This window comes from Arachis hypogaea, chromosome 4 (assembly GCF_003086295.3).
Source record: "Arachis hypogaea cultivar Tifrunner chromosome 4, arahy.Tifrunner.gnm2.J5K5, whole genome shotgun sequence".
NCBI lineage: Eukaryota > Viridiplantae > Streptophyta > Magnoliopsida > Fabales > Fabaceae > Arachis > Arachis hypogaea.
In genome coordinates this window covers 59,882,147-59,954,235 of record NC_092039.1, presented here as the reverse complement: position 1 = coordinate 59,954,235, position 72,089 = coordinate 59,882,147, and the positions used below count along the sequence as shown (strand labels likewise).

At 38.1% G+C, this 72,089-nt stretch overlaps 1 protein-coding gene and 2 long non-coding RNA genes across 3 annotated transcripts; all 3 read right to left on the bottom strand.

Annotated features, from left to right (window-relative positions):
• Window positions 1-50,040: 50,040 nt before the first annotated feature.
• On the bottom strand, window positions 50,041-50,478 carry LOC112794294 (uncharacterized). Its single transcript, XR_003198794.3, has 3 exons — window positions 50,349-50,478; window positions 50,187-50,258; window positions 50,041-50,105 (listed from the first exon to the last, which is right to left on the bottom strand). It is a non-coding gene; the product is annotated as an uncharacterized lncRNA (long non-coding RNA).
• Window positions 50,479-54,378: 3,900 nt separating this feature from the next.
• LOC112794292 (uncharacterized) lies at window positions 54,379-55,620 on the bottom strand. The gene is made up of 3 exons (XR_011880748.1): window positions 55,554-55,620; window positions 55,049-55,168; window positions 54,379-54,438 (listed from the first exon to the last, which is right to left on the bottom strand). It is a non-coding gene; the product is annotated as an uncharacterized lncRNA (long non-coding RNA).
• Window positions 55,621-56,605: 985 nt separating this feature from the next.
• LOC112794881 (uncharacterized) lies at window positions 56,606-56,950 on the bottom strand. Its single transcript, XM_025836854.1, has one exon. The coding sequence runs from the start codon at window positions 56,948-56,950 to the stop codon at window positions 56,606-56,608; it is 345 nt and encodes a 114-aa protein (XP_025692639.1).
• Window positions 56,951-72,089: the final 15,139 nt, after the last annotated feature.

Genomic DNA, 72,089 nt, shown 5'->3' with positions numbered 1-72,089 from the left:
GAAGCTTCTTGAATGATATTATAAGGTTACCTGGTCTATTTTAGTTAAAAACAGAAAATCGGTTTAACCGGGTTCACAGTTTACTGGTACAGCTTAGCACCAGCACTCTCTTATGACTTTAGCAATGCTAAGTTCTCATTATACATGTTTTATTCTCACAATAAATATGTTACTAGTGTCATTTATGCTAGTAGCTCAGAAAATAAATTTTAGAGATGTTTTTACAAGTGTTCCGATACATATAGTTTTAGTAGTTATACACCTGAGATATTTTAATATTATTTTAATCCACCTCCAAGCCAACCAATCACAAATCACCTTACACCTCTGAGACATCCAAGGCTGTCTCATTTCATCATTTTGGCCGAAAATAACAAGAGAGAAAAGAGAGAAACTTTCATGAACACTTAATCTTCAAAGCTTGATTTCTTCTGAACTAAAACTCAAATCAAAATTTTGATTTCACCAAAATGATCGTCTCTTCTTCCTCTACATAACCATGTAACTTATCAAGGCTTGAAATAAGGTGAGATGGCTGTTCATTTCCTCTTTCAATTCGGTTTTCAAGGAAACATGCTTAAACATGTGTTTTCTTGATGTTCTTCCTTAGGAATCATGCTTAACTTGACTTGAGGGCCAAGAAATGTTAATTTCCAGAAAGTCTAAGGTGAGATATCACTTTATAAGGTGCTGAGAGAAATTTGATCAGTTGAGGGTTTGTGGATTTAAAGTTGTTCTTGATGTGATTTAGGAGGAAAAAAGTGCTTTAAGAACACTTCAAAGAGTAACTGGATTCGGAGCAGCAAATCAAGGTAGGGTTTGACGAATTTAATCTTGATTGATTGTGTTTGAGTTGTTTAATTATGATATGGTTTGGCGGTGCTTGAAATTGATTGTTTATATGAGTGATTCTTGTTGAAAATTTGGTGAAATTTTGATGAAATTTGATGAAATTCAAGCTATGAACTTGTGTTCTTGTGGCTGCTGGAAAACGAAACCCTAACCCTTAAATTGGGGCTCAATTTGTGTTAAAATCGTGTAGAAAAATGGAGTTTTAGTGGCTGCTAATTTATTATGAATTATGGTAAAAATCGGTTGCTGAAAAGACTGAAAAATGGGTAAAAACAGAGAAAGAATATGAAGAATTTACAAAGAACATGAAAAACACTTTGAGCGTGGTGAAGAACAATGAAGAATATCTTTTAGATCTTAAAAAGGGCAAGGTTGTAATTATTTTGGTGTTTGATGGGTTATTTGGTAATTTATGAAAGTTAGGGTGGTTAAATTAGAAATATTAAAAGTTACGGGTGGTAAAAAATAAATTTTAAAGGTTAAAAGTAAAAGTAAGGTAATTTTCGAAAATAAATGATAAAATAATAAATAATAATTAAATATTAAATAATAATATTTAATTAAAAACAATATTTTAAGAAAAATAATAAAATAATGCGGAAAAGGCAGTTTTCTGTAAAAGCTTTAGAAAGACAACTTTAAGCGCAGAATCTCATAATTACCTTCATAAAATACTTAGGGAGTGGTAAAAACATATTAGTGAGGCAAGGATAAAGGAAAGATGAAAAGTTAAATAAAAGATGAAAACTAAAAAAAAGTCTGTAAAGTTTTAATGACAGAATACTTGGGGCAGAATAACAATTCATACCGAAATTTACATAAGCTTTAAATACATACGTTAAGCAGAGAAATTAGAGTAAAGTAAAGAGATAAAGAGAAAAAGAGTGATATGGATACAAAAGAAAGAGTAATCATAGAAAAGTAAAGATATAAAGAGAACAGAGTAACCAGAACAGAGTAAAGAGATACAAAGAGAAAAGAGTAATATGATAAAGAGAAATAGTTTGAGCCAAGATATTGTAAAAGTGAAAGATGTAAAATTTGTATAGTATGATTGAACAGAGAAAGAAAGAGACATTGCATAAGAATGTGAATGCGATGACGAATAATGAGAATGATAATGAATTATGGTAATGAGAATGATTATATGATGATCTGCTGCGTGAAGGCAGTCAGATAGATAGTGGTACGACCACATAATGTTTTCCAGTACTACATAGCTATTGAAAGCTATACCTGCAATGGATAACCTGGGATCACTTGCAGAGGATATTAATTTATACACGGCTAGAATGTCACACCTGTAAGGCAAGGATTGCTTACAGAGGATATAATTTCATACACGGCTGGAATGCCGTCACCTGTAAGGTAGAGTCTGCTTACAGAGGATATGACGCATACGTCAGTTAGTGAGAACTGTACCTATGCTGACTGGAAATCCATACCCATTTCAGCTGCTTCGGGTTACGTCGGGAGCGGATAGAAACCGACAAATGAGCGCATTACCTGCACTAGGGCTAGGCATGCATCATATTTGGTTGCGCATTTCCTCGTTATGATTGTTGTTTGAATATATACCTTCTTTGTTTTCATTCTATTCTCTGTGTCTCTGTTTTGTTTTCTTGTATTCTTTTGTTTGTGTTTTGCTTTTTGTTTTCTCTATTTTCTCTATTTATACTGTTTCTCGATATTCTGCTATTTATCTGCTAAACAACACGGAATTAATAAACGTAACTAATAACCCTGACCCTACTAAGAACTCCTCAGTTCTTACCCCTTCTCTCTCCCTTCCCCCTTCAGATGGAAGCATGAGTACCCTTTCGTAGTTCGCCGATGATCATTCCCAAAAAGGATTTTGCCCTAGGTAGTCTTCTGAGTCTATGGTGAATTTCATTTTCTATTTATATGTATATACTGTGAGACCAGCCAATGTCTGCACCCCGTTTGTACGTGAACTTTAACCTAAATCCTGTGTACGAGACTCTTGTTGTGTGGCTACTTGATGAGGTACCAGAGAGACGTCATATGGCAATGTCTAATTGTGCAGAGGAGTAACAAATGATGTTCTACCTTTTGATGATGTTCTACCTGACTTAAGTTTTGAAGACTTAGAACGCACTTTCCCTCGCTTTAGTAGTTTAGAGGGACTAGGTGTTTATAGAGTCTAGACAAGCCTGGGTGCCAGCTTAGAGACTTCTTGAACAGGTCAGGGCCTGAGATGTTGTATGTATATATATGTATATAGTTATTATCTAGCTATATCTAGGGGTGTTCTAACTAACAGTCTATACTCTAATAAAGGCTAAATCACCGAATGTTGTCTACTACTTGTTATGTATTTATGTGTGGTTGTGTATAACTATTTTATCTGTTATTATTTATGAATTGATTATAAATGATTCTGTTTATTAATTCAAACATATTCAAAAAAAAGTTCCTCGCAAAATAACTACGCTTTTAACAACGAATCAGGCTCTTATAATAAATAATAGATAATAATTAGGTAGACAAGTTGGTAGTGCTCAGTTTCTAGTATGATCATGATGTACCAGAAATTGGGTCGTTATAATTTGGTATCAGAGCAGTTCATTCCCAATAGAGCCTAGGAGTGGACTAATTATGCTTCATTGCATACTCTGTTGTGTGTCTCATGCGTATAGGATATCCCAGTGATATATGTTGCATGATTATTTCTGTGTTTTCAGTTTGGGAATGTTCACACTTGACTTGAAGTGTTAAGACTGATCACCTTAACAATGATTGTTTGGGGTGAGCAGGACCATAATGGGTTCACGAAGATGAGGCATACGGGAAGGAATTCCTAATGTTAACTACGAGGGGGAACATGAAACGTTTATGGCTACCATGAACAACGTGGCTGAAGCAATGCATGAAGCTGCGGTAGTAGCGGCTAGAGTTGTTGAACATCTTGGAGTGAGAAACGGGAATGAGAATGAATACAAAGAAGATAATGGGAATGATGAGAATAACTTAGGGCATCCTGAAAGACCTATGACCCTTGCGACCTTTCTGAAAGTTAACCAGCCTAAGTTCAAGGGTACACTCATTGCGACTGATGCTGATAACTGATTTTGAGGTATTGAACGATCACTAAGAGTGCAGCATGTTCCAGAAGGACAACACATGGAGTTTGCTACTTATATGCTCAAGGGAGAAGCTGAGTACTAGTGGCAAGGGATACAATGGCTGCTACAATGTAATGAAGGTGACATTCCTTGGGATATTTTTAAAGATGAATTATACAAGAAATATTTCCCAAGAGCAGAGCGTGATGCTAAAGAGATAGAGCTTATGCAGCTGAGGCAAGGGGATATGACTGTTGCTGAGTATGCTCGTAATTTTGATGTCATGTGTCATTTCTCTAAGATTTGTCAAGGGAATCCTGTTGACTTTGAAGAATGGAAGTGCTTGAAGTTTGAAGGAGGCCTTCGTGATGATCTGATGAGTTCAATAGTTCCACTAGAGATACGTAATTTTGCTAAATTAGTCAACAAGACAAAGTTAGTGGAGGAATGTATTAAGAAAGTGACTGTGGCCAAGGTGATTCGCCAAGGATTTCCACCAAGGCGTCTTAGCAATCGTCAGGCAGCTGGGAGAAGGGTGCATTTTAAAGCACGTGGCATATGACAACATAAGAACCTACAGGTTGGTAACATTACTGATTGCCATACGGGTAAGAATGGAGTTAAAGTAAGGCAAGGCAATGGTAAACGAGCCCATCAGGCTTACATAAACACTGCATGTAAGCAATGCAGAAAAGAGCATGATAACAGGTCTTGCCAGTTTGGATCACCTAACTGCTATGCTTGTGGAGAACTTGGACATATTGCCAAGGATTGTCAAAAGGGATTTACTCGAAATTCAGTCAGAACCCAGCAACAAGGACGAGTGTTTGCTATCACTATTGACGATGTTGTGCAATCAAACGCCCTCATTTAAGGTCAGTGTTATGTCAAGAATCGATTTCTAACTGTATTGTAGGATTTAGGTGCATCGCATTCTTTATTTCTCTAACTGTTGCTCATGAGTTAGGATTATATTTCTTTAAATTGAATTTTCACTTGATTGTTCATACACCTGCATTGCAAAATGCTTTGACCAGTTTAATGTACCTGCAAGTACCATATGCTATTAGGAATCGAACTTTTATACATGATCTAATCTATTTCCCTCAATGTGGTTTAGAAGTTATTTTAGGATTAGATTGGTTATCTAAGTATCATGTTTTCCTTTATTATTTTAAAAGAACTGCTGTTATTCCATCTGACAGTCTACATACAAAATCGTTTCTATTCCACACCTTATATCTGAATTCTGTAAGAGTTACCTTGAACGGAAGTGATTGTAAGGGGTACGTTCTGTTGGCGGCTAGCTCAAATGATAGTGAATTAAGCCTATAACGGATCCGAGTGGTGAAGGAATTTCCTGATGTTTTCCCAGATGACATACCTGAGTTTTCCCCTCAACGAGAGATATAGTTCAGCATTGATCTAGTACCTGGAACCAGACCAATATCTATAGCACCATATCGGATGTCACCACTAGAACTTGCAGAGTTGAAGAAGTAGTTGGATGACCTACTTGGAACGAAGTTTATTCGTCCCAGTGCGTCACCATGGGGAGCTCCGATATTATTAGTAAAAAAAAAGAAGATGGTGGAATGAGTCTCTGCGTGGATTATTGACGATTAAATAAAGTTACTATCAAGAACAAATATCAACTTCCATGGATTTATGATTTGATGGATCAGTTGAAAGGTGCAACTGTGTTCTCAAAGAGAGATTTGCGATCAGGTCATCACCAAATTCGAATAAGTGAGCTAGATATACCAATGACGATATTCAGGACTCAAAAATGATGATGATGCTGAGTCGTGTGGGAGTAGAGGAACCCAAAGTTGTGAGGCAGGATCATAGTAGCCTATGGAGATACAAGAACAGAATTTGTGTGCCTAACTCTGGAGAATTTAGACAATAGATTCTTACTGAAGCTCACCAAAGTAGAGTTTCTATGCATCCTAGAGTGACAAAGATGTATCAAGATTTGAAACGAATGTTCTGGTGGTTGGGCTTAAAGAAAGAGGTAGTTGGTTATGCCTCAAAATGTTTAACCTACCAAAAGATGAATGTGGAACATCAGAAGTTGTCAGAAACCATGCAACCCTTAGAAATACCACAATGGAAATGGGAGCAGATCACTATGGATTTTATCACGAGATTGCCAAGAACCTCAACAGAACGTGATGCCATTTGGGTGATCTTTGACAGGTTGACAAAATCGGCGTGTTTCTTTCCGATTCTAGTTGACTATACTTTAGAAAGGCTGGAATGAATATATATTCAAGAAATCGTACGACTGCACGGGATACCTTCGTAAATTGTCTCAGATCGAGTTTCAAGGTTTACTACTAGATTCTGGGGAGCTTTTCAGAAAGCGTTGGGAACATAATTGCACACATGTACAACGTACCATCCTCAAATAGACGAACAATCAGAGCAGACAATTTAGACGTTAGAAGACATGTTACGATCATGTATGATAGACAACCAAAGCAGCCGGGATAAGTATTTACTGTTGGTCGAATTCGTCTACAAGAACAGTTACCAATAAAGTATCGGGATGGCTCCATATGAAGCTCTCTACGGAAGAAGATGTCGGACACCATTGTGTTGAAATGACGATGGAGAAGCTAGTGTCTTAGGTCCAGACTTAGTGTAAGAAACTACTAAGAAGACAAAGGAGATTCGTCGGAAGATCCGGACAGCACAAAGCCGTCAAAAGAACTATGCCGATAATAGACGTAGACCCTTAAAGTTTAGTGAGGGAAACCATGTCTTTTTAAAAGTAACTTCGATTACTGGAATAGGTAGAGCCCTTAAGACTAAAAAGCTTAACCCACGATACATAGAACCTTTCCAAATATTTAAAAAGAGTCGATCTATTAGCTTATCAAATAGCCCATCCTCCTTATTTATCAAACCTTCATGATGTTTTTCATGTCTTGTAACTTAAGAAATATGTTCCCGATGAGAGTCACATTTTACAACCAGAAACAGTACAGTTACGAAATGATTTGACATATTAAGCATCACCAGTTCAGATCGTAGGAAGAAGTGATAAGAAGTTGAGAGGTAAGACTATTCGCTTGGTCAAAGTAGCTTGGGGACAAAGAGAAGAAGAAGAGGACACTTGGGAATTGGAAGATAAAATAAAAGCTGATTACCCGCATTTATTCCCAGGTAACTGAATTTTGAGGGCAAAATTTTCTTTTAAGAGGGTAGAATGTAACAACCCCGATTTTCGAGTACGTGAGATATTTTCTGAAAGTACGGATTCCTTCGGAAGATCAGTAAAGGGAACACCTCTGTTATATCATCAAGCATCTCAATCCTCATTATCATTATGTCATCCTTAAGCTATAACCTCTTTTGGGGAAAACTTGACAACACAATCACGAGGAACCTAGTTTTTGAACCGTATCGGTTAGGAGTTTTGATTCTGTTTTTCGTAAAAAGTCTCAGTTTGACGAACCAGACTCGATTCATGAGATAAGAGAGATAATAGGATAATATTATCATTACATTAGTATTAGAAGCTTCTTGAATGATATTATAAGGTTAGCTGGTCTGTTTTAGTTAAAAATAAAAAATCAGTTTAACCGAGTTCACAGTTTACTAGTGCAGCTTAGCACCAGCACTCTCTAATGACTTTAGCAATGCTAAGGTTTCATTATACATGTTTTATTCTCATAATAAATATGTTACTAGTGTCATTTATGCTAGTAGTGATGCACGGAAACTTGTCTCTCAACAAATTTCCCTTCGGCAAGTATACCGAATTGTTGTCAAGTAAAAAGTCACAATAGAGTGAGGTCGAATCCACAGGGATTAATGAATTAAGCAATCAATGGTTAATTGATTATTCTAGTTAGACAAATCATTAAGGTGTGAGGAGCAATAGGAAAAGTAAATAACACAAAAGTAAAGAAAAAGATAAAGTGCAGAAAAGTAAAATGGCAAGAAATGTAAATGTAAGAACTAAAAATAAAATGAACATTGGGATCAAGAGATATTGCAATCCTTCAGATCAAGTTCATCCTCATCTCTTCCTTAATCAATGCATTCATTGATCTCCTTGGCAATCTTAAGTGATTGGGTTCCAATTCCTTGGCAACCCATCTCTCTAAGCTTGAACAATTGCCCAATTCCTTGATTTAATTGCTCATGGGAAGAGATGAAGTGTGGTCACTGATTATACCACATGTATTTCCAAATCAAAGTGTTGGGAGGATTACATGTCACTATATCCGCCCAGACCCCAATTTGGTCCAACATGAGAAAGCATTTCTAGCAAGATCTCCTCATCCCTTTTCCAAGGCTCAGAGGAGATCCAATTATGGAGAGTTTCTTTTCCAAGACAACTAACCAATTGGATGAAGATCGAAAGCTTTCTAGTAAAATCAAGAAGAAAGAAAGAAGAAGAAGAATAAGAACTACAATTGATCCATTGATTCATAATAGAGCTCTCTAACCCAATGAAAAGAGTTAGTTGATCATTGCTCTACCAAAATAGAAAAGAAAGAAAGTGCAAAAAAGTAAAGATGAAGATTAAAACTGAAAATAAAACTTCAAAGTTCATAAATGAAAATTACAAATAAAATGAAACTACTCCTAAGGAAGAAAAGAAGAGAAAAGGAAGAAGAATGGCTGAGGGGAGAGGTCCGAAGACCCACTCTCCTTGGAGTGTGCCAATTCACAGAAGTTTGAATTGGTCTTCACTCTCTCCCCCTTCCTTCAATTCTCTATTCCAGAATAATCTTCTTTTGAATGAAAAGACTAAGGCCTTTATATAGGCTCTTCTAAATTACAAAATGAAATTAAAAGCAAATTACAATTAAATGAAAATTCCTATTGTAGATGCTTCTTGTGGCCTTGATTGGTTGACAATTGTGGGCTGGCTTGCTTGAGCTTTGAAGTGGACTTGAGAGAGAAGTGAATCAAGTTGAGGTCCAGGTGCTTAGCATTAGTGCTGCCGTTAGCCATACTAACGCTACAATTGTGGCGTTAGTGCAGAAGTTATTGTGGCTAACGTTACACTTGCTACCCAGTTGGTGTTTTTGGGGCTTAAAAGATGCCTCTTGTTTGTGCTCCAATTTCATGTCCACTATGGACAATTATATATCTTTGGAAAGCTTTGAATGTCAGATTTCCAATGCCACTAGAATCATCTCATTTGGAGCTTTGTGGCTCAAGTTATTCTTGTTTGAAGAAGGCATGGTCAGGCTGCCAGGTGAGAGTTTTGCCCACGTTAGTGTAACTAACGTGGCCATTAACGTGGGTCTTCCTTTGCTTCGCTAGTGTTAGTGGCATTCACCTTTTCCACTAACATTGGCATCTCCCTTTCCTTCCACGTTAGTTCCCACGTTAATGTAACTAATGTGGAAGCTAACGTGGGTCTTCTTGCCCTTCGCTAGCGTTATTGGCACTCACTTTTGCCAATAATGCTGCTCCTTCTTCAAAGTTGATACCATTAACGTTCCCACTAACGTTCCAACTTTCCTTCCTTCCACGTTAGTGCCCACATTAGTAGCACTAACGTAGCCACTAACGTGGCTCTTCTCTGCTTCTTTTGGCCTGAAATCAAGCAAACAAAGTGCATCAAGGTAACATACAAGATGATCTTTATATACTAAGTGTGCTAATAATACTCAAAATCAAAACTTCACTTTGTGTGATCTATTTTATCATATTTACCCTGTATATTAGCTAAAATTCACCTATGCTTGAGATTTTGTTTCATGCAGAGATTTTTCATGCTATTACTCATATATTGGCAAAATTTGTATGAAAACTAAACAAAAATCTACTGAAATGACTACTAAAGCAGGCAATGATGCACGCGCATCACAACACCAAACTTAAATCTTGCTTGTCCCCAAGCAAGGGAAGAATTATGCACAAAGGATTCTTTTTATTGGAGTATGCTGAAGAATTTCTTATGATGCCTTGGTGAGTGAAGTGATTAAGTGATAATGGGGGTCAACTCCAATTATATGCTTATGCAAGGGTTCCAGTGTTCATTAGTCCTTACATCTTGGAAGTCTTAGATCTTAGGAGTGTCATTCAGATGGCATTATGGAGTCTTCTTTATAGATTATCACCTTGAAGCAATATTTATTTGTCTTGGCCTCGACTCTAGCTGTCATGTCTCAAAGCGGCCCTTTAGGATAAGTTTTCAAACAATACTCCCAACCCAGTTGGGTTAAGGTGTTAGGAGATGAAGCACCCCTTAGGATTTACTTGCTCAAGCCTCTTTCTTTGACACAAATTCACCACAAGCATGTAACTAGGACAATAACTCTTTGAGTTTTTTGTATCTTTCTTTTTCGTCCTAGTAATTGATGCTCAGAGCCTTGGGCTTTTTCCTTGTTTTTCTTTTTCTTTTGTTTTCTTTTGTTTATTGCTTCTTGGTTCAATAGATTTTTGAGAATTTCCATAACACTTCTCCTAATTTCAATTCATGTCTATGAGCTCCCATGAAAGTTTTCACAAACATATAACCTCAATACACAATCATACAATCAATCCATTTCTCTTAATCTTTAGCTTGCCTCAATGTTGATAAAATTCCTCAACACTTTCCTTTCAAAAGAATGATTTCTTTGATGCATTTTAAGTATAATGGGTGCAAGCAGATTAAAGATGAAGGTGCAATGATAAGCAGTGAACCATGCTTATTACTAAAAGTAACATAACAGAACAGAGGTAGACCACAGAATTCAAAACAAGAGACATTCATGATTGCCATGAAGTCTATAGGGAGTAAATGAGAAGGAAAGGAACTTTACAACCTTTGTAGCTCATCTTCGCTCTTGTTGTCCCTTCCTGCAGACTTCCTCCCTCCAATCACCATCTTAGAATAAGTGCTTTGCTGGCAAGCAACAAGTAGGAGCAGTGGTGTTGAGATTGTGATTCAACCATGAATATCAAAAAAGAGAAACAAGATATAAGTAATGCATAAAATTAAGCAAGCTTGGTTAAAAATGACACTACAGGCCTAAGAAGCAAAGGCATTATAATTGTACAAACAAGTGGTGTTGCTGGTTACATTGCATAGAAAAATAAGTGGCACACCAAACTTAGTGTGACACTTTCTCTTGGAATTGATGCAAGTATCCAGAAAGATTGAAAACAAATTGTTGCAGGGAAACACCAAACTTAGAATGTGATCATATGCCAATTTTATTTGAAAAGAAGCTAAATAAAAGAAACTGTTATATTAATAACAAAATCACCAAGAGCCAGAGCTGTCACGAACAGGCGCTTCTTGGTGAGGCATTAACACAAACAGTTTCAGAGCATAGAAAATAAAGAACAAAAGCAATTACATGAACAAACCAAAACAAAGGAAAATGTATAATCTAGGTAATCAACCAACCGGTAGTTTGTTAATCACAATTAATCCCCGGCAACGGCGCCATAAACTTGATGCACGGAAAATTGTCTCTCAACAAATTTTCCTTCGGCAAGTATACCGAATTGTCGTCAAGTAAAAAATCACAATAGAGTGAGGTCGAATCCACAGGGATTAACGGATTAAGCAATCAATGGTTAATTGATTATTCTAGTTAGAAGAATCATTAAGGAGTGAGGAGCAACAAAAAAAGTAAATAGCACAAAAGTAAAGAAAGAGATAAAGTGCAGAAAAGTAAAATGACAAGAAAAGTAAATGTAAGAACTAAAAATAAAATGAACATTGGGATCAAGAGATATTGCAATCCTTTAGATCAAGTTCATTCTTAAGTGATTAGGTTCCAATTCCTTGGCAACCCAATCTCTCTAAGCTTAAACAATTGCCCAATTTCTTGATTTAATTGCTCATAGGAAGAGATGAAGTGTGGTCACTGATTATACCACATGTATTTCCAAATTAAAGTGTTGGGAGGATTACATGTCACTATATCTGCCCAGACCCCAATTTGGTCCAACATGAGAAAGCATTTCTAGCATGATATCCTCATCCCTTTTCCAAGGCTCAGAGGAGATCCAATTATGGAGAGTTTTTTTTCCAAGACAAATAACCAATTGGATGAAAATTGAAAGCTTTCTAGTAAAATCAAGAAGAAGAAAAGAAGAAGAAGAATAAGAACTACAATTGATCCCTTGATTCACAATAGAGCTCTCTAACCCAATGAAAAGAGTTAGTTGATCATTGCTCTACCAAAATAAAAAAGAAAGAAAGTGCAAAAAAATAAAGATGAAGATTAAAACTGAAAATAAAACTTCAAAGTTCATAAATGAAAATTACAACTAAAATGAAACTACTCCTAAGGAAGAAAAAAAGAGAAAAGGAAGAAGAGTGGTTGAGGGGAGGGGTCCGAAGATCCATTCCCCTTGGAGTGTGCCAATTCACAGAAGTTCGAATTGGTCTTCACTCTCTTTTGTTTCCTTCAATTCTCCATTCCAGAATAATCTTCTTTTGAATAAAAAGACTAAGGCCTTTATATAGGCTCTCTTAAATTACAAAATTAAATTAAAAGCAAATTACAATTAAATGAAAATTCCTATTCTAGATGCTTCTTGTGGCCTTGATTAGTTGACAATTGTGGGCTTGCTTGCTTGAGCTTTGAAGTGGACTTGAGAAAGAAGTGAATCAAGTTGAGGTCCAGGTGCTTAGCATTAATGCTGCCGTTAGCCACACTAACGCTACAAGTGTGGCGTTAGTGCTAAAGTTATTGTGGCTAACGTTACACTTGCTACCAAGTTTGTGTTTTTGGAGCTTAAAAGATGCCTCTTGTTTGTGCTCCAATTTCATGCCCACTATAAACTATTATATATCTTTGGAAATCTCAGAATGTTAGCTTTCCAATGCCACTAGAATCACCTCATTTGGAACTTTGTGGCTCAAGTTATTCTTGTTTGAAGAAGGCATGGTCAGGCTGCCAGTTGAGAGTTTTGCCACGTTAGTGTCCACGTTAGTGTAACTAACGTGGCCATTAACATGGGTCTTCCTTTGCTTCGCTAGCGTTAGTGACGTTCACCTTTTCCACTAACGTTGGCGTCTCCCTTTCTTTCCACGTTAGTTCCCACGTTAATGTAACTAACGTGGAAGCTAACGTGGGTCTTCTTGCCCTTCGCTAGCGTTATTGGCACTCACTTTTTCCAATAACGCTGCTCCTTCTTCAAAGTTGATGCCATTAACGTTCCCATTAATGTTCCAACTTTCCTTCCTTCCACGTTAGTAGCACTAACGTGGCTCTTCTCTGCTTCTTTTGGCCTGAAATCAAACAAACAAAGTGCATCAAGGTAACATACAAGATGATCTTTATATACTAAGTGTGCTAATAATACTCAAAATCAAAACTTCACTTAGTGTGATCTATTTTATCATATTTACCCTGTATATTAGCTAAAATTCACCTATGCTTGAGATTTTGTTTCATACAGAGATTTTTCATGCTATTACTCATATATTGGCAAAATTTGTATGAAAACTAAACAAAAATCTACTGAAATGACTACTAAAAGTAGGCAATGATGCACGCGCATCAAGTAGCTCAGAAAATAGTTTTTAGAGATGTTATTATTTTTAGAGATGTTTTTACACCTGAGATATTTTAATATTATTTTAATCCACCTCCAAGCCAACCAATCACAACTCACCTTACACCCCAAGACATCCAAGGCTATCTCATTTCATCATTTTGGCCAAAAATAACAAGAGAGAAAAGAGAGAAACTTTCATGAACACTTAATCTTCAAAGCTTGATTTCTTCTAAACTAAAACTCAAATCAAAATTCCGATTTCAACAAAATGATCCTCTCTTCTTCCTCTACATAACCATGTAACTTATCAAGGTTGAAAATAAGGTGAGATGGCTGTTCCTTTCCCCTTTCAATTTGGTTTTCAAGGAAACATGCTTAAACATGTGTTTTCTTGATATTCTTCCTTAGGAATCATGCTTAACTTGACTTGAGGGCCAAGAAACGTTAATTTCTAGAAAGTCTAAGGTGAGGTATCCCTTTCTAATGTGCTGAGAGAGATTTGGTCAGTTGAGGGTTTATGGATTTAAAGTTGTTCTTGATGTGATTTAGGAGGAAAAAGTGCTTTAAGAACACTTCAAAGAGTAACCGGATTTGGAGCAGCAAATCAAGGTAGGGTTTGACGAATTTAATCTTGATTGATTGTGTTTGAGTTGTGTAATTATGATATGATCTGAATGTGCTTGAAATTGATTGTTTATATGAGTGATTCTTGTTGAAAATTTGGTGAAATTTTGATGAAATTTGATGAAATTCAAGCTATGAACTTTTGTTCTTGTGGCTGCTGGAAAACGAAACCCTAACCCTTAAATTAGGGTTCAATTTGTGTTAAAATCATGTAGAAAAGATGGGGTTTTAGTGGCTGCTAATTTATTATGAATTATGGTAAAAATCAATTGTTGAAAAGACTGAAAAATGGGTAAAAACAGAGAATGAATCTGAAAAATTTATGAAGAACATGAAGAACACTTTGAGTGTAGTGAAGAACAATGAAGAACACCTTTTAGATCTTAAAAAGGGCAAGGTTGTATTTATTTTGGTGTTTGAGGAGTTATTTGGTAATTTATGAAAGTTAGGGTGGTTAAATTCGAAATATTAAAAGTTACGGGTGGTAAAAAGTAAATTTTAAAGGTTAAAAGTAAAAGTAAGGCAATTTTCGAAAATTAATGATAAAATAATAAATAATAATAAAATATTAAATAATAATATTTAATTAAAAATAATATTTTAATAAAAATAATAAAATAATGCAAAAAAAGACAGTTTTCTGTAAAAGCTTTAGAAAGACAACTTTAAGCGCAGAATTTCATAATTACCTTCATAAAATACTTAGGGAGTGGTAAAAACATATCAGTGAGGCAAAGATAAAGGAAAGATAAAAAGTTAAATAAAAGATGAAAACTAAAAAAAATCTGTAAAGTTTTAATGACAAAAAACAGACAGAGGCTAGTGATGCCAGGGCATCTAGGCCAATTTCACTGACCTTTTCTTTACTGTTTTAGGGTAGTTTCAATGCATTTTCTTAGTGAATAAGGCAAGTTTTGGATGAAAATACACTTACTCCTTGATTCAAGCAACTATTGTGAATTTTACATGATTTCATGAGGATTTTGCGTGAATTGAATGACAAATAGATGATGCATAATCTCATGACTTTGGCTAGAGCTTTGATGCACTTTATTTGCTTGATTTTAGGACAAAGGAAGCAAGGAAGAACCACGTTAGTAGCCACGTTAATCTAGTTAACGTGACCACTAACGTGGAATGGGAATGAGCTTGCAACGTTAATGAGAAAAGTGATCACCAATAATGCTTGCGAAGCCATCATAAGCCCACGTTAATTGCCATGTTAACTAGGTTAACGTGGTAGTTAACGTGGAGATAAAGAGAGCTCCAGCCTTAGTGGTAAACGTGAACACCACTAACGCTCCAAGAATTGGCAATGAGCCACGTTAAGAGTCACGTTAACTTAGTTAACGTGAACGTGGAAGGGAGGAACAATACCAACGTTAGTGTCACTCACCTTTGTCACTAACGTTGGATCAAGCTAGCATTGCCCACGTTAGTGGTCACGTTAAGACCACTAACGTGAAAGTTAACGTGGAGCTAAGATTGATGAGCCAACGTTAGTCACCATTATCACTATTGTTGGAGATGACATTCACTACCACGTTAGTGGCCACGTTAACCTATTTAACATGAACTCTAACGTGGAGAGTAGGGGCGTTTGGAGCATTAGTGACAAAGGTAAGTGTCACTAATGCTCTCAAAGATAGGCATGCCCACGTTAAGAGTCACGTTAGTTAAACTAACGTGAACTCTAACGTAGGGAAAGAGGGGCATAAGGCAACGTTATTGGGAAAGGTAAGTCCTAATAACGCTTGTGAAGGTTCATAAGGCAACGTTAGTAGTCACATTAGTGCCACTAACGTTGAAGTTAACGTGGACTATATGTGGTTGGAACGTTAGTGAAAAAGGTGATTGCCACTAATGTTCTCGAACCCACAATTTCACTTAACGTTAACATCATTAACGCCCATGCCTAACTCACACCTTTCTGCAAGCTGAGCCCACTAAAGATTGTAACTGCTTCAACTCAAGATCTTAGGCCCACATCTAAGACTTGAAGAACTCACTAGAAGATCAAGAAGAGTAGTATATATAGGAGTAGTTTTGAACTATACGAGAGCTTGGCACTTTAGAGAACTACCCTCTGTATATTTACTTTTCTGCATTTTGAAGCATGTATTCTTTTCTGCCATTTTCCATTTCTAGAGCTATGAATTATAGTTTTCATTCTTTTTCTTCTTTATTCTCTTTTGATTTACTAGAAAGCTTTCGATCTTAATTCAATTGGTTAGTTGTCTTGGAAAAGAAACTCTCCATAATTGGGTCTCCTCTGAGCCTTGGAAAAGGGATTAGGAGATCATGCAAGAAATGCTTTCTCATGTTGGACCAAATTGGGGTCTGGGCGGATATAGTGACATGTAATCCTCCCAACACTTTGATTTGGAAATACATGTGGTATAATCAGTGACCATACTTCATCTCTTCCCATGAGCAATTAAATCAAGGAATTGGGCAATTGTTCAAGCTTAGAGAGATTGGATTGCCAAGGAATTGGGATCCAATCACCTAAGATTGCCAAGGAGATCAATAGATGCATTGATTGAGGGAGAGATGAAAATGAACTTGATCCAGAGAATACAACATCTCCTGAGCCCAATGAATTCCCCATTTCTAATCTTACCCATTCTCTTTACTTTCTGCCATTTATTTCCATGCTCACTTCCCCAAATTCTCATTTAAGATTCTGCACTTTATTTTCTGCTATTTACTTTTCCGCCATTTAATTTTCTACAATTCTCAAACTATACTCTATTTAGCTCAACTAGGATACTCTTCCAACTAAAGTTGCTTAACCAATCAATCCCTGTGGGATTTGACCTCACTCTATTGTGAGTTTTTACTTTACAACAATTCAGTATACTTGCCGAAGGGAAATTTGTTGAGAGACAAGTTTTCGTGCATCAACTAGTAAATAAACTAGGGCAACATAGTTAGTCCTTGAGTTTTGACTAGGGTTAGGTATTATATGAAAAGTTAAACTGTTTCAGTATAGACTTAACGAACCTATACTTGGGGCAGAATAACTATTCATGCCGAAATTTACATAAGCTTTGAATACATACATTAAGCAGAGAAATCAGAGTAAATTAAAGAGATAAAGAGAAAAAGAGTGATATGGATACAGAAAAAAGAGTAATCATAGAAAAGTAAAGAGATACAAAGAATAGAGTAACCAGAACAGAGTAAAGAAATACAAAGAGAAAAGAGTAATATGATAAAGAGAAATGGTTTGAGCCAAGATATTGTAAAAGTGAAAGATGTAAAGTTTGTATAGTATGATTGAATAGAGAAAGAAAGAGATATTGCATAAGAATGTAAATGTGATGACGAATAATGAGAATGATAATGAATGGTGGTAATGAGAATGATTATGTGATGATCTGCTACATGAAGGCGATCAGATAGATAGTGGTACGACCACATAACGTTTTCCAGTACTATACAGCTATTGAGAGCTATACCTGCAACTGATAACATGGGATCACTTGCAGACGATATTAATTCATACACAGCTAGAATGCCGCACCTGTAAGGCAAGGATTGCTTACAGGGGATATGATTTCATACACGGCTGGAATGTTGTCACCTGTAAGGCAGAGTCTGCTTACAGAGGATATGACGCATACGTCAGTTAGTGAGAACTGTACCTATGTTGACTGGAAAACCATACCCGTTTCAACTGCTTCGGGTTACGTCGAGAGCGGGTAGAAACCGACAAATGAGCTCATTACCTGTACTAGGGCTAGACATGCATCATATTTGGTTACGCATTTCCTCTGTTATGATTGTTGTTTGAATGTATGCCTTCTTTGTTTTTATTCTATTCCCTGTGTCTCTGTTTTATTTTCTTGTATTTTTTTGTTTGTGTTTTGCTTTTTATTTTCTCTATTTTTTCTATTTATCTGTTTCTTCTGTCTACTGCTTCTCGGTATTCTGCTATTTATCTGCTAAACAACACGGAATTAATAAACATAACTAATAACCCCGGCCCTACTAAGAACTCCCCAGTTCTTACCCCTTCTCTCTCCCTTCCCCTTTCAGATGGAAGCATGAGTACCCTTCCATAGTTCACTAACGATCGTTCACAAAAAGGATTTCGCCCTAGGTAGTCTTTTGAGTCTAGGGTGAATCTCATTTTCTATTTATATGTATATACTGTGAGACCAGCCAATGTCTGCACCCGTTTGTATGTGAACTTTAACCTAAATCCTGTGTACGAGACTCCTGTTGTGTGGCTACTTGATGAGGTACCAGAGAGACGCCATATGGCAATGTCTGATCGTGTAGAGGAGTAACAAATTATCTTCTACCTTTTGATGATGTTCCACCTGACTTGAGTTTTGAAGACTTAGAACGTACTTTCCATCGCTTTAGTAGTTTAGACGGACTAGGTGAGTATAGAGTCTAGACTAGCCTGGGTGCCAGCATAGGGATTTCTTGAATAGGTCAGGGCCTGGGATGTTGTATGTATATATATGTATATAGTTATTATCTAGCTAAATCTAGGGGTGTTCTAACTAACAATCTATACTCTAATAAAGGCTAAATCACTGAATGTTGTCTACTACTTGTGATGTATTATGTGTGGTTATATATAGCTGTTTTATATGTTATTATTTGTGAATTGATTATAAATGATTCTGTTTATTAATTCAAACGTTTTCAAAAAAAAAAGTTCCTTGCAAAATAACTACGCTTTTAACAACGAATCAGGCTCATATAATAAATAATAGATAATAATTAGGTAGATAAGTTGGTAGCGCTCAGTTTCTAGTATGATCTGACGTACCAGAAATTGGGTCGTTACACCTCATGGTTACTTCAAAATACTTGATGAAGCTTCAAAAGAAACATTCACAGTCAATGGTCACAGAGTGAAGCACTACCTTGGTGGACCATGGAACAAGGAAGAAAGTGTACATCTATTGGCATGAACAAAGAAGTTGCAATGTCAAGCTAATGACGATAAAAGAGCGCTTCATGGGAGGCAACCCATGCATAGTATCCTTTAATTTTTATGCTTTGGTAGTTAGAAATAAAATATTTCTTCATATGCACTCAAGGAAACAAAAATCAATTGTAAGAGAAAGCCACTGAACTTACATGAAGTTTATGACGAACATCAAGTTTGGTGTGAACAAAGACACTCTAAGATAGCATCCTGAGACGTCAAGTGTTATTTGAATCTATTTGAGTAATCTGAGTCATTAATTTTGCAGCATATAGTCACAACCTAAGTTTGGTGTTCACACCAGCTATTTAAATATTAAAATTTAACATAATCTAATTTAAGTTTCCTTGAGCAGAAGAAAGCAACAATAATTATTTTCTATTAATTCCTTTAAAGAAAAATTAATTTTGTCTCTCACCACCACTTGTTCAAAGTAGTTGATGTTTCGTTTTATTTTGCAGGAAAGGAAAAGAAAGGAACGGACAGCACCCACAAGGGAGCAAAGGGAGGAGTCACATGCTTCGGAGTTTTGTGCCTTGGGAAGAGCACTTGACATGCATTAGCTAGAAGATTTACACTCCTAATGCCATGCCCGGATCCTTATCTTCACCCCACCTCCTCATATGAGCCATCCATTTTCACTACACTCCCTCAATCCTCACCCTCAACTCCATGTAACCGAAACATAATCCACCTTGTCCTGCTTCAATAACTCATTTCCTTACTTTAAATTGGCAAGTAACACCTCCTTTGCTCACATACCTTTGCCTTATTCATACAATCTTTTCATACAATCTACATCACTTTTCTTCCAACCAAGAACATCATACTGTGCCCATTCCACTCCTTTTCCTCCTAAGCCTTGCTCGGTCTAAGATTTTCTTCTTAATCCTACCTCATCACTTCCAACCGTGTTTATACACCTTATTTTTCCAGTCCTTTATTCTTTGCTTTGCTCACAATTTTTCTTATGCTTGAGGACAAGCACCATTCTAAGTTTAGTGTTGTGGATTCGGCCTCCTCCTTTTCCATTCAATGGCCTCATCAAGTTCCAAAAGAAGAAAAGGGAAGCAACTGGCTGAACCACCCACCTATGATAAAAGGAGATTTAAATCTCAATTCCACGAGCTTCAATATCATGGGTGGATGGAAGAGAAAGAAGTAATTTCAGATATCAGATTTAAATTAAAGGAAGGTGAGTACCTTATAATGAGGAAAGTGATTGAAAAGAGAAGAAGAAAACTCCTGTGTGAACCTTATACAGACATAAGTGCAACCCTTGTAAGGGAGTTCTATGCAAATGCCGTAATGGAAAGCAAAATCAACCCCCCTACAAAAGTTATGTGAGGGGAGTAGAAGTAGACTTCAGCCCAGCAACAATCATGAGGGTTCTACAAATAAGATCAATACTATTCAGAGAGCCCAGTTTTAAAGAAAGAATGAAAGGCGAAAATGACCCTGATGAAATAGTGAATGATATATGTTTGGATGGCAAAGACTGGGTGAGAGATTCAAATGGGAATCCATGCCACTTGAAGAGGATTAATCTCTCACTTGAGGGCAAGGGTTGGTATGAAATAGTGAGAAGATCAATCTCCCCCACTGGAAACACTTCAAAAATCATAATAAAGAGAGCGATCATGATACAATGCATACTCAAAGGGGGAGAAATAAATTTTCCACAACTTATTGTAGACAACATTCAGGAAATAGCTGAAGATAGCAGTAAATCAACTAGACTTGGCCACCCAAGCACTATATTATGTCTGTACAATAGGGCAGGGGTGCTTTTTGAGGAGCAAGACACAGACTGGGTGAAGGAAGGCAGGCCAATCACCAAGACAAGGATGGAAGGTGCCACTGACACTCTTAGTGAAAGAAGACCTCAGAGAAGAAAGAGGGGAACACAAATAGAAGAGGGACAGGCTTCTAGCACATTTGATCTGAGCCAAATTCAGAGTGCCATTGAAGGAATGTCTCAATAATACATGAGAGCTCAAGAGCAGCATGAGAATTGCAAGCTGAAAATGATAGAACAACAAGAGAATTTCAAGCAAAGGATGATGGATCAACAAAGAGACTTTCAAGCAAGACTACTGGATTAGCACAGAGAGCAATCAAATCAATTCCAAGAGTCTTTCAAAAAAATATCTCAACAACAAGATCAGCTTGAAGGATATCTCCAAAACCTGTTGGGCTGGAAAAACATATATCATACAGCTAGAGAGTCAAAGCACTTGGATAGAGTGGAATATGACATAGATACACAAGCCAAGCTTAACTACCTAACTATTAGCATGCCAGTGTTAAATCGGGAGATTAGACCATTTCCACAATGTCCTAAATTATGAGAGTCACAAACGGCCAGAGCAAAAAAAATGAAGAAAGAATGAGGCAAAGCATGATGGATGCTGGACTTTGGGATGAGGTAGAGCAGTCTGGAAGACAACAAGAAACAAGAAAGAAGAAGAAACAAGAACCAAAGAAGAAAGGAGAGTCGAGCAAAGGGAAGGAGCACAAAAATTAGAGGTGGTCGAGTCACTTTCATAGCTTTAAATAAATAAGGAAGATGCATATCTGAAAAATGATGTGCCTTCAAAGTTTTCATATTATGCACTTTTATGTTTGAATAAGTATTCATGTTATGCATTTTTATGATTGGTTGTTTATTTGTGCATCACTCATTTGCCTTAAATGTTTGCTTGTTTCAAGTTCTTTAAAAATTCAATGAAAGGATTGCTATGAATAAAAACAAAGAAAAAAGTCTAGCCTAGGAGGACTAAATAAATCCTATGAACATGGTGGTGCACAGTTTGTGGTTATGATTCGATTATGGCCTAAGAAATCAATTAAATTAAGATGCTTGCTTGAGAACTGCTGGTTAGATATGATGAGACTCTAAGAATATGGTGAACAAAGATCCTTGACAAGAGCAAAAACAAAGAAAAGGAACAAGAGAAAAACAAAATAAAGAGGCTAGGCATCAATGACTAAACTTTGAATATGTGTCTGTGGTGTTTGTGTTCAAGGACATACTTGGGTTAGTAAATCTGTAGAGTCTTTCATCACGTGGTAACTTTAGTTAACAACTCAGGATTATCGATTGAAAATCCACTATCAAGAGTAGCCTTGCAATAAAATGTTTAGTAACCCAAAGAGGTGCTGGACACTACTATTCAAAGACAAATTCAAGTTACATGCCTGTAGTATGAATGTGTTGAGGAATGAGGCTTGAGCAAGTAAATCCGAAGGGGTGTTTGAACACCTAACAACTTAAACCAACTAGTTTGGGATTGTTGATTGAAAGCTTAAGATAAAAAGCTGCCTCAAGACAAGATACTAAGCTCAAATGAAAAAAAATCAAGCTCCGAAAATAAGTAAAAGAATAAGTTAAGGATGATATAACAATGCAATAAGAAAGGAGTCTCACAGGATCAACCAAGTAGTATTTGAATAAGCATTTTATGCAAAGAACTCATATAAGTTTAGGAGCTATGTCTAATTGAATGAAACAAAGAAACCCCATTGAGTATGATGATGCTAGACCCCTAAGTAGAAATTTCTTCTGTGTTGTTTCTTTCAATCCTTGCATTTCAGTTATTGTTAAAACTCTTTTCTCTTTTTCTTGAGGACAAGCAACATTTTATGTTTGGTGTTGTGATGCATTCGCATTTTGGTTAAATTAGCTAGTCTGTTTAAGTAGTTTTAGCTTAATTTCATGCATTTTATAAAAATAGACAAGCAATTGAATGAAGTTCTCATATGTCGAGGACTAAGTGATTTTCTGCTCAATTTCATGCAATTGTTTAAGAGATAGAGCTTTGATGTAGTGCTATTTTGTTTTGTGATCATGATCGGGGAGAAAAGCACCAAATGTCCCTCAAGAACACCTCACAGTTGATAGAACCTTAGCGATGCGCTTGCTTGAAGAACGCTACGTTCCCCTGCAGCATAACCCTTGGCGCTACGCTCTCTTTCAAAGAGCGCTACAAATCTTGACTAGTGACGCATACACGTGGGTGACGCGTACACGTGGAAGCGATATTTTTGGAAGGGCACGCGTACGTGTGGTAGGAGTTACGTTCTTCACCCAAGAGCGCTTGCGATAGTTTAAAAGTTGGGATTGAAAATTTGGGTATCGACACGTACGCGTGGGAGACACGTATGTGTGGAAGTGGTATTTGTGAAGGGTCATGCGATCGCGTGGATAAAGCAGCAGTGTGGAAGTGATATTTTGAAAGCCACGCGTACGCGTGGATGATGCGTATGCGTGGGACAGCGCTCTAGGCGTGAACGCTACGCTCCCTTGGAGAGCGCTGAAGATGACGCGCACTTGTATGAGACACGTACGCGTGACAAGTACTAAAGGTGGTGATGATGTGCACGCATGGGTGACGTGTTCGTGTGGATGCATGAGCACTACGCTATCCTCAAGAACGCTACGTTCTCCTGGGAGCATCCATATTGTACCAACTAAAAGCCCAATTTTAGCAACTTGCAGGTACATATGAAGAAACCACTGAACCAGTATAAATAGGGGGCATATTGAATCAAAAAGGGTTTCTTATGGATCCTCTCTTTCAGCTTCCTTTCTTTTTAGATCTCTTTTTTACTTTTTGCACTTTTGAATATTACTTTCTGCACTCAGACTTTACTTCTTTTTCAGTTTCACTGTCGTTGATATCTTTTTCCTCTTTTTCTTTTCTATGCTTAGTTTAATTTCCAGTTCTGAATTTGCAACTTGCTATGAGTCACTAAACCCCATTTTCACTAGGGGGAGGAGCTCTGTTGGTTTTAATGAATTGATAATTCTTCTCTTCTTCTTTATTCAAGTGATCCATCTAAGACGAAACTTTTGTGCTTCACAGATTCAATTACTATCGAGAGAGGTATTGAATCTATTTGAATTATGTGATGAACTTGAGAAATGAGTCATAGAATTCAATTTGGAGTTTATTCTCTCATGATTTTCTTGATTGATATATTCTGGGTTGGTATGTGAGATGTAACCACCCTGAATTGAAATCCTGAGAGTTGTGTGGCATCTGGGATTAGCAATTGATCTTCACCTCTTCTCATGAGCAATTAGATCTAGAGATTGGCAATTTTTTGTGACAAGAGAAATTGAATCACCAAGAGATTGGGATCCAATTATTCACAATCCGCTATAGACATGATTGAGAAGGAAGTGATCAACATTAATTCATGAGAAATCAACACCTCTGATACCTAGCGATCTCACCAACCACACACTTCAATTTCTTTTTAGTTTCTAATCACCCCAAACCCATTTCCCTATTTCATTTCTGCAATTTAGAATTTCAGTCATTTATATTCCAGCTTTTATATTCTTGCAATTTTTCATTTTTGCTATTTATATTTTAGTTCTTCTTTCCTGCAATTTTAAGTTTTTTCTATTTACACTTCCAGCCATTTAATTCATTCTCTTTTACTTTCAGTCATTTCAATTTCCTGCCATTTATATTTTTTCACTTTATTTTCATGTTAAATATCTCAAGAAATCACAATTTGTCTGCCTAACTAGAACACTATTTAACTAAAAATTGCTTAATCCACTAATCCTTGTGGGATTGACCTCACTCTTGTGAGTTTTATTACTTGATACGACCCGGTATACTTGCCGGTAGTTAATACGTGAAATTCAATTTTTTTGTATAACCTTTCATGGTCACGATTCCTGCATTTTTGGTGTTAGCTTTTTCTGTTGCATGCTTCTGCTTTCCTTTTAAAGTTTCGGTCTTGCTTTGCTTTTTGGTTTGAAGAAGGGTTGAAGCTTTTTGATTTTGCGCCTTTCTTGTTTGTTGGTAAAGCTAGGGTTTTCGACCTCCTGTATCTGCATTGCCTCCAAAGGGTGCCTCTAGGTTTTGGTGGTGATCTTTGATCCTTGGGGCGCCCTTTTTACTGTTGCATTTTGTTGTCTGCTGGTTGCTTTTTGTTTTCTATTTCTGCCCCTGTTACTTGGTAGTGACCTTTCATTTCATTTTCTTACTGTAGGTGTAGATTCTTATGTCTTCTCGTAAGAATATTATTGAGATGTCTACAAAGGTCCCTCCTGGTATGGCTGACTGGTTAGATTTCATAGTGTTAATTTGTGTTACTGTAGCTGACTCGGTGTGAGAAGCTTAGGAGGTTTCATAGGATTTGTGGGAGTAGGGAGGATGAAAAGAACTACAAGCTGGTATCACTCGACCCCGAGGAGAGGGTTAGTTTCCCTCCCTTAAGTTGGACAGAGTGTCCCTTCTTTTATGCTTATGACTATTTCTTTACCCAATTAGGTATTACCTTTCCTTTCACCGCGTTTAAGACTGACATTCTGTGGAACTATAACGTGGCCCCTTCTCAGCTTCACCCAAATTCTTGGGCTTTTATGAAGAGTTTTCAGTTGTTATGTCAAGAGCTGGGTGTCCGACCTACCCTTTCCCTTTTCCTTTATCTGCTTGTGATGACCAAACCGGGGGTGGCCAAGAAGAAGGCTTCTTGGGTTTCTTTCTGGGCTACTCAGGGAAAGAAAGTCTTATCTATGTTTGATGACTCTTTCTGAGATTTTAAAAACTTCTATTTCAAAGTTTGGACTGTTAAGGGTGTTCACCCTTTCATTTTGGATGAGAATAAAGAACCCGCCTTCCCCCTTTGGTGGCAAAAGGATCTTGTAGTCCTTAAGTATCCATGGGAGAGTTTAGATGAGGTTGAGAGGGCCTTTGTAAGTGTCTTCGAGGAGCACTGGGGAGAGCCTCCTCATTTGGACAGGAAGAAGTTTTTAGGAGATCTTGCTCTCCTTCGTTCCGAACTAGGTAGCACCCGACTTCTTTATAAGGCAGTCTTTTCTTGTTTGTTTGTTCACACATTTTTTATATCCATCCATTCTGTAACTGTTTATGTGGTCTGTTTCTTCTTTTTCAGAGATGGTGGCCAATTCTGATTCGATGAAGTTCCTCTAGAAGACCAAGAAAACAGTGGCTGCTCAAAATATCCAGAACAAGATGTCGGGAGAGGGTTCTAGTCAGGTGATGATTGGATTTTTGACGATATAGAATATCATAAATGAATTCTCGTTGCAAGTATAGTTTCCAAACCAATCAAAAATCCTTTCATACAAAAGATTGTTTGTCACTAGTACAAACCCCTAAAATTAATAACCGAAGTATTTAAACCTCGGGTCGTTCTCCCTAGGAATTACAATAAAGTGTCTTGTTATTGGTTTGAGTTGTTTTGGGGTTTTGATAAGAGGCATGAAAGTAAATGGCAATGAAAATAAACTAACAACTATAAAAAGCTCTTGGCAAGGTATGAAAATTAGAAGTCCTATCCTAGTTATCCTTCTCAATTGTGATGAGAATTGTTCATTGCTACCACTTAGTTAACCCTTACTAAATAAAGGAAAGTCAAGTGGATGAATTGACTTGAGCCACAAGTTCTAGCCAACTCCCAAGGAAGGACTAGCTTTAGTGCACTCCAAACCAATTAGCAATCTCTCCAATTATCAATCAACAAAGGAATTAGATAACTCAAGTGTCACTAATTACTCTACCTAGGCCAATAGGAACAAAATCTACACTAAAACTAAAAGGGACATTTCAACAAACACATAAAGTGCAATAGAAGTAAACATTATTAAATGCAAGAATTAAAGGAATCTATAACTACAAAAAGAAGAGATCAACAATAGAAGAGCAAAGAAGACACATTTATTATGAATTACCTCTTATTGAATTGGAAGAATGTAGAAGGAACAATACTAGATCTACAACAAAATATAAGAACAACATAAAGAAAATTACAACAAAAGAATAGAAGAAGATGAATGTAGCAACAAAGAATTGAGAAGATAGAAGTAGAAGAAGATGAATTAAACTCTGGATCTAAGAACTAAACCTAATCCTAATCCTAATTCTAGAGAGAAGTGAGAGCTTCTCTCTCTAGAAACTACTTCTAAACTAATCCTAATGAGTGAGAATGAACTAATGGTAACTAACATGTGTTTTCCTCTTCATTCCTTGGGTTAAATAGCATCAGAAATGAGTTGGATTGGGCCCACAAGGCTTTAGAATTCGCTGGCCACCATACGTGTAGCAACTATGGCAAATCTTATATCGTTTGGAAGCCCCGGATGTTAGCTTTCTAACCCAACTGGAACCGCATTATTTGGACCTTTGTAGCTCAAGTTATGGTCGTTTAAGTGCGAAGAGGTCGGCTTGACAGCTTTCCAGTTCTTTCATTTCTTCATGAGTTCTCCAACTTTTCATGCTTCTTTCTTCATTCCCTTGATCCAATCTTTGCCTCCTAAACCTTAAACCACTTAACAAACATATAAAGGCATCTAATGGAATCAAGGAGAATTAGATTTAGTTATTTTAAGACCTAAAAAGCATGTTTTCACTCTTAAGCACAATTAAAGGAGAATATACAAAACCATGCTATTTCATTGAATAAATGTGGGTAAAAGGTTATAAAATCCCCTAAAATCACTACAAGATAAACTCTACAAATGGGGTTTATCAACCTCCCCACACTTAAACCAAGCATGTCCTCATGCTTAAGCCAAGATAGAAACAAAGGGTATCAACATTTATTCAATGTAAATAAACTATATGCAACCTAAACTATATGCAACTAAATGCAAAATGGTTTTACCTACTTGGTTAAAAATAAATCAATCTCCAAGACATATATGCACAAGTAGGGCCAAGATCATATAATGATTCATGAGTCCTACCAATTCAAGTATGGAAATGAAGTTCAAATAGACTTGCAAAAAGAACGCTCATGAAAGCCGGGAATCAAGGAGTTGAGCATCGAACCCTCACCGGAAGTGTTTGCACTCTAGTCGCTCAAGTGTGTAGGGTCAATTCTCTCAATTCTCCTCTAATCATGCTTTCTAAAATTTGTTTTTCATCTAACAATCAACAATTATTCAATGCACGCATACAATTATCATGAGGTCTTTTCTTTAGGTTGTAATGGGGCTAGGGTTAAGGTAGGATGCATATTTGGTCAAGTGAGCTTGAAGTTTGAATCTTTGATAGGCTTAGACTTCCCACCTAACCTATGACATCCTATACAATTAAATTCTAACCTAACTACCCATTCTTCACTTTTTCACATACTCATGTATCCCTTTTCATTTCACAACACTTATGCATTGATCTTTATTGGACTTTACTTTGGGGCATTTTGTCCCCTTTTTATTTCTTTCTTTTTCTTTCTTTTCTATATATATTTTTTCTTTTTTCATATTGTTTTTTTTCTTTTTCTTTTCTTTTTCTCACTTTTTTTTTATACAAGAGCATCAATGCATAAGGTTTTACATTTGATCAATACATGAGTATGTACCCAATTCCCAATATTTACACAAATAATACAAAACTACCTTTTTATTCACCCAATGTCCCAAGGTTCCCACACTTGAATGATACTCACACACACTAGCCTAAACCAATCAAAGATCCAAATTAAGGACATTTATTATTTTTCACTTTAAGGCTTGTAATGTGCTAAATTAAGAACAAATGGGTTAATCGTAGGCTCAAATTTTGCTAACAATGGAATATAAAAGGTGAGCTATTTGGGTAAGTGAGCTAATGAAATGATGGCCTCAATCATATAAATGCATGAATACACAAAATAATGGACATAAAGAATCAAACAAATCAAAGATTACATTCATAGAAAGAGAATAATGCACACAAGAAGGAAAAATAAGTGGTTATACGATGTAACCACACAATTAGGCTCAAATCTCACAAGCTTGTGTTCTTAGCTCAAAAACCATGTTCCAAAAAAAATTCTTTCAAGCAAGTTCCACAAATTTTCTTTTTCAAATTGGTAGGGTGCCCTAAAACAGTTTCTTGGAAAGGAAATCATCACCCTAACCAAGTAGTCCTAATAAGAAAGAAGTGGTAAAAATATGTACAAATTCTAACTAACATGCAACCTATCATGCAATGCAATAGCTAATCTAAAAAAGAAAATAAAAATTTGGTGTTGAAAAGGAAATTGTTACCCATGGAGATCGGTCGACGACCTCTCCACACTTGAAGATTGCATCGTCCTCGGTGCATGCAAAGAAGAGCAAGGTGGACGGGTTGCTACAATTGATGAGCTTCTTCACAAGGTTGTGCGGATGACTTGTTTGTTGCCCCATTTAGAAATTTTTTCTTTTTCCCTTCTTGGTGGCCAACCTAGAAGGAAAGAAAAGGAAAGAAAATTAAGCCTATAACAAAGATATCAAGGCAAATAGAACATAGGCGGGGGCTAATGCCAAATAAGAGTATGATTCCCTACTACATGGTAGCTACAACATGTGAGTGAGAAATCAATATAAGCAAAAGGCATATCAACTGATACTTCATGTAAGAATAAAGTTAAAGCATGAAGAGTATATTGAGCATCAAGATCAAATAAGAATTGACACAAACAAGATTAGTGATATGCATGAAAGCATTTAATTCTATCCTAACTCAATGATGAAGCGGTACAAGAAAAAAAACAAAGGGTAATGAATTAGGAAGGACTAAAGCACTAATCTTGTGTGTTGACAAATATTACAATTAATGTAACAAGTCCTGAAGCACCAAAACAAATGCAAGAAATTCTCAACAATTGAGTGAGAGAATTCAACACCATTATTAAAATGAGAAATTTAGAAAATAAAATGAGAACAAGTTATAGAAACAAAATTAAAATGCAAAGAATAAAAGTATGCAAATGTAATAGACAAAAGGAAATGGAAGAAGAAAAAATTTTTTTTTATATTTTTAATTTTTTTATTTTTTTAGTATTTTATTTATTTATTTATTATTATATATATTTTTTTATTAAAAAAAAATTTTTTTATATTAAAAGAGAAAAGAAAAAAATCTTTCAATAGAGGAAGAAGAAAAAAATGAGAAAGAAAGAAGAAGAGAAGAGGAAAGAAGGAGAAAGGAGGAAGGAGAAAAGCAGGCAGCAAATCCGCGCGCGCGCGCACAGTGCGCTTACGCGTGGATGAGGTTGGGACGATCCACGCGCACGCGCACAGCGCGCTTACGCGTGGATGAGCTTGTGCTTCTAGCACAATGCTGGCACAACGCGCGCACAACTCTCTGGTTTTTGTACCAGAAGTTGCGGAAGTGCAATGTGCGCGCGTGCGCACAGCGTGCTAGCGCGCCGATGGCCTTTTTTTTTTTTTGCCCAAAAAGCAGAAAAATGCCCAAGAGCTCCCTATAATGTCCAAAACTCTTCTTTATTCAATCAAATATTAAACAATTCACAAAAATGCAATTTGATTTTAGGATTTATTCATCTACTACTAATGAATACAATATACTAACAACCAATCTTTACCAACAAATCAATATGAAATGAAAATCTACCTACAATGGCAACTCAAATCACTTATTAAACAAAACTAAAAGAGGATGGAAAGAGTTTACCATGGTGGGGTGTCTCTTACCTAACACTTTTAGTTTAAGTCCTTAAGTTGGACATTTTGAGGGGTTTATTGTCATGGTGGCTTATGTTTGTACTCATCCTTGAATCTCCAAGGATCTTTACTCCTCAATTGGTTGACAGAATTTCCAACCATCTTCATCAAGCTTGGGCAAAGTTCTACCCAAGATATGAGTCCCCATAGTTGGTCTTCACATAGCGAGCGGGATCCCATATCTTATCTTCACACCCATCCGTTAGTTGAGTTTCATGATTTTTTCGTACGGGTGGTTGACATAAAGGCGGTTGACACATAGAATTCTCTTTAGTCCACCAATTTCTCCTTCTATACAAAGTGGTTCTTGTCCCATCATAATCCCTATACCTTAAAGCTTTGACTTTAGTGAGCTTTATACCAAATTTCCAACCACTGCACAATTCTCTTTTTCCTTTAAGTCCACAAAGAGCTCTAAGTTGTCCATCCGTTTCAATCAAACCATATTCAAGTGAGAAAGTGAGGCTTGAAGATAAAAATTTTACCCACTTGAATGTTGTGTAGGTTGATGACTTAGGAAGGGTTGGTCCCAATGATCTTGCAAGCTCCACTCCCTTTTGCTCTTTCTTGATTATTTCCACCTCTTTGCAAGCTTCTTCAATTTCAACCCTTCCTCTTTTATCACATGGCTCGTGTTGTCTTCAAGAACTTCATCTTGCCCAATGGAAGGTGATTCAATTTTGGATAGGAATTCATTAATGAATGAATCCATCTCTTGACCAACCTCTTCATATTCTTCAATTTCAATATACACCATGCCAACTTTTTCCTCTTGGTAGCTCTCTTTTGATTCACTCTCTTCTTCATTGTTCACCAAGGGTATGGAGGTTGTGCACACTCTTTTGTAACTTCGACTTTATGTCCAATGGGAGAGGATTCCATTGTAAAGAGAAATTCATCCATGATTGAATCCATCTCTTGATAAGCCTCTTCCAAGTCTCCAACGATGACATGCCTTGGAGGTTGCGCACCCTCCTCAACATCAATATCAAGCTTCTTGGAAGAGTTCTCCATGATGCTACATTCCCATGGACTTTCAATATCTCCTAAATCTTCGACCACTTCTTCCTTTTCTTCAATAATCATGGCTTCCTCTAGTTGCTCCAATACAAAATGGCATCCCTCATCCCCACCGGAGTTTCCAATCTCTCCTTCATGCTACGCTCTTCAATTGATTCTCCATATGTGGCTATGGAAGCATCTTGAGTGTTCAAACATTTGTAGGCTAAAGTATGCACTACCTTGGTCAAGTTAGTCACAAACTCAAGTGTATCCCGCTTCATGGCTTCTTGTCCTTGAAGTAACAAAGTGAGAGGATCGTCTATTGGGGTTTGGGGTGAGTAAGAAGGTTCATTATTTTGGAGAGAGGGTTCATGGTAGGAAGGTGGTTCTTCTTGGTAAGGGTATGTAGATGGTGAGTATTGAGGTGGTTCTTGGTAATAATCATGATAGGGTTGTGGTGGTTCTATAGGTTTTTGCTCATAATGATCACAAGAATGTGGTATGGGTAATTGGTTATATGATGGATAAGGGTCACATAAAGGTACTTGGTAGAAAGGAGCTTGTGAGTATGGTTGAGCATCATGTTGAGGATAAGATTCATAGGTATATGGTGGTGGTTGATTGTCATAAAAGGAGTCACCATAACCATTGAATTGACATGCATTAAGATGAGAATTATACTTATAAGTGTTCGGAAGTTGATGCTAATAGGAGTGATCAATTCCTTGAGGCTCCTCCCATCTTGGAGTGTTCCATCCTTGGTACATGTTAGCATTGAAGTCTACATTTCCTACAACACAATTAGAACCAAACTCAAAGCCAAAGTGAGAATTCATAGTGAGAGAACAAAATAAAACTAACAAAAATTAAGAAACAAACAAAAGATAAACCTATTCACAATATTCACATATGTACAATAACCAATAACACAACACCATTGCAACTCCCCGGCAACGGCGCCATTTTGATGATTGGATTTTTGACGGTATAGAATTTCATAAATGAATTCTCGTTGCAAGTATAGTTTCCAAACCAATCAAAAATCCTTTTCATACAAAAGATTGTTTGTCACTAGTACAAACCCCTGAAATTAATAACCGAAGTATTTAAACCTCGGGTCATTCTCCCTAGGAATTACAATAAAGTGTCTTGTTATTGGTTTGAGTTGTTTTGGGGTTTTGATAAGAGGCATGAAAGTAAATGGCAATGAAAATAAACTAACAACTATAAAAGGCTCTTGGCAAGGTATGAAAATTAGAAGTCCTATCCTAGTTATCCTTCTCAATTTTGATGAGAATTGTTCATTGCTACCACTTAGTTAACCTTTACTAAATAAAGGAAAGCCAAGTGGATGAATTGACTTGAACCACAAGTTCTAGCCAACTCCCAGGGAAGGACTAGCTTTAGTGCACTCCAAACCAATTAGCAATCTCTCCAATTATCAATCAACAAAGGAATTAGATAACTCAAGTGTCACTAATTACTCTACCTAGGCCAATAGGAACAAAATCTACACTAAAACTAAAAGAGACATTTCAACAAACACATAAAGTGCAATAGAAGTAAACATTATTAAATGCAAGAATTAAAGGAATCTATAACTACAAAAAGAAGAGATCAACAATAGAAGAGCAAAGAAGACACATTTATTATGAATTACCTCTTATTGAATTGGAAGAATGTAGAAGGAACAATACTAGATCTACAACAAAATATAAGAACAACATAAAGGAAATTACAACAAAAGAATAGAAGAAGATGAATGTAGCAACAAAGAATTGAGAAGATAGAAGTAGAAGAAGATGAATTAAACTCTAGATCTAAGAACTAAACCTAATCCTAATCCTAATTCTAGAGAGAAGTGAGAGCTTCTCTCTCTAGAAACTACTTCTAAACTAATCCTAATGAGTGAGAATGAACTAATGGTAACTAACATGTGTTTTCCTCTTCATTCCTTGGGTTAAATAGCATCAGAAATGAGTTGGATTGGGCCCACAAGGCTTTAGAATTCGCTGGCCACGTTTTGCTTTAAGTGAACCAGGTGGCAGCAACGGCGCGTGCACGTACTATGCGCGTGTGCGCCACCATACGTGTAGCAACTATGGAAAATATTATATCGTTTGGAAGCGCCGGATGTTAGCTTTCTAACCCAACTGGAACTGCATTATTTGGACCTCTGTAGCTCAAGTTATGGTCGTTTAAGTACGAAGAGGTCGGCTTGACAGCTTTCCGGTTCTTTCATTTCTTCATGAGTTCTCCAACTTTTCATGCTTCTTTCTTCATTCCCTTGATCCAATCTTTGCCTCCTAAACCTTAAACCACTTAACAAACATATCAAGGCATCTAATGGAATCAAGGAGAATTAGATTTAGTTATTTTAAGACCTAAAAAATATGTTTTCACTCTTAAGCACAATTAAAGGAGAATATACAAAACCATGCTATTTCATTGAATAAATGTGGGTAAAAGGTTATAAAATCCCCTAAAATCACTACAAGATAAACCCTACAAATGGGGTCTATCATCAGGTTCCTTCGATAAAGTCGGAATCTGATCCTCAGGGTCCGAGGAAGGTCATCCCGACCCCTCGAGTTTGGGCAGTTTCTTCTGATCCACCCTTGGGGACTTCTAGTCTTTCCTCCTCTCCTACTTCAGCTGGTCCTCCTCCCAAGAGGTCGAGGACTGCTGGGACTTATAACCTTGATAATGCAGATTTTTTACAGTGTGGCTTTTGCTACAGAGCGTATCGCTCCTTATGGCAAGGTTCTGACCGATGATGTGTCGATCCTCCACCACTTCGACGTTATATCCAGCAATAATATTCGGATGACTAATCTCAGTGCTACCTGTCCACAAGGTCCTCAAGGAGTCTCCTGTCCACGCTACTAATTCTTTTCTCGAGAAGGCCAAGGCCGATTGTGATAGGCTAGAGGGTTTGAGGGTTGAATTGGAGGCCAAGAATGTTTGATTAGAGCTTACTGCAGAGAGGGAGAAAGCCCAGCAACTACTGCAAAGGTGGCTGCTAATCTGGGCGAGGATATGACCAAGAAGGCTAAGGAGAGCTACATTCGGACCTATGGTGAGCTTTTGGAGACTAAGAAGAGGCTGCAGTCTGCTCATGACGACTATGCTGAGCTTCAGGGCCATGTGGTGAATGGTATGACTACTTTGTATGAGAATCTGAAGGCCCAAGTCCGAGTTATTGCTCCTGACGCTGACCTCAATCTATTTAGCATGGATAGTGTTATGCAGGATAGCAAGATTGTGCCTGCCCCTGATGATGATGAGGCCCCTCCTTCTATGTCAACGGCTAAGGCTTCTACAGCCCCTCCTACTGAGATATCTCAGCCCGAGGCAGAGCCTAATCTGGAGATCCTAAATGGACCTGATGGTGTGATCGGTGCTGCCCCAATCTCTGTTATCCCTCCTGGCCCTTAGGATGCAGCAAAGTACTTTCATCTTTAGGTAGTTTTCTAACTGTTCTGGTGGTGCACTGGTTGACCATGGCAAAGTACTTTCATCTTTAGGTAGTTTTCTCAACCTTTGTACGACCTTATGTTTTGGTGATGGCATACCTCCGTGGGTTCTAATTCCCTGGGCATTTGAGGCTTTCTTGGCTAGCATTATCTAAGGTAGTGTTCATTCTATGAACTTTTACCTTTGCCTTTTTTTTGGACTATGCATTTTCTTAGTTGTATTGACAACTTTTATTTTTGGCGATGTCGTCCTTGGTTGGTTGGTGACGTAGGCTTTGGTTGGTGTCTCTTCAATGATCTCGTGGTAGTGTTCTTTCATGAACTTCTACCTTCTTCTAGCTTTGCGTTAGTTTAATGTTACTCTATGTTTTAGTCCTTCGCAGCTTCACCTTTGCAGGCTTTTAATCGATTCCAATAATTTTGGGGCAGTGTTCTTGTTCAAAACCTTTCTTTAGTTAAATTGGATGACTTTGGAGCCTTCTTGATTTCATGATTGTTTTTGCTTTTTAAGTAGCGCCTTTTTTGGACGTCTACATTTTAGCAACTCGGACACTAGGTTTTTTAACCTCCCTTTGGCCTTTGTATGGCATTTGTTCCCTTTTTAGTGATCCTTTAATTGGTCCGACTTCTCTATCGCGCCTTCTCAAGTTATTTTTAGTAATCTCGCTTTAGTCTGACCACGTCAGGCCGCTTTGTACAGGTTACTTTTTATAATTTCTCGTATTACCTCGGGCTATGTCGCATCACCTTGTCGACCTTTCCTGGTCGGGCTATGAATTTTGCGTTATTCTGAGGGTAAATTAATGCGTCTTGGTAGGAAACTTTTTAGGAAAACTTAAATTTTATTCAATTAGTAAATAACCAGACAAAATATAAATAGGAGTATGTACATACGAGGGCTTACCCTGCTAGTCGGGCAGCTTATACGTCTTGGCCCGGTGACTCATTAAAAAACCCTTTAGGGAAAAAAGAGCGTGCCTTGGCTTGAGACCTTTTTCTAGCTGTAGTACCTTCTTAGGTTATAGGCATGCCATGACCTCGGGAGCTCCAGCCCTTAGAGGTCGGCCACCCTATAGTGACCTTTTCCTAGTATATCCGTGATTCGGTATGGTCCTTTCCAGTTGGCTGCTAACTTCCCTTATCCCGACCGACCTGCTCCGATATCATTTCGGATGAGGATGAGGTCGTTGGTAGTGAAGCTTCGTTGGACTACCTTTCAGTTATATCTTGAGGCCATTCGATGCTTTAGGGCTTCCTCCTCAATCCGAGCTCTTTCTCGGACCTCTGGATGCAAGTCAAGTTCTTCCTTTTGTGCTTGGGGGTTGGCACCCTCATTCTAGAAGATCATCCTAGGGGATCTTTCTTCTACTTCTACGTGGATCATTGCCTCCATTCCGTAAGCAAGTCAGAAGGGTGACTCTCCTGCGGTAGAGTGTTGATGACAAGTCATCATATACCCATTTCTCAAGCTAATTTCACTTGTTTTATTAGTTTTTATGCACTTTCTTGCATCATAAGAAAGTGATTTGGAGTGAAAATGCATAACTTCTTTAAATCAAGCAACCACCATTAAATTGATGTTAACTCATGAGGTTTAAGCTAATTTTAATTGGATTTTAATTGATTTATAAGCCTTGTGAATTTAATGATACTTGGAGTGGTTGTTTTGGTTTATTTCAGGTGAAGAAAAGAATAAAAGAGAAAAGCGTGGCCTAAGAAAGCGTGACCCAAGGAGAAGAAAGCGTGGTCAAAGGAAGGAAAAGTGTGCCACATGTAAAGAGGGGAGGCAAGCATTGCCCTCCACAAGGGCACACTGCCCTCTAGGAGGGCAACATAAGGGAACAAAGCATGAAAGGCAACTCTGCCCTGCCCACTACAAGGGCAGAGCACAAATTTGTGCCTTGGAATCAAGAAGAAAAAAATGTTGCCCTGCCCTCCACAAGGGCAGTATTGGGCTCACCAAGGAAGAAAATCAAAGGAAAAATGCCTATAATGCTTGCTACAAGAGTTGAACACGGGACCATGAGGAAGCAAGGAACTATGCCCCATTATGGTGCCAAGAAAGCCAAGGATATTGAATAGCGTGTGTTTCTGCCAGGATTCGAACTCGGGACTTCAGTTTGGAAACACTGCCCTGCCCTCCGCGAGGGCAGGGCAGCATTTTGTTGTGGCATGAATCTGGCGCACCAAGGCTCAATTCTGGCGCACCACGGCATGATTCTGGCAGCACCAGCACGCACCATCACAATTCTGGCGCACCAACTTTTTCTGCCCTGCCCTCCGCAAGGGCAGGGCAGCATCCTGCGCACCAAGGCACCCCTCTGGCGCACCGCAGCATCATCTGGCAGCACCAGCAGCGCACCACGGCACGTTTCTGGCGCACCAATTTTTTCTGCCCTGCCCTCCGCGAGGGCAGGGCAGCGTTCTGCGCACCAAGACCGCACCAAGCCGCACCATGCACGCACCAAGCACCAAATCCTGCCCTGCCCTCCGCAAGGGCAGGGCAGCCTCCTGGAAGCTACTCTTTTTGGGCCAAAAATTGAATTAAAAATCCAATTTAATTCATTTCTTCACCAAATCAAAAGCCCATCCAAATCCCAAAATCCAAGAATAGAAAGTGTATAAATAGGAGCTAGTTTGATGTAATTAGGACCTTTGGCTTGACTTTTGATTTTTGCACTTTCTTTGAGCTTTGAATTTTATTTTTGCACTTGGGAACTTCTCTTGGTGTCTTCACTGAGATTTCAGAGAATAGGGGAGGAGAATTGATCTCTCTTCTTCCTCGTTCTTGCTTGGGCATTTTTACTTTTCTTGTTTTCAGTTTTGGGTGTGAAGAATTGAGGAAATTCTGTCTCAATCTCCATTCAAAATCTCTTTAATTCCTCTTCTGCATAATTGGGTTCAATTTAGGTTTCTTTACTGCTTCTTCTTCCATTTCTTGTTAATTGCTTTGTTGACTTGGATCTGGGAAGGCAATTGAGATCTAGACTTTGCTGTCTAGTCTCTTGAGTCTTGAGATCCCATTTTCCTTGTTGGTTCTTCTGTGAACCCTGCTGCACTTTAATTTCATTTTCTGTTTGAATTTTAGTTTATTCCAATTCATCTTCTATTCTACTAATTGTTGCAATTTACTTTCTCTTGCTGGAACTCTACAATCCCAGTCCTCAATTCCCTTTTACTTTCAAGCAATTTACATTTCTTGCCATTTAAGTTTCTGCAATATACATTTCTTGCACTTTAAGTTTCAGTTATTTAATTACTTGTTCTTTAAGATTCAGCAAGTTTATTTTCCTGCTCTTTAATTTACTGCAATTTCCCCCTTTCCCTTTACATTCCAAGCAATTTAGCTTCCGTTAAATACAACCCACTCAACCAAAACTTGATTCGCTTGACTAAATTAACCACTAAACTAAAATTGCTCAATCCTTCAATCCCTGTGGGATCGACCTCACTCATGTGAGTTATTATTACTTGATGCGACCCGGTACACTTGCCGGTGAGTTTTGTGTTGGATCGTTTTCCACACATCAAGTTTTTGGCGCCGTTGCCGGGGATTGAAATAGATTGACAATGATTAAGTGAAGTGGAGATCTAGATCAAGCATTTTTTTCTTTTCTGTTATTTTAATTTTGGCTAACACACTAACTGTTTGAATTTTTGCTTAAACTAACCAAAACTTCACTCTAGCTATAGATTGAAGTTTCATTGGTTTTCTGGATCTGTGTGTTTATTGTTGTGTGTTTGTATGTCAGGTACAGGAAGATCTTCCCCTATCCTCTCTGAAATTGACCAAAGAACTCTTCGGAGAATAAGAAGAGCTGAAAGAGGGAAGAACGTTATTGGAGAGGAAGAATCTGAGGAGGAATTCCAAGAAATGGAAGGAGATCTCAATCAACCAGGAGAAGGGGCCAACAATAACCAACAACAACGAAGGGTCCTGGCTTCATATACATTTGCAAATGCTAGACACTGTGGAAGTAGCATTCTTCCTCCTAATGTCAATGCAAACAATTTTGAACTAAAGCCACAACTCATCACTTTGGTTCAAAACAACTGTTCTTTTGGAGGAGGGCCTTTGGAGGACCCAAATCAACATTTATCTACCTTCTTGAGAATCTGTGACACTGTGAAAACCAATGGTGTGCCTCCTGATAGCTACAAGTTGTTGCTCTTCCCATTTTCTCTCAGAGATAAAGCCACTCAATGGCTAGAGACCTTTCCAAAAGAAAGCATTAACACTTGGGATGACTTGGTAAGCAAGTTTCTTGCCAAATTTTATCCCCCTCAAAGAATCCTAAGATTGAAGACTGAGGTGCAGACATTCACTCAAATGGAGGCTGAAAACTTATATGAAGCATGGGAAAGATATAAGGCACTATTGAGGAAATGTCCACCAGAGATGTTCACTGAGTGGGACAAGTTACAGAACTTCTATGAGGGGCTCACTCTTAAGGCTCAAGAAGCACTTGATCATTCAGCTGGAGGCTCTTTGCAACTCATGAAAACTACAGAGGAAGCTCAAAACCTCATTGATATGGTGGCTAATAACCAATATTTTTTTGCTCATCAAAGACAACGCCAACCATCACAAAGAAGAGGAGTAATGGAGTTGGAAGGAGTGGATTCAATTCTAGCTCAGAACAAGATAATGAGCAGCAAATTCAACAACAGTTTGAGCAAATGGCCAAAAGGATTGATGGCTTGCAAGTTGCATAAGTGAGTGCCACAAGCCAACCACCAACTACTTGGGTGCAAAGTGAAGAAACTCAAGAGGAACAACAGCAAGAGCAAGTCCAGTACATGCACAACCAAAATCCTGGAACAAATCAACATTTATCTACCTTCTTGAGAATCTGTGACACTGTGAAAACCAATGGTGTGCCTCCTGATAGCTACAAGTTGTTGCTCTTCCCATTTTCTCTCAGAGATAAAGCCACTCAATGGCTAGAGACCTTTCCAAAAGAAAGCATTAACACTTGGGATGACTTGGTAAGCAAGTTTCTTGCCAAATTTTATCCCCCTCAAAGAATCCTAAGATTGAAGACTGAGGTGCAGACATTCACTCAAATGGAGGCTGAAAACTTATATGAAGCATGGGAAAGATATAAGGCACTATTGAGGAAATGTCCACCAGAGATGTTCACTGAGTGGGACAAGTTGCAGAACGTCTATGAGGGGCTCACTCTTAAGGCTCAAGAAGCACTTGATCATTCAGCTGGAGGCTCTTTGCAACTCATGAAAACTACAGAGGAAGCTCAAAACCTCATTGATATGGTGGCTAATAACCAATATTTTTTTGCTCATCAAAGACAACGCCAACCATCACAAAGAAGAGGAGTAATGGAGTTGGAAGGAGTGGATTCAATTCTAGCTCAGAACAAGATAATGCAGCAGCAAATTCAACAACAGTTTGAGCAAATGGCCAAAAGGATTGATGGCTTGCAAGTTGCATCAGTGAGTGCCACAAGCCAACCACCAACTACTTGGGTGCAAAGTGAAGAAACTCAAGAGGAACAACAGCAAGAGCAAGTCCAGTACATGCACAACCAAAATCCTGGAATAAATGAAGTCTATGGTGATACTTACAATCCATCTTGGAAGAACCATCCCAACCTCAGATGGGGAGACAACCATAATCAAAACCAACAACCATGGCAAAGAAACTCAAGTCAAAACAATTGGAAAAACACAAACCACAACCCCCAGCCAAACACTAACCAAAATACATACAGAAAACCACAAAATAATTACCCCAACTCTAACCATTATCCACCCAATAACCACCCAACAAATCAAAATACCTATCATCATCCATCAACACCCCAAAACCAACCAATTTCACAAGAATCCCAGAGGATCACTAATCTAGAGCTGCTCATGGAGAAAATGATGAAGAACCAAGAATTGACAACAAAGAACCAAGAAGCTTCCATGAAGAACTTAGAAAGGCAAATTGGGCAAATCTCCAAACAGATTTCGGTTGAAAAACCATCAAGCTCACTACCAAGTGACACCATCCCCAACCCAAAGGAAGAATGCAAGGTCGTGCAACTAAGAAGTGGAAAAATGTTAGTGGATGGTAACCAAGGAGCAACCAAGAATAATGACAATGAGCCAACAAAGAATGATGAAGCCATCAACAAGGACATGGTAAGCAAGAATGTCCCAGAAAAATTCACAGAGGAAAACAACGAACCACAGAATCTAAAGAAAGGAAAGCAGATCAGGGAAGAACCAAATCCAAAACAACATCAAGTGGAGAAGAGCTCAACACCACCACTACCATATCCACAGAGATTCCACAAAGAGACAAAGGATCAGCATTTCCAAAAATTTTCTTGAGACCTTCAAGAAGTTGAAAATCAACATACCTTTAGCTGAGGCATTGGAGCAAATGCCTCTATATGCCAAGTTCTTGAAGGAGCTCATCAACAAGAAGAGAAGTTGGAATGAAAATGAGACTGTAATGCTTAGTGAAGAATGCAGTGCCCTCATTAAAAAGGGACTCCCTCCCAAGCTTGAAGATCCTGGAGGTTTCTTCCTACCCTGCACTATTGGAAACCTATTCATCAACAAAGGGATGTGTGATTTAGGAGCAAGCATAAATCTAATCCCATCTTCCTTAGTGAAAAAGCTTGGCATAGAGGAGATGAAACCAATACAGATGTCTTTGGAGTTGGTGGACCAATCAATAATATATCCTAAAGGTCTGATTGAGAACCTTTTAGTTAAGGTTGACAAGTTCATCTATCCGGCAGATTTTGTGATCCTGGATTCTTCAGAAAATGGAAATGACTCCATAATACTTGGTCGACCATTTTTGGCCACTGCTAGAGCCATTGTGGATATAGAGCAGGGAGAGTTAACCCTCAGGATGCATGAGGAGAGCATCATCTTGAAAGTCTTTCCAGAATTACAAAGGAATGAAGAAACAAGCAGAACAAATGGTGACTTCCTTCCAAAGCAAGCAACCAACAAAACAATAGAACAGAAGAGTGAGCTTGTACAAGGAGAAAAAGGAATTCAAAAGGAAGCAGGGGTGATAAACAAGAATGAAGGTATCACAACCCAAGTCACTGTCAAGAAAGAAAGATCAACAAGAAAGAAAAAGATAAAGAGCAAGAATAAGGCTCACAAAGGGTGGAAGAACAAGAAAATTCCAACTGAGGGATTTTCCAAAGGTGACAAAGTACAATTAGTATACCAACAGCTTGGAACAGAAGATTATTACACTGTCAACCAAATACTTTCTCTTGAGCATATGGAAATTGAGCATCAAGGCACACAGAGAAAGCTTACAGTGAGAGGTGACAAGTTGAGACATCACCAACATCAACCACCCTAAAGGGAGTTCAATGTCAAGCTAGTGACAAAAAAAGAGCGCTTCATGGGAGGCAACCCATGATTTAAGATTTCTGTCTTCTCTTTTGTTTAATAAGCTATGATTCCTCTGAGTATGATTTTGAACTTTCATACCTGATAAATGCATACATTGTTTTAAAGCACATGTCAAACTTCTAAGTTTGGTGTACCTTAAGGCACATCCAAGTTAATTTTTCAAAAAAAAAAGGGGATTATTCTTAGAACATATGCATAATGCTTTTAATGAAGCATATGACCAAACACTAAGTTTGGTGTCTGCATGTGTAACAATGTTCAGAAGATCATTTCCCAATCATGAATTCAAAACCATACACAAAGGGATCATGCATCAATTTTTTTTATATAAAATGCATCAATTGTGAAGAATGGTTTGCATTGTTAAGCCATTCCCTCAATAAAAGATAAGTTTGATGTTCACCAACTTTTAGCATCTTTAATTAAGGGATACAATTGACCACGAAAGAAAAAATATATATAATAAATCATAATAAACAAAACAAAACAAATATTTTATTACAAGTCAATTGCCAACGACTATATTAATGATTTAAGGCTAGTTGTCTTGATTCATGCAGGAGAAAAGGATTGAGACAAAAGCAAGGAGGGGCCACGGCTAGGAGAAGCTATGTGAGGATGGTCACATGTGCCTAGAAGAATGCGCTCATGGGGAAGCAGAATTTGTATGCATGCATGCATCATTGAACGCCTAAATGCATGCAGCTAATGGGAGGAGGATCCTCGTCAAGCCTCAACAATGCATGCAGACCGTCCATTCCATGAATCCTTTAGATGAACAACTCAATCTCAACCCTTCATGAGCATTAACGAGTTCCTTCTTCATTCATTGTGGTTTTGTTGGAAAGCTTGAAGAAGCTGCCTATTAATAGCCGTAGCACTAAACGGTTCACACACTCATTCAAGCTACCTTCATATGAAAACCATAATTCCCTTTTCTCCTGAAACCAACATAATTCCCTTATCTCACAACAGAACCGAACCAAAACTCATCCCAAACACAACACATACTTCTTCTTTTCTCACTTTTTCTTTCTTTTCACCTCAAATCCAATGGCCTCTTCAAGTTCAAAAAGAAGGCCGGGAAAGGAACCTATGGTAGCCGAACCTCCATCATTTGATGCCAACAAATTTAGATCCCAATTCCATGAAGGGAGATATCATAGGTACATGAAGACAAAGAATGTCATCTATGAGAAAGGTCTTGATTTGAAGGAAGGAGAATATCCCATCATGAGGCAAATCACTAAAGAAAGAAGGTGGGAACTCTTATGTGCTCCTCTTGTTGACATCAGTGCAGTCATGATCAGGGAGTTCTATGCAAATGCTGTAAAAGAAAACAAAGATAGTGCCCCTTACACAAGTTATGTCAGAGGAGTTGAAGTGAGTTTTAGCCCAGCTGCCATCACAAGGGCCCTCAAGTTGAGAACCATAACTTATGCAGAGCCCAGTTATGAAACCAGATTGCAGATGGAAAACAATCCTGATGAGGTCTTGCAAGGGTTATGTGTGGAGAATACAGATTGGGAAAGAGATTCAAAGGGAGTTCCAAGTCACTTGAGAAGGATAAATCTCACTCCTGTGGCCAAGGGATGGTATGAAATAGTGAGGAGATCTATCCTTCCTACTGGAAACGCCTCTTGGGTCACAATCAAACTAGCACTCTTAACATATTGCATCTTACATGGAGGTGAAATCAACCTCGCACAAATCATAGCCGACAGTATTCAAGAGATGGCCGATAGCACAAGCAAATCAAGTGGTCTTGGACATCCAAGTACCATCCTCAGGCTATGTGACAAGGCTAGAGTAATCTTTGAAGACGAGGACACAGAAAAAGTGAAAAAGGGAAAAGGAATCACCAAGAAGAGTATGGAGGGAATGAATGAAGAAGAAGATCAAGAAGGGGTGGTAGCTCCTAGACAAAGGAGATCACAAAGAGAGGAAGGACGAAATCAAGCTCATGATGCCATAGACATAAGCCAATTACAAAGATCAATTGAAGAACTATCTCAGCAACTCATGCAAGCTCAACAAGGCCAAAATCAAGGGGGCCAAGAGAAATATCTAGAGCCCCATCCAGAATTTATGGAGCAATATTTGAAAGATAAAGAGGAGCGAGAAACTTGGCAGCATCAAATGGAGGAGAAACAAGAGAGATGGCAACAACAAATGATGACTCAGCAGCAAGAATTTCAAGCACAGATTCTTGAAGGACAAAAAGAGCAATACAAAGAATTCAAAGAATCATATGATAAGCTGTATTTTAGTCAAGCTAAAGCAGGGGAATATAGTCACAACCTGTATCAATGGAAGAATGTTCATCACACCATGGGAGAAGTTAGATATGCACAAAGAATGGAGAATGATGAAAACATGCAAGCAAGGTTGGAGTACTTGACCCACAATTTGCCAACACTCAATCCTGAGATCAAGCCATTTGAGCAATGCCCTGAATTTTTAGCCAAGCAACAGGCAAGATCTCATCAATATACTGAGGCAACTTTTAAAAGATTGGAAGACGTTGGGCTCTCAGGACTCTTAGATTCTGTTTGGGGTAGAAGTTGTCCTGGTGAAGAGATCCGAGATTATTCCAAGACAGGGAAGAGAAAGAAGAAAAAGGGAGAATCAAGCAGCAGCCACGACCATTAGAAGGTGGCAAAGTTCTTTCATACTTCCTCTTTCATGTCTCTAATAAGGAGATGCATGTCTGAAACATGATATGCCTCCATCATTTATTTCTTTTTTACTTCATGCAATCTTTGTTCTTTGTTTTTTTCATTTTAGTTATTTAATAAATAGCTAGAGAAATGCTAAATCTGCATAATGCTTGTTATCCATCACTTAGCTTGAAATTTTGTTTTGTTTCCCATATGCTTAAATAAAAGAGATTTATTTGAATTGAAAAGTGAAATATCCAATGTTGCATAAGTAAGAATGGAAATTAATGGTGGTATATGTGTTTGATTAAATGCATAACTCATGAAATAATTGTTGCATAATATCATTCTCATTCAAATGTGAGTTAGCTTGCTGTTACAAAGACTCTTATCAATAATGAAAAAGCCCTTGGGAACAAAAACAGAAAGAAAAGGAAGAAGAAAAAGCCAAAATGGCAAGAAAAACAAAAAAAAATAAAGGATTGGACACCAATAGCTTGGACCCTAGGACATATGCCTGTGGTGTTCTTGTACTAAGATATGCTTGGATGAGTAAATTCTAAGGGGTATTTTAAAACCCGGTCACTTAGATCAACTGATTTGGGATGGCCAATTGAAAGTCCACAATAAAGAGCAACTTAGATACAGAACATTTAGTTATCCAAAGAGATGCTGGGCATCAATGATCCTAGGAAGAATTAGTGAGCCATGTGTATGTGGTGGAAAGATGTTGAGTAAAAGAAAAAAATAAAGCCAAAGGCTACTACTGCAACATTAGACACCAAACCTCTAAAAGAATAATAAGCTTGTAAAGCATTATAAGCCAAGAAAATTTAGCAAGGGAGTAATTAAAAAGTGAGTCTTATAACAGCAAGTTTAGCAAGCCTTTGAGGAAAGATGTATATTATGTAACAGCAATAATAGTTGAGTTATCATTGTCTGCATAAAGATCCCATAAATCAAGTTCTGCTATATGCCTAATAAGGATATGTACTCTTTTCTTATTCATTTCAATTGTTCTTAATTTTGATGCTTGCTTGGGGACAAGCAAGATTTAAGTTTGGTGTTGTGATGACAAGTCATCATATACCCATTTCTCAAGCTAATTTCACTTGTTTTATTAGTTTTTATGCACTTTCTTGCATCCTAAGTAAGTGATTTGGAGTGAAAATGCATAACTTCTTTAAATCAAGCAACCACCATTAAATTGATGTTAACTCATGAGGTTTAAGCTAATTTTAATTGGATTTTAATTGATTTTTAAGCCTTGTGAATTTAGTGATACTTGGAGTGGTTGTTTTGGTTTATTTCAGGTGAAGAAAAGAATAAAAGAGAAAAGCGTGGCCTAAGAAAGCGTGACCCAAGGAGAAGAAAGCGTGGTCAAAGGAAGGAAAAGTGTTCCGCATGTAAAGAAGGGAGGCAAGCATTGCCCTCCACAAGGGCACACTGCCCTCTAGGAGGTTAACATAAGGGAACAAAGCATGAAAGGCAACTCTGCCCTGCCCACTACAAGGGCAGAGCACAAATTTGTGCCTTGGAATCAAGAAGAAGAAAATGTTGCCTTGCCCTCCACAAGGGCAGTATCGGGCTCACCAAGGAAGAAAATCAAAGGAAAAATGTCTATAATGCTTGCTACAAGAGTTGAACACGGGACCACGAGGAAGCAAGGAACTAGGCCCCATTATGGTGCCAAGAAAGCCAAGGAAATTGAATAGCGTGTGTTTCTACCAGGATTCGAACTCGGGACTTCAGTTTGGAAACACTGCCCTGCCTTCCGCGAGGGAAGGGCAGCATTTTGTTGTGGCATGAATCTGGCGCACCAAGGCTCAATTCTGGCGCACCACGGCATGATTCTGGCAGCACCAGCACGCACCATCACAATTCTGGCGCACCAACTTTTTCTGCCCTGCCCTCCGCGAGGGCAGGGCAGCATCCTGCGCACCAAGGCACCCCTCTGGCGCACCGCAGCATCATCTGGCAGCACCAGCAGCGCACGACGGCACGTTTCTGGCGCACCAATTTTTCCTGCCCTGCCCTCCGCGAGGGCAGGGCAGCGTTCTGCGCACCAAGACCGCACCAAGCCGCACCATGCACGCACCAAGCACCAAATCCTGCCCTGCCCTCCGCAAGGGCAGGGCAGCCTCCTGGAAGCTACTTTTTTTGGGCCGAAAATTGAATTAAAAATCCAATTTAATTCATTTCTTCACCAAATCAAAAGCCCATCCAAATCCCAAAATCCAAGAATAGAAAGTGTATAAATAGGAGCTAGTTTGATGTAATTAGGACCTTTGGCTTGACTTTTGATTTTTGCACTTTCTTTGAGCTTTGAATTTTATTTTTGCACTTGGGAACTTCTCTTGGTGTCTTCACTGAGATTTCAGAGAATAGGGGAGGAGAATTGATCTCTCTTCTTCCTCGTTCTTGCTTGGGCATTTTTACTTTTCTTGTTTTCAGTTTTGGGTGTGAAGAATTGAGGAAATTCTGTCTCAATCTCCATTCAAAATCTCTTTAATTCCTCTTCTGCATAATTGAGTTCAATTTAGGTTTCTTTACTGCTTCTTCTTCAATTTCTTGTTAATTGCTTTGTTGACTTGGATTTGGGAAGGCAATTGAGATCTAGACTTTGCTGTCTAGTCTCTTGAGTCTTGAGATCCCATTTTCCTTGTTGGTTCTTCTGTGAACCCTGCTGCACTTTAATTTCATTTTCTGTTTGAATTTTAGTTTATTCCAATTCATCTTCTATTCTACTAATTGTTGCAATTTACTTTCTCTTGCTGGAACTCTACAATCCCAGTCCTCAATTCCCTTTTACTTTCAAGCAATTTACATTTCTTGCCATTTAAGTTTCTGCAATTTACATTTCTTGCACTTTAAGTTTCAGTTATTTAATTACTTGTTCTTTAAGATTCAGCAAGTTTATTTTCCTGCTCTTTAATTTACTGCAATTTCCCCCTTTCCCTTTACATTCCAAGCAATTTAGCTTCTGTTAAATACAACCCACTCAACCAAAACTTGATTCGCTTGACTAAATTAACCACTAAACTAAAATTGCTCAATCCTTCAATCCCTGTGGGATCGACCTCACTCATGTGAGTTATTAACCACTAAACCAAAACTTGCCGGTGACTTTTGTGTTGGATCGTTTTCCACACATCAAGTTTTTGGCGCCATTGCCGGGGATTGAAATAGATTGACAATGATTAAGTGAAGTGGAGATCTAGATCAAGCATTTTTTTCTTTTCTGTTATTTTAATTTTGGCTAACACACTAACTGTTTGAATTTTTGCTTAAACTAACCAAAACTTCACTCTAGCTATAGATTGAAGTTTCACTGTGTGTTTATTGTTGTGTGTTTGTATGTCAGGTACAGGAAGATCTTCCCCTATCCTCTCTGAAATTGACCAAAGAACTCTTCGGAGAATAAGAAGAGCTGAAAGAGGGAAGAACGTTATTGGAGAGGAAGAATCTGAGGAGGAATTCCAAAACGGCGGTTTTTGAATAGGTTAAAATGACCGCCGTTATTTCCAGGGTTAAAATGGCAGTTTTTGGATAGGTTAAAACGGCAGTTTGAACCGCCATTATTACCCTGACAGAGTGGCATTTTGGTTGGTTAAAACGGCGGTTCAAACCGCCGTTATTTCAAGGGTTAAAAGGGCAGTTTTTGGATAGGTTAAAACGGTGGTTTGAACCGCCATTATTACCCTGACAGAGTGGCGTTTTGGTTGGTTAAAACGGCAGTTCAAACTGCCATTATTTTGAGGGTTAAAATGGCAGTTTTTGGATAGGTTAAAATGGCGGTTTAAACTGCCATTATTACCCTGACAGAGTTGCGTTTTAATTGGTTAAAACGGCATTTTTCGAACCGCCTTTTTTACCTTGACAGTAGCAATTTGGTTGGTTAAAATGACATTTTTGAACCGCCGTTTTACCCTGACAGTGACAATTTTTATCGTTTAAAAAAATAATTTTTACCGTCATTTTTATCGCGTTAAATAAATAATTGTGATTAAAATTTCACAATAGCAAAAAATCATAATCCATAAATGAAATATTATATAACTCATAAACAAAATATTAATATAATATATAATTTTTTATTATTGAAAATCAAAAGTAATAACTCCTATACAAAACCTTGTCTTACTAAACTTACCAAAATACAAGCATTGCAATAAACACTAATTAGTCAAATCTACCATCCAATTCCCTAAACTATGTTAATATCTAATAATTTATTTAAACCATCTAATAAGTGATGTTTTTACTACTTAGAATATGAATGTACAAGACAAGTAGCTTAGCTAAGTGATGATGAATAAGATTTGGAGGCCAAAAGTTTCCTCCTTTTGTAATTAACTTTAAAACAAGCGTGTCTTAGTTTCTTGGTCTCTTGTGTGAGTTTCATCTCAGGGACTTGCTCCAACATCTTTGTTTCTTGCTCCAACACTCCAACTTTATTATCCAAACTCATCTCTTACAAACCAACGATATCATAATAAGGCAGATTAGCAAGGACATCAATAGTGCATGTAAACTGGTTATTCTGCAGATACCTGCACAAATAGTAGTTAGCCTGTCATTTTCTGATTCCTGTAAAACCATGGATGGGGCACTCTAATTTTCAATCCCCTGCTTGCTCAATCAAGGTTAATTGAACTACTAATTTGGTCATATAAATTCTTAACAGGTTTATTTATTGTCCTATAGAACATTAGTTAAAAATTAAAATGAAAAACAAGTTTATCTTAAAATGTAAAATATTATTGTTTATAAATATGATAAGGTATTATTATGATAAATGCTCAAGAAGATAATTACACACAGGTCTGTAAGAGAGGTCATATCAGAAATAGAGTAAGGGATTGCCCCAGTAAAGTTATTATAAGCCAGATTTCTGCATACAAAGAATTAATTATGTTAGAACTATAATCATAATATTATGGGTGAAATAAACTTAAGGGTAAAAACCATATATACATATATATATATATATATATATATATATATATATATATATAAACATACCAGCGCTGCATATTTGGAGGAAGCTGGTATGGTATGCCACCTCCAAGATTGTTGCTACTCAGGTCTCTACAATAAAAAGAAGAGTCACATCGTGAGTTACATTTCCACACAAAACTGGATATTGTATGAAAGAATAGTGAATCTTACAGGTTGGTCAAAGATGTCAAGGGTTGTAATCCATAAGGCAATGTTCTCGTTAGTTTAAGATTGGATAACTTACTGGTAAATTAAACAAATAATTTTAGAAATCAGCATCAAAATGCAATCATGATAAAAAGTGGTATAAAGTAAAGAGGAGTGTGAGACTACATCTCTGTAACTCGGTTGTTTGAGCATGTTATGCCTTTCCAATATTGTCCACACGGATCATCACCACTCACTTGCCAACCTAGCTGTGAAGGTGAGTTCATAGATTGAAATAAAATTCTTATAGCGGCCGTTGCATCAAACATCAGAAAAGAGATAATTTAGCAAACCCAAGACATGCATTCATCATCATTGAGTTTACATATCTAAAGATATGGGATAACACTCTAGACAAGTGACACCATTAAGCAGTAACCTTCAATATTTTACTTCTATACATAAGTATACAATCTGGGTGCTTAGTCTTAAATCTAAATTTAGAAAATTATGGATAGTAAAAAAAAAGAAGACAAAAGGCAGCCCCTTTCTCCAGTGACTTAAGGAAAGAAACAATGGAAAGAGTAACATTATTTCAACTATCAGAAATGAATAGATCAGCTGGATAAATAGAACTATAGTGAAAAGTGGAAATAGAGTGCAAAAATAGAAAATAGAGTGAAGGCAGCATAACACAATACAAGAGACCCAAGCTAGAAAGTGTGATGAAAAGAAAACTGAAATGAACGAGGACAGTGTTGATGTGATGACTAACCATCATTTGGTTCTGTGTTACCATTAACAGCAACGGGCATCCAATGAAGAATGCAGTTACTGGTAAACAACAACAACAGTAGCAGCACCCTTCTTGCACCCTCTCTTACCGCCATGAGTACAAAAGAGGATAAAGCATCCTCACAGTGAAACCAAAACTGAACTAAGTGAATAAACTCTGTATTAAAGAACATAAATAGCTTTGAGCATCTGATAAAGAAACCATATTAACATTAAAAACACCATAAGAAGCAGCAAAAGAAGGTAAAAGGTAAAAGGTATTCATATCCCAAACCCCCAAAGAAAATCTCTAACTAATTATTTTCTAGTTACTTTTAAACTAAGGACGGCTAACAAATCTTTGCTTCTTAAAAAGCTAACTCTGCAATTTTAATCAGACATTGGCGGCGTATATGAGGGGTGACTACTGGTGGACGAAATTGTGATTCATTCTCTTTGTATTTGCATGAGATTTATTTAATGGCTCTATCAAAAATACCCCAAAGAGATCATGGTGTGATGAATTGGGATCTTAATAATCCCTGGTAATGGCACGTGTGATCACAACTCCGTTCAACTTAACCAGCAAGTGTACTGGGTCATCCAAGTAATACCTTACGTGAGTAAGGGTCGATCCCACAGAGATTGTTGGTATGAAGCAAGCTATGGTCACCTTGTAAATCTCAGTTAGGCAGATTAAATGGTTTATGATAAGTTCGAAAATAAATAATAAACAGAAAATAAAATAGAATAGAAATACTTATGTAAATCAATAGTGGGAATTTCAGATAGGCGTATGGAGATGCTGTGCTCCTCTTGAATCTCTATTTTCTTATTACATTCATCCAATCCTTCTTACTCCTTTCCATGGTAAGCTGTATGTAGGGCATCACCGTTGTCAATGGCTACATCCCATCCTCTCAGTGAAAATGGTCCTATGCTCTATCACAGCACGGCTAATCATCTGTCGGTTCTCAATCAGGTTGGAATAGAATCCCTTGATTCTTTTGCGTCTGTCACTAACGCCCAGGCTTCAGGAGTTTGAAGCTCGTCACAGTCATTCAATACCGGAATCCTACTCGGAATACCACAGACAAGGTTAGACTTTCCAGATTCCCGGAATCCTACTCGGAATACCACAGACAAGGTTAGATTTTCCAGATTCCCATGAATGCCGCCATCTATCTAGCTTATACCATGAAGAGTTTGTTGGGGAATCTAAGAGATATGCGCCCGGCCTAAGGTAGAACGGAAGTGGTTGTCAGTCACGCGCGTTCATATGTGAGAATGATGATGAGTGTCACGGATCATCACATTCATCAAGTTGAAGTGCAATGTATATCTTGGAATAAGAATAAAAGAGAATTGAATAGAAAATAATAGTAATTATATTGAAACTTGAGGTACAGCAGAGCTCCACACCCTTAATCTATGGTGTATAGAAACTCCACCGTTGAAAATACATAAGTGAAAGGTTCAGGCATGGCCGAATGGCCAGCCCCCATGAAGGTGATCAATAGTCTCCTAAGATGAAGAATAAAACAAAACTGAGACCAAAGATATCTAATACAATAGTAACTTATCCTATTTATACTAGACTAGCTACTAGGGTTTACATGAGTAAGTAATTGATGCATAAATCCACTTCCGGGCCCCACTTGGTGTATGTTTGGGCTGAGCTTGATCTATCCACGAGCTGAGGCTTCTCTTGGAGTTGAACGCCAAGTTATAACGTGTTTTGGGCGTTCAACTCCGGGTCGTGACGTGTTTCTGTCGTTTAACTCTAGACAGGAACATATAATTGGGGTTGAGCGCCAATTTACGTCGTCAATTCCCGAATAAAGTATGGACTATTATATATTGCTGGAAAGCTCTGGATGTCTACTTTCCAACGCCGTTGAGAGCACGCCATTTGGAGTTCGGTAACTCCAGAGAATCCATTTCGAGTGCAGGGAGGTCAGATTCCAATAGCATCAGCAGTCCTTTGTCAGCCTCCTTCTCAGAGTTTTGCTCAAGTCCCTCAATTTCAGCCAAAAATTACCTGAAATTACAGAAAAACACACAAACTCATAGTAAAGTCTAGAAATGTGAATTTAACATAAAAACTAATGAAAACATCCCTAAAAGTAGCTTGAACTTACTAAAAACTACCTAAAAACAATGCCAAAAAGCGTATAAATTATCCGCTCATCAACTACCAATCTTAGTATTGTTCTTTTTAGAATTCTTCAAGTCTGTTCTGTTCAAGATGTTATTTTGCTTAATATTTTGTTCTGTTCAGGATGTTAATTTGCGTATAAATTCCACTATCTTGATGTTGCTAACTAATTAGCTATAAGTTTAGAAATATAAGGTTATTTAATACATACATGAACAAAATATAGGAAATTAGTATACAAAAGCAAGATGAAGTTTTACTATTTGAGCATGTTATCATTAGTAATTTAGAGGCTTTAAATATTTTCTGCCTTCCAATTTTACTATTTGAGCATGTTCCAATTATTTTTATTTCTATTTATTTTCGCAAGTGTTTTTTCCTGTAAGACTCATATAGCATGATGTGTTCTAGGTGGGTTCCCATAAAGAACAATGACTTGTATTGGATCTACCATCACATAAAAGTGGGTATACTCAGAAAATGAAGAATAATAATAGTTTTTTAAATGATAAAAACTTATGTACAATTGTACATACATGATATTTAACATCATAATTTAAAAGGTTCTTGAGAAAGTATTGGAACTACAAGGCATAGGATGAAGTGATTGTGAACCAATTTTGGATGTTAGCATGTAATACTATCAGCTATAATAACATTTTTTACAAGATAGTTAACAAAAATAAGCAACAAGAAGAAGGGTGTAATTACGTGCTTTACCTGAAATACGACTTACAAAATTATCAAGTAGTGAAATTATGACCTCAACAAAACAGAGTACCGAGCCAAGTAAAAGATCCTGCTACCACAAGCAGTGTAAAAAATTTGCAATCAATTATTGCCTGCAACCACAAGTAGTGAAACAAATGCATGCTTATTGAAACTCATGATTTCCAATAACACATGGTAACAATCAAAAACTAAAATATACTATTTAATCATTTCATGAACATTCAACTCCCATGATTAAAAATTTGATCTTCAAACTCTTTAACCAAATTTTGTAATGAACAGAAATTAAAATTGCTGTCTTATGCTCAGCAAACTAGAGTAAAGGAGTTGTATGGTCTCATGCAATTATACAGAAGACAGGCTCAAGTAACTTGCAAAAATCATAGTTACTAAGTACTACATTAATGGTTTAATAACTTAGGCGACAAGGAACACTATAACCTGGTCAAGAACAGGGCCACAGAGAGATCCATAATCATCAATTCTAGTATGGTAAAAGGAGCTGTAGAATGTGAGTCTTGTTCTTGGTGCAACTTCTTTGAACTTGAAGCTCACTGTTCTGAAGTCTCCCTTCCCTTCAGATTTGAAGGGAACTTTGAAGGTGTCCTTCGCCTAGGAGAAGAAGAAGAAAATATATAGGAGTTGGGTTCAAACTTCAAAGTGCAGTAGACAGAGGAGAAAGGAGAGAAGACTCTATAGTCTATATAATAAAAATAAGGTAAATGATATTTGCATCCATGGAGATTATGACTATTTATTAGTACATGAATGAAGCCATCATAGAAAGATTGAAGGATAGAAACACTAGAGATAGAGTATAAGACAGCAATGACTCAAATATTATTTTGAGACTTTTCAGAGACATAATGTGTAAGATATAACAAAATTGTTAGATACTCAAACTAATGTAGTGTTTGGGATGGTTTACTTGACTTATATACATAATAAAATTTAATATTATTCATTTTATGCATTATAGAAGAAATTTGAGTACCAATGGTGTAAAATCCAACTAAAGCACACTAAGTTTTGTTTGTTACAGATTGCAGTGAGGTAGAGGTTTCATTCTTGTACTTGAAGTAAAAAGAACGAGATGAAGAAAAGAAAAAGAAAGCTCTACAACACCACAACCATAAAAAGTTACGCTATAACAATCTTCTCTCTTTCTGTCTAGCAATTCAGATTTCAGAGTTAGAAGTTTGGAATAGAAATTCATACTTACTTGTTTATACTCCTTGGTGGTGAATGCATTGCCAACTAAATAAGCACCACAAACCAATGATATCACAATGAGGAAACTGCAAAGGAACATCCTATTCTTTGGATCAGATAGGACAAAGCCCTAACAAAGATGAGTATACTAACATGAGAAATTGCTATAGTTCAATAAACTAAATATAATCTCTTAGAAAGTTAATTTTAAGAGTATTCTGTCGTACGCAAATCATAACTCATCCAGAAAAGCAAAGCAATGATATAATTTTATAGCAAATCACAAGAATATAATAATTACAAAGAGTGTTTTCCTCTTTTCTTTTATGGAAATTGAACAACAAAATAGAGCACATACATGCTGATAATAAAGAACGAGAAACATTTTGACTACTATACTGAGATTCAAACCAATTTTAATTAAATTTGTTCATCTAATCTAAGGCAAGCCTAAGACCATCGATTAGAATTAAATATTTTCAAGAGAACAAAGGCAAAGAGAGAGAAGAACCTACTCGTGAGTCTGCCGGAAGAGAAACTCGTAGCTCAATAGCTCGATTGACGAGATTGCCGACGTAGGAGAATGTCGCAGGAGGAGATCGTCGCTGGAGGAGAAGCCACTGTAAGAGACGTCACTGGAGGAGAAGTCACAGGAGGAGACATCGCCAAAGGAGACCGTCACTGGAGAAGAGGTCGCAGAAGGAGGTCACTTCTGGAGGAGACACCGCGGGAGGAGACGTCGCTGGCAGGAGGAGATCGTGACAGAGGAAGAGAGATTGTGACAGAGGAGATCGCAGTGGCAGAGCTTCAAGATTTCTCTCACACTAGCAGCATTTCAAGTTCAACACAGTAATGATGGGTTAATTTAGGGTTGAGCATTTTATACAAGTTGATAATGGCGTTTAAAACCGCCAGAATAAAAAAAAGGCCGTTAACTACCAATTAATTACGGCAATAATCAAAGACGTCATAATATTCAAATATTATGGAAATATTATAGAACTGCCAAATTATTAATGCCATTTTATATCTTTTTTTTCTAGTGATGGACAGGGTGAAGTGACACAGATAAGCTCTTCGAGTGGAGCGATATGGAAGTTTAGCGTTGTTTTGGCATGGAGCACATTTTGACGAACTCTGTTGCTTTCTTCTGTAAGGTTGGCCAGTAGAAGCTAGTTCAGAGGACCTTTTCGGATAGAGCCCGCGCGCCGAGGTGGTTGCCGCGCATGCCACTGTGAACTTCTTCCAGGACCTCCTTTGTGGCAGAGGTCGGGACGCACTTAAGGAGGGGTGTTGAAATTCCTCTTCTGTATAAGATGTCATCTACCAGGGTGTAATATTGTGCTTCCCTTATAAGTCTTTTTTATTCCATTTTATCTGCAGAGAGTGTTTCAGATTTAAGGTAGTTGATTATGGGGGTTATCCACCCTTGGTCTTGGTTAGATATGTTTAGGACCTTCTCTTCCTCTGAAGTTGATGGGTTTTGTAGGGTTTCTTGGATGAGGCTTCTGTTATTGCTCCCTGGTTTGGTGCTAGCTAGTTTTGAAAGTGCGTCAGGTCGAGCATTTTATTCCCAAGGTATATGTCGGATCTCGTATCCCATGAATTTCTTGAGCTGTTCTCTAGTTTTATCTAGGTATTTTTTCATGGTGGAGTCCTTTGCCTGGTAGCTTCCTTCTATTTGTGAGGTGACTACTTGTGAATCGCTCAAGATGGCAAGCTTTTGGGCTCCGACTTCTCTAGCCAGCTTCAAACCAGCAAGTAGAGCTTCATACTCGGCTTGGTTATTTGAGGCGAGAAACTCGAATCTTAAGGAGAGTTCAAGTTGTGTCCCTTGGTCCCTTTCCAAGATAACACCGGCTCCACTCTCGGCTTTGTTCGATGAGTCATCAATGTAGAGGTTCCAATCCATGGGGGTTCCTGGGGAGTCGGTGTACTTTGCAACGAAGTCGGCCAAATACTGTAACTTGATGGCAGTCCGAGCTTTGTACTTGAGGTCAAATTCGAACAGCTCGACTCCCCACTATAGGATTCTCCCAGCCAAGTCAATTTCCTGTAGGATACCTTTCATAGGTTGGTTGGTTTGTATTCTGATGGTGTGAGCTTTAAAGTAAGGTTGAAGTCGTCGGGAAGTAGGTATGAGGGCGTAGGCAAACTTTTCTATCTTTTGGTAGTTTAGTTCATCCCCTTGTAAAACCTTACTGATGTAGTAGATGGGTTGTTGTCCGTTGTCGTCTTCCCTGACTAACACTGATGCTATCGCCCAACTTCCAACGACAAGGTATAGTATCAGTTCTTCTCCTTGTCGAGGTCGGGTTAGAATGGGTGGTTACCCCATGAATGTTTTGAAGTCTTAGAAAGCTTGTTCACATTCTGGGGTGCATTCGAACATCTTTCCTTTCCTTAGTGTTGCATAGAAAGGGAGGGATCTTAAGGCCAATCCTGCTAGGAACCTAAACAGGGCCGCTAGTCCTTCGTTTAGCTGTTGTACCTCCTTGACGTAGGTCGGACTTTTCATGTTGTGTATAGCTTGATATTTGTCTGGGTTTGCCTCGATCCCTCTCTGGGTGAGCATTAACCCTAGGAACTTATCGGCTTTTACTACGAAGGTGCACTTTGTGGGATTTAGTCTCATCCCGTGCCTCCTTATGGTGTCGAATACTTCGGCAAGGTATCAGAGATTGGCGAAGCATTCGGCACCATAAGAAAGCACAGGATAAGACACAATCCCATAAAGTGCACTTTCACGGTAGAAGCTGGCAAATTCCTAGGGTTCATGCTCACCCAGAGAGGGACTGAGGCAAACCCAGACAAATGTAAAGCTATATACTCAACATGAAAAGCCCGACTTGCGTCAAGGAGGTACATCAGCTGAACGGAATACTAGCAGCCCTGTCTATGTTCCTAGCCGGATCGGCTTAAGATCTCTCTCTTTCTATGCAACCCTAATGAAAGGAAAGAAGTTCAAATGGATCTCAGAATGTGAACAAGCCTTCTAAGACTTCAAAACATTCTTGGGGCAACCACCTATCCTTACCCAACCTCAACAAAGAGAAGAACTGATACTATACCTCGCCGTTGGAAGTCAGGCGATAGCATCAGCTCTGGTAAAAGAAGATGACAACAGACAAAAACCCATCTACTTTATCAGCAAGACTTTACAAGGGGCTGAACTAAACTACTAAAAAATAGAAAAGTTCGCCTACGTCGTTATACTTACTTCCCAAAGGCTTCGACCATACTTTCAAGCCCACACCATCAGAATACGAACCAACCAACCCATGAAAGGCATCCTACAGAAGACCGACTTGGCTGGAAGAATCCTACAATAGGTAGTGGAGTTGTCTGAATTTGACCTCAAGTACGAAGCCCGAACGACCATCAAGTCCCAATACCTGGGTGACTTCGTCGCAAAATACACCGACACCCCAGGAAACCCTATTGATTGGAACGTCTACGTTGACGACTCATCAAACAAAGCCGGAAGTGGGGTCGGCGTTATCCATGAAAGTGACCATGGGACCCAACTCGAACTCTCCTTAAGGTTCGAGTTCCCCACCTCAAATAATAAGTCGAATTCGATGCCCTACTGGCTAGTTTGAAGCTGGCTAGGGAAGTCAGAGCCCAAAAGCTTGTCATCTTCAGTGACTCACAAGTAGTCACCTCATAAATAGAAGGAAGGTACCAGGTGAAGGATTCCACCATGAAAAAATACCTAGACAAAACTAGAGAACAGCTCGGGAAGTTCATGGGATATGAGATCCGACATATACCTGGGAACAAAATGCCCGAGCCGATGCACTTTCAAAATTAGCCAGGACCAAACCAGGGGGCAATAATAGAAGCCTCATCCAAGAAACCCTACAAAACCCATAAACCTCAGAGGAAGAGAATGTCCTAAGTATCAGACTAGGACCAAGGGTGGATGACCCCCAAAAACAACTACCTCAAGTCCGAAACACTCCTCACAAATAAAAAGGAGGCAGAAAAGCTCATACGAGAAGCACAATACTACACCATAATCATGACGTCCTATACAGGAGAGGGATCTCAACACCCCTCCTAAAATGCGTCCCGACTTTCGCCACAAAAGAAGTCCTAGAAGAAGTCCACAACGTGATGTGTGGCAACCACCTCGGGGCACGAGCTCTATCCAATAAGGTACTCCGAGCCGGCTTTTACTGGCCGACCTAACAGAAGAAAGCAATAGAGTTCGTCAAAACATGCTCCCCAAGCCAGAAACATGTCAACTTTCATATCGCCCCACATGAGGAACTCATCTGCGTCACTTGAACCTGGCCATTCGCAAATTGGGGGCTCGACCTCCTCGGACCATTCACCCAAGGATTAGGGCAAGCCGAATTCCTCATTGTAGGAATAGATTACTTCACAAAATGGATTGACACAGAGCCATTGGCCACCGCCACCACCCAAAGAAGTCAGAAGTTCCTGTACATAAACATTGTCACAAGGTTTGGGGTCCCCTACTCTATTGCCATAGACAATGGTACTCAGTTCACCGGCACAGGCTTCAGGAACTTGGTAGTCAATTTGAAAATCAAACACTAATTCACCTCAGTAGAACACCCACATGCTAAGGGACAGGCCGATGCCGCCAACAATTTGAAATGTCGACTGCAGGATGCAAAGGGAGCTTGGGCTGAAGAGCTTCCACAACTCCTATGGGCGTATCGGACAATGCCACACTCCACCACCGGGGAATCACCCTTCCGACTTACTTACGGAATGGAGGCAATGATCCCTGTAGAAGTAGAGGAAAGATCCCCTAGGGTGATCATCTACAATGAATGTGCCAACCCCCAAGCATAAAAGGAAGAACTCGATTAGAGAGGAAGCCCTGAAGCATCGAATGGCCTCAAGGTACAACCGGAAGGTAATCCAACAAAGCTTCACGACCAACGACCTCATCTTAATTTGAAATGACATCGGGGTAGGTCGGTCAGGAGAAAGAAAGCTAGCTGTCAATTGAAAAGGACTGTACCAAGTCACAGAAGTACTAGGGAAAGGTTACTATAGGGTGGCCAAACTCCAAGGGTGAGAGCTCCCAAGGACATGGCACACCTGTAACCTAAAAGGTACTATAGCTAGAAAAGGGACTTGGACCAAGGTGTGCTCTTTTTCCCACTAAAAGGTTTTTTAGTGAGACACAGGCCAAGACCTAAAAGCTCCCGACTTGCAGGGTAAGCTCACGCATGTACATACTTTTATTCTCATTTTTTATACTTTATTTCTAACAAAAATTACAGATTCCCCAAAAGTTTCCTACCAAGAAGCATTAATTTACGCTCAGAATAACGCAAATTTCATTGTCCGACTGGGAAAGGTCGGCAAGGTGAAGTGACATAGCTTGAGTTAATGCGAGAAGTTATAAAAAGTAACCTGTACAAAGTGGCCTGATGAGGTCAGACTAAAGCAGGATTACTAAAAATAACTTGACAAGGTCCGACAGAGAAGTCGAACCAATTAAAGGATCACTAAAAAGGGAACAAACACCATGCAAAGGCCAAAAGAAGGTTAAAAACGTAGTGCTCGAGTTGCTAAGCTAAAAGGTAGGTGTCCGAAAAGACGCTACTTAAAAAGCAAAAGAAATCACGAAATCAAGAAGGCTCCAAAGTCGTCCAATTCAACTGAAAGAAAGGTTCTAAACAAGAACACTACCCAAAATAGTTATTGGAATCGATTAAAAGCCTGTAAAGGCCAAGCTGCGAAAGACTAAAACATCCAAAAAATTGAGTAACATTAAATTCACCCAAAGCTAGAAGAAGGTAGAAGTTCACAAAAGAACACTACCACGAGATCGTTAAAGAGACACCGACCAAAGCCTACAGCACCAACCAACTAAGGACGACATCACCAAAAATAAAAGTTGTCAATACAACTAAGAAAAGGCGTAGTCCAAAAAGGCAAAGGTAGTAATGATCGGATTTTTGATGGTATAGAATTTCACAATAAATTCTCGTTGCAAGTATAGTTTCTAAACCAACAAAGAATCCTCGCATCCAAAAATTTGGTTGTCACAAATAACAACAGGAAAGTGTTCTTACTATTGGTTATGAACATGTATATTTTTGGGTTTTGAAATAAGGAAACAAGAAATGTAAATGGCAAAATAAATAAACCAACAACTAGAAAAGCTCTTGGCAAGGTATGAGAATTAGAAGTCCTATCCTTATTATCATCATCAATTATGACAACAATTGTCCATTGCTCCACTTAGTCAACCTCTAACTATGAAGGAAAGTTAGGTGAAGATAATCAAATTGGATTCACAAGTCCTAGTCAAATCCAAAGGGAAAGACTAGCTTTAGTGACATGCAATTCAGTTAGCAAAATCCAATTATCAATCAACAAAAGCATTAGATAACTCAAGAGTCACCAATTACTCAACCAAAGTCAAGAGGAGAAAAACCTAGCTCATAACTAAAAGAAGCATTTCAACAAACACATAAAAGGCAATAAAAGTAAACATCACAAATTGCAGGAATTAAAGAGCCAGTGCTTGGACCTTTGACCTCTTCTCTGGAAACTTGTACTGGCGTGCCACGCCCTTGATGCTCAAGTGGCATGCCCACTTTAATGTGACTCCATTAGCTTGGTGTGCCACACCTGGGTCTTCAAGTGGCACACCCAAGTGATGATGAGAGCTTGGCATGCCACGCCTTCGACACCAAGTGGCACACCCAAGTGAATTCCCTTTCTGGTTGATGAGTTGGCGTGCCACGCCCTTCTTGTGGCCTTCATCAATGCTCTCTGGGATTTGCTACTGGCATGCCACGCCCTGATGCTGGCGTGCCACGCCCTTCTTGTGGCCTTCATCAATGCTCTTTGGGATTTGCTACTGGCATGCCACGCCCATTCCTTTTTGTGGCGTTTGTTCTAAGTGACACGCCCTCTTCATACGCCCAGCTTTTACTTGCTATTTTCTTCCCTTTTTATTGCTCTTTTCACATGAAATTCAACACAAACCCATTTCAAAGCAATGTATCATAATACTTATCATCTAGTTCATGAAATTGCATTGAAACAATGAATTTGTGCTTTTTTATGGTCCTTTTGCATAGGTAAAAAGGGTAATTGATGCAAGTCATCAAGCTTCTCTCTCTAGAAACTAACTCTAACTACTTCTAAAACTACTTAATGACTAACTCCCCCAATTCTCCTTTAAACTTTAGGTTTAATAGCATCAGAAGTGAGTTGGATTTGGGCCTGGGAAGTCCATAAATCGCCCCCAGCAGATTCACTTTAAGTGGGTCACGTGTGAGCACCGACGTGTACGCATGGATCACACGTACGCATCGATGGCATTTTCAATCCACTCGTGCGCGTCACGTACGCGTACGCGTCACCATGCAACATCACTTTTCCATGCATACGTGCTTGCTGCACGTGCGCATAGATCTCAGCATCCCAAATCCTTGTTTTTCCATGAGTTCTCCACTTGCATGCTTTTCTCTTTGCTCCTTTAATCCATTCCTAGCCCTTTTCATCCTGAAATCACTAACAAACACATCAAGGCATCTAGTGGAATCAAAGGTGAGTCAAAATTTGCAATTTAAGGGCCTAAAAAGCATGTTTTTACACTTAAGCACAATTTACGAGAAAATTATGAAACCATGCTATTTCATCGAATAAACATGGGAAAAGTGGATAGAATCCACCTAAATTAAGCACGAAATATACCACAAAATAGTGGTGAATCGGGTAGAAGTCCATTAGAGAATGCCAGCCAAGAAAGCCCCAAACGCCCGAATCCTAGTGCATATGAACCCACGAAGTGATGCCATTACAAAAACATAAGGCCATACAAAGGTTGAGAAAACAACTTAAAGACGAAAGTACTTCGCCAAGGCCAGCGCACCACAAGGACAGTAAAAAAAAAATTAAAAAATTAAAGACTCAAAGGTTGCCCAACGGCCTCCCAAGATTAAAAGTGTTTTTTTATTAAGAAACCAAAAGTTGCTAAGAAGAAACTATAAAGCGTTAAAAGAGTTATGCAAATAGTTACAAAACCAAGAGTTCAAAAGGTCCACAAGTCGGACCATATCAAACATTGTAAAAAGAGAGATAAGGGAAATAATCACAAAGGGTCCAGCTTTGCCCCAGTCACTGCATCTTGAGGGCTGATGAGCGGATAATTTATACGCTTTTTGGCATTGTTTTTAGATAGTTTTTAGTATGATCTAGCTAATTTTAGGGATGTTTTCATTAGTTTTTATGCTAAATTTACATTTCTGGAATTTACTATGAGTTTGTGTGTTTTTCTGTGATTTCAGGTATTTTCTGGCTGAAATTGAGGGACCTGAGCAAAACTCTGATAAAAGGCTGACAAAGGACTGCTGATGCTGTTGGAATCTGACCTCCCTGCACTCGAAATGGATTTTCTGGTGCTACAGAACTCCAAATTGTGCGCTCTTAACAGCGTTGGAAAGTAGACATCCAGAGCTTTCCAGCAATATATAATAGTCCATACTTTATTCGTGATTAGATGACATAAACGGGCACTCAACGCCAGTTCCATGTTGTTGTCTGGAGTCAAACGCCAGAAACACGTCACAAACCGGAGTTGAACGCCCAAAACATGTTACAACTTGGCGTTCAACTCCAAAAGAAGCCTCAGCTCGTGGATAGATCAAGTTCAGCTCAAACATACACCAAGTGGGCCCTGGAAGTGGATTCATACATCAATTACTTACTCCTGTAAACCCTAGTAGCTAGTCTAGTATAAATAGGATAGTTTACCATTGTATTAGACATCTTTGGTCTTAGTTTTATTTTATTATTCATCTTAGGAGACTATTTATCATGTTTTTGGGGGCTGGCCATTCGGCCATGCCTGGACCTTTCACTTATGTATTTTCAATGGTGGAGTTTCTACACACCATAGATTAAGGGTGTGGAGCTCTGCTGTACCTCAAGTTTCAATGCAATTACTATTATTTTCTAACCAATTCGATTTATTCCTGTTCTAAGATATTCGTTGCACTTCAACTTGATGAATGTGATGATCCATGACACTCATCATCATTCTCACCTATGAACGCACGTGACTGACAACCACTTCTGTTCTACCTTAGACCGGGCGCATATCTCTTGGATTCCTTAATCAGAATCTTCATGGTATAAGCTAGAAGTGATGGCGGCATTCATGGGAATCCGGAAAGTCTAATATTGTCTGTGGTATTTCGAGTAGGATTCCAGGATTGAATGACTGTGACGAGCTTCAAACTCCTGAAGGCTGGGCGATAGTGACAGACGCAAAAGAATCACTGGATTCTACTGCAACCTGATTGAGAACCGACAGATGATTAGCCGTGCTGTGACAGAGCATTTGGACCATTTTCATTGAGAGGATGGGATGTAGCCATTGACAATGGTGATGCCCTACATAGCTTGCCATGGAAAGGAGTAAGAAGGATTGGATGAATGTAATAAGAAAGTAGAGATTCGGAAGGAACACAACACCTCCGTGCACCTATCTGAAATTCCCACCATTGGATTACATGAGTAACTTTATCTTTATTTCCTGTTTATTTTATTTATCTTTCGAATATCTAATCCAATCATATTTGACTCAGCCTGACTGAGATTTACAAGATGACCATAGCTTGCTTCATACCAACAATCTCTGTGGGATCGACCCTTACTCACGTAAGGTATTACTTGGACGACCTAGTACACTTGCTGGTTAGTTGTGCGAAGTTGTGAATTAAATTTTAGACACCATGATATTGAGCACCAAAGTTTTGGAGCCATTATCGGGGAATTAATTCCACACAACAATAAAGAGTACGAATCACAATTTCGTCCACCAAGTTTTTGGCGCCGTTGCCGGGGATTGTTCGAGTATGGACAACTGACGGTTCATCTTGTTGCTCAGATTAGGTAATTTTCTTTTTATTTTCCTCCAAAATATCTTTTCCTTATTTCTCTCCAAAATTTCCAAAATTTGAGTTGACTTAGTCAAAACATTTTTAAAATTAGTTATTTCTTGTAAATCAAGTCAAATTTTCAATTTTAAAAATCTTATCTTTTCAAAATCTTTTTCAAAAATCATATCTTTTTCATTTTTTCTATTTTTTTGAAAATTTTGAAAATTATTTTTCAAAAATCTTTTTCCTAATTTTATTTCAAATTTTCGAAAATTATGCTAACAATTAATATGATTGATTCAAAAATTTGAAGTTTGTTACTTTCTTTTTAAGAAAGGTTCAATCTTTAAATTCTAGAATCTTATCTTTTAATTTCTTGTTAGTTAAGTAATTAATTTTAATTTTAAAAATTAAATCTATCTTATGTTATCTTTTATATCATGTCTTTTTCAAAATTTTATCTTTTTCGAAAATTTAATTTCAAAATATCTTATCTAACTTCTTATCTTCTTATCTTTTCAAATTTGATTTTAATATCTTTTTCAACTATCTATTTGACTTTTTGTTTGTTTCTTATCTTTTTCAAAACCACCTAACTACTTTTACCTCTCTAATTTTCGAAAATATCTCATCCCTTTTTCAAAAATTCTTTTTAATTAATTAATTGTTTTAATTTTAATTTTATCTTATCTTTTATTTTCGAAAATTATTTAACTTCTTTTCAAATTTATTTTCGAAATTTCTTTCCTCTCCCCTTCTTCTATTTATTTATTTATTTATTTACTAACACTTCTCTTCACCTCTCTTCATCTCAAATCACTGCCCCTTCCTATTCATTCTTCTTCACTCATATTCCCTTTCTTCTTCTACTAACATAAAGGAATCTCTATACTGTGACATAGAGGATTCCTCTTTCTTTTCTTGTTCTCTTCTTCCCTATATGAGCAGGAACAAGGAAAAAGGCATTCTTGTTGAAGCTGATCCTGAACCTGAAAGGACTCTGAAGAGGAAATTAAGAGAAGCTAAATTACAACAATCTAGAGACAACCTTTCTGAAATTTTCGAACAAGAAAAGGAGATGGCAGCCGAACCCAACAAAAATAATGCAAGGAGGATGCTTGGTGATTTCACTAAACCAACTTCCAAATTTGATGGAAGAAGCATCTTCATTCTGGCCATTGGAGCAAACAATTTTGAGCTGAAACCTCAATTAGTTGCTTTAATGCAACAGAACTGCAAGTTTCATGGACTTCCATCTGAAGATCCTTACCAGTTTTTAACTGAGTTCTTGCAGATTTGTGAGACTGTAAAGACAAATGGAGTAGATCCTGAAGTCTACAGGCTCATGCTTTTCCCTTTTGCTGTAAGATACAGAGCTAGAACATGGTTGGACTCACAACCTAAAGATAGCCTGGACTCCTGGGATAAGCTGGTCACGGCCTTCTTGGATAAATTCTTTCCTCCTCAAAAGCTGAGCAAGCTTAGAGTGGATGTTCAGACCTTCAAACAAAAAGATGGTGAATCCCTCTATGAAGCTTGGAAATGATACAAGCAGATGACCAAAAAGTGTCCTTCTGACATGTTTTTAGAATGGACTATATTAGATATATTCTATTATGGTCTATCTGAGTTTTCCAAAATATCATTGGACCATTCTGCAGGTGGATCCATTCACCTAAAGAAAACACCTGCAGAAGCTCAAGAACTTATTGATATGGTTGCAAATAACCAATTCATGTACACTTTTGAGAGGAATTGCGTGAATAATGGAACGCCTCAAAGGGAGTTCTTGAAATTAATGCTCTGAATGCCATATTGGCTCAGAACAAAGTGTTGACTCAGAAAGTCAACATAATCTCTCAAGGTCTGAATGGATGGCAAAATGCATCCAACAGTACTAAAGAGGCAGCTTCTGAAGAAGCTTTTGATCTTGAGAACCCTGCAATGGCAGAGGTTAATTACATGGGTGAACCTTATGGAAACACCTATAATTCATCATGGAGAAATCATCCAAATTTCTCATGGAAGGATCAACAGAAGCCTCAACAAGGCTTTAATAATGGTGGAAGAAACAGGCTAAGCAATAACAAGCCTTTTCCATCATCTTCTCAGCAACAGACAGAGAATTCTGAACAGAGCCCCTCTAACTTATCAAACATAGTCTCTGATCTGTCTAAGGCCACTTTAAGCTTCATGAGTGAAACAAGATCCTGCATTAGAAATTCGGAGGCACAAGTGGGCCAGCTGAGTAAGAAAATCACTGAAACTCTTCCCAGTATTCTCCCAAGCAATACAGAAGAGAATCCAAAGGGAGAGTGCAAGGCCATTGATGTAATCAATATGGCCGAATGCACAAGGGAGAAGAAGGACGAAAATCCTAGTGAGGAAGACCTCCTGGGACGTCTCTCAAGCAAGAAGGAGTTCCACTAAATCTCTTTCTGCCATTTATGAGCTCTGAAGACTATTCTTCCTCAGAAGAGGATGAAGATATGACTGGAGAGCAAGTTGCCCAATATCTAAGAGCTATTATGAAGCTAAATGCCAAGTTGTTTGGTAATAAGACTTGGGAAGGTGAACCTCCCTTGCTCATTAGTGAACTAGATACACGGGTTCAGCAAACTCTACCTCAAAAGAAACAAGATCCTGGGAAATTCTTAATACCCTATACCATAAGCACCATGACCTTTGAAAAAGCTCTGTGTGACCTGGGGTCAGGCATAAATCTTATGCCACTCTCTATAACGGAGAAACTAGGGATCATTGAGGTACAACCTGTCTTATTCTTATTATAATTGGCAGACAAGTCAGTAAGACAAGCTTATGGATTAGTAGAGGACATGTTAGTAAAGGTTGAAGGCCTTTACGTCCCTGCTGATTTCATAATCCTAGACATTAGGAAGGAAGAGGATGAATGCATCATCCTTGGAAGACCTTTCCTAGCCACAGCAGGTGCTGTAATAGATGTTAACAGAGGAGAATTAGTCCTTCAATTGAATGGGGACTAACTTGTGTTTAAGGCACACGGCCATCCCTCTGTAACAAAAGAGAGTAAGCATGCAGAGCTTCTCTCAGTACAGAGTCAAAAAGAGCCCCCACATTCAAACTCTAAGTTTGGTGTTGGGAAACCTTCATCATGCTCTGAACTTCTCTAAGGCTCCATGAGAGCCCACTGTCAAGCTAGTGACAATAAAAGAGCACTTGTTGGGAGGCAACCTAATTTTTATTTTATCTAATTTTAATTTTATTTTATTGTTATTTTGTGTCTTTTTAGGTTCATGATCATGTGGAGTCACAAAAAAATTATTAAAATTAAAAACAGAATCAAAAACAGCAGAAGAAAAATCACACCCTGGAGGAAGGACTTACTGGCGTTTAAACGCCAGTAAGGTGCATCTGGCTGGCGTTCAACGCCAGAACAGAGCATGGATCTGGCGCTGAACGCCAGAAACAAGCAACATCCTGTTGTTTGGACGCCAGGAATGTGCCCTGAGGAAAGCTGGCGCTGAACGCCAGTAACAAGCATGGAACTGGCGTTCAACGCCAGAAACATGCTACACATGGGCGTTGAATGCCCAGAACATGCACCACTTCGGCGTTTAAACGCCATAATGGTATGCTAAGGCATTTTACATGCCTAATTGGTACAGGGATGTAAATCCTTGATACCTCAGGATCTGTGGACCCCACAAGATCCCCACCAAACATATTCTCCCCTCTTCTCAACATTCATTGATGGCACCCAAGGCCGGAGAATCCTTTAGAAAAGGAAAAGGGAAGACAAAAGCTTCCACCTCCGAGTCATGGGAGATGGAAAGATTCATCTCCAAAGCCCATCAAGACCACTTCTATGATGTTGTGGCCAAGAAGAAGGTGATCCCTGAGGTCCCTTTCAAGCTCAAGAAAAATGAGTATCCGGAGATCCGATATGAGATCCAAAGAAGAGGTTGGGAAGTTCTAACCAACCCCATTCAATAAGTCAGAATCTTAATGGTTCAAGAGTTCTATGCCAATGCATGGATCACTAGGAACCATGATCAAAGTGTGAACCTGAGTCCAAAGAATTATCTCACAATGGTTCGGGGAAAATACTTAGATTTTAGTCCGAAAAATGTGAGGTTGGCATTTAACTTGCCCATGATGCAAGAAGATGCACGCCCCTACACTAGAAGGGTCAACTTTAATCAAAGGTTGGACCAAGTCCTTATGGACATATGTGTGGAAGGAGCTCAATGGAAAAGAGACTCCAAAGGCAGGCCGGTTCAACTAACAAGACTGGACCTCAAGCCTGTGGCTAGAGTATGGTTGGAGTTCATTCAACGCTCCATCATCCCCGCTAGCAACCGATCTAAAGTTACTGTGGATCGGGTCATCATGATTCATAGCATCATGATTGGAGAGGAAGTATAAGTTCATGAAGTCATCTCCCATGAATTCTACAAAATAGCCGATAAGTCCTCTACTTTGGCAAGGCTAGCTTTTCCTCATCTTATTTGCCATCTATGTTACTCAGCTGGAGTTATCATAGAAGGAGACATCCTCATTGAGGAGGACAAGCCCATCACTAAGAAAGAATGGAGCAAACAAGAGAGCCCACTCATGGAACCCAAGAGACGCATGAGGAAGCTCATCACCAAGAAATCCCGGAGATGCCTCAAGGGATGCATTTTCCTCCCAACAACTATTGGGAACAACTCAACACTTCCTTAGAAGATTTGAGTTACAATGTGGAACAATTAAGGGTGGAACATCAAGAGCACTCAATCATTCTCCATGAAATAAGAGAAGATCAAAGGGCAATGAGGGAGGAGCAACAAAGGAAAGGAAGGGACATAGAAGAGCTTAAGGACATCATTGGTCCTTCAAGAAGAAGACGCCACTAAGGTGGATTCATTCCTTGTTCTTATTTTTTCTGTTTTTCAGTTTTTATGTTATATGTTTATCTATGTTTTGTGTCTCTACTTCATGATCATTAGTATGTAGTAACTATGTCTTAAGGCTATGAATAATTCCATGAATCATTCACCTCTCTTAAATGAAAAATGTTTTAATTCAAAAGAACAAAAAGTACATGAATTTCGAATTCATCCTTGAATTTAGTTTAATTATATTGATGTGGTGACAATACTTTTTGTTTTCTGAATAAATGCTTTAATAGTGCATATTTTTTATCTTATTGTGTATGAATGTTAAAATTGTTGGCTCTTGAAAGAATGATGAACAAAGAGAAATGTTATTGACAATCTGAAAAATCATGAGATTGACACTTGAAGCAAGAAAAAGTAGTGAAAAAGCAAAGGCTTGCGAAAAAAAATAGAAAGAAAAAGAAAAAGCAAGCAGAAAAAGCCAATAGCCCTTAAAACCAAAAGGCAAGGGTAAAAGGGATCCAAGGCTTTAAGCATCAATGGATAGGAGGGCCCAAGGAAATAAATCCAGGCCTAAGCGGCTAAATCAAGCTGTCCCTAACCATGTGCTTGTGGCATGAAGGTCCAAGTGAAAAGCTTGAGACTGAGTGGTTAAAGTCGTGATCCAAAGCAAAAAGAGTGTGCTTAAGAGCTCTGGACATCTCTAACTGGGGACTCTAGCAAAGCTGAGTCACAATCTGAAAAGGTTCACCCAGTCATGTGTCTGTGGCATTTATGTATCCAGTGGTAATACTGGAAAACAAAATGCTTAGGGCCACGGCCAAGACTCATAAAAGTAGCTATGTTCAAGAAAACATAGTTAACTAGGAGAATCAATAACACTATCCGAAATTCTAAGTTCTTATCGAAGCCAATCATTCTAAACTTAAAAAGAAAAAGTGAGATGCCAAAACTGTTCAGAAGCAAAAAGCTACAAGTCCCGCTCATCTAATTAGAATTAATATTCATTGATATTTTGGAATTTATAGTATATTTTCTTCTTTTTATCCTATTTAATTTTCAGTTGCTTGGGGACAAGCAACAATTTTAGTTTGGTGTTGTGATGAGTGATGGTGTTTTGTGGAAAAATGAATTTCCAACACACATATCCAACCGGCAAGTGTACCGGGTCGCATCAAGTAGTAATAACTCACTTAGAGTGAGGTCGATCCCACAGGGATTGATGGATCAAGCAACTTTAGTGGGTGATTAGTTTAGTCAAGCTAACATTGAAGTGAAGTTGAGTGAAATCGTAGCCAACAGAAAGTAAATTGACAAGAATTGTAAATGACAGAATGTAAATAGGCAGGAAGCTTAAAGAACAAGTAATGTAAATTGCAGAAACTTAAATGACAAGAAATGTAAATTGCAGGAAATGTAAAGGGAATTGGGTGCAGGAAATTTAAAGGAAAGCAATAAGCAGCACTTAGAATAATTGCAGAATAATTAAATTGCATAAAAAGTAAAAGGGATTGGGTGCTGGGAATTAAAACTTCAATAAGAAAATGTAAAATACAATCAAGCAAAGAAATAAAAGATGAAGTAAGTGCAGCAGATTCAAACAGAGATGAAAATTGCTTGAAGAACAAGACAGAAAGAAACTTAGCTCAATTGTAAAATCTAAAAGAGGATTTGAGGATCCAAGAAGAGCAATGAACTCAGGAAGCAAATCTGGATCTCAATTCTCCTTTGCTTAGTCAGAAAATATATTGCAGAAGAAATTGAGGTTTAAAAATAGCAGAGAAGATTAAAACCCAATCCTTAGATCAATTGAGAGGAAGAGTGGAAGATGATTCTCAGAATTTGAATCAATGGAGCTCTTCAAGCTCAATTCAAGATCCAAAACAGAAAAGCTAAAGTTGCAGAAGAAGAGGATTTAAAATAGCAAATGGATTTTGAATTATGCAGAAAGATTAACAAGAGATCTCAAGGTGGAATTGAAACAGAAGTTCTTCAATTCTCCACCCAAGATCCAAAACGAAAATGAAAACTAAGAGAGCTTTCTAATGGAGCTGCACTCAAATATTCTCTAATGGGGCTCTCCTCCTCTTTCAAAGATGGAAATGATGCCTTATATAGGCTTTACAAAATGAAAAATGAAAATGAAATTAAAACAAATTACAAAAATGAAAATCCTAATTTAATTGATCCATGTGCCTTTGAGTGATGATGTGGGCTTAGCTTGCTTTGGATTTGAGGAGAAATGGGTTTGGTTGGCCTTGATTCAATTTGGTGAGGAATTGAATTAAATTGAATTTTG

Coding starts and splice junctions, on each gene's coding strand:
- LOC112794881 (XM_025836854.1), bottom strand. CDS start 56,950: ATGGATTGGAACCTCTACATTGATGACTCATCGAACAAAGCCGAGAGT.